This window comes from Rhinolophus sinicus, chromosome 14, assembly GCF_057876585.1.
Source record: "Rhinolophus sinicus isolate RSI-liver-muscle chromosome 14, RSI-T2T, whole genome shotgun sequence".
Taxonomy (NCBI): Eukaryota; Metazoa; Chordata; class Mammalia; order Chiroptera; family Rhinolophidae; genus Rhinolophus; species Rhinolophus sinicus.
In genome coordinates, this window is record NC_142514.1 from 71,613,416 (window position 1) to 71,685,102 (window position 71,687).

The window sequence follows — 71,687 nt, forward strand, 5'->3', positions numbered from 1 at the left end:
CGTTTCAAGAGGCAGCTTAAAGTTTGAACATGGGACTGCCTGTTTCCACCAGTTTTTTCTTTTTCCCTCTGCCCTAATCCAAAGCGGGGCTTCACCTTTGGTTTGGGTCCTAGGATGAGAAGACATTAGGAAGAGCTGCTGTCAGCCCACAGCCACCCACCTGTAATGGAAGTGAGAAATAAATAGTATAAAATTGTCATAAGATTGAGAATTTTAGGGTCCTTTGTTACTGTCGCCAAGCCAAAGATCAAATCATAAATAGTAAATGGAAAATATAATACAGGCGAAAAGCACAATTCCCAGTCACCTTTATTTATATAAAAGCATATTAAATAAATTATCTCAATATATACAAACAGAACAATATTACCTCTATAAATAGAAAATCCCCATATACAAAACCTTTGAAAATATTTAAAAAATATATACAATATTGACCATATAAACTTGAAGTACCTTAAGTCATAAACTCTGTGTAGTTTGTTTGTATAGTAGTCTTATAAAAATATAAGAAGCTGTCAACTGTTTAATCAACAGCATTTGAGTCAGTTAAAGTGCTAAAATGTAATGCATGTCAGGAAAAGGCCCAAATAAGAAAGCTTCTGCATTTAACACATTCATATGAAAATGTGCCAAGTGTTTTGTACCTCCAAAAGAACCTCCAAAAGAACTCTTAAAAAAGAAGAACCTAAACACCATGTTAAAAAAGTCCACCCAATTTCCATTTCATTCTCCCACATGATTTGAAATCAGCCTCTTGAAAATTCTCCAAAAGTCCACCCAGGATTTTTTAACTCATTTGTTAATATTTTTGCTTAGATGACTTAGTTTCATCTTGAGTGTAGAAAAAACAGTCTAAAGCATGATATGTGCAAAAGGTGCCACAGTGTTCAAAAAGAAATTAAAAAAACTTGGAGTTGGTCGTACCGTTCATTACATTCCAAAGTGACGAACATTGATATCAAAAGCAGACTGCTAGTCAGGAGACCAGGGCAGGCAAAGAACTTTTCTTTGAGCCCGAGGGTTTCCATGCTCCAAAATACTCATTTGTGTTTCCATATGTTCCATGCTCTTAAAAGTTCCTGGTCGCAGTGCAATATAAACTCTGAAGCCGTCGGCAGTTCCCATGGCGTGTGCCTTATGCAACATTGAGGGGGGAGTTCTTCCTGCTCCGCCCAGTTCTGCGCTTCCTGCACTTGTACAGAGACACAGACAGGATGATGATGATGACCACGAACACGACCGCTCCGATGATGAAGAACATGTCTGAAAAAGAACAGGTACCAAGTCTACTGAGAGAGAGCGCTAGAATGCCACTTATCAGTGGGCAGCCTTGAGGGCTTAACCCCAAATTACACCATCTTGTTTTTGCACAATTTCAAATTTCTTTCCTCCACTCTTTCCACCACATTTTGATGAGGAATATATTTGTCAAACCCTAGATGTTTTAGGGCAATTGACAATGGCAAAGAAAGCATTAAACAAGCCATTAAATAACTGGATAATGCTCACAGTTTAAAAAGACATATGTAGATGGAAACAAGAACCACTGTTAGAAACAAGTGGCTAAAAATAAGGCCACCTATTGGCAACAATTACAGTAGAAGATGAGATCAGAAGAGAGATCCGGAGCGCTACCAGGACACAGGTGAAGAGAGGTGACACTGGTTGGGGCAGTAAGAAGGCTTCCTGGTGGAAGTGGCATCTGCAATGGTTCTCAAAGGACACATTCCAGCAGAGAGAGGAGGCAGCGATCAGGGTGCATGAAGACAGAGAGGCAGTGGGACTCCAGCTGGCTTTAGGAAGATGGATGTGAGGGCCGTGGGTACGAAGGCCCAGAGGGGTGTAAGACCAGAGAGAAGGGGAGTCCTTTCCTTCTGTCAATGTCAATAAATGGGAGAGAATTTACTTAAAAGTGGTTTAAAATTTTTAAATCTCCTCTTAACAAGGAGCTAGGCCATCATTACTATCCTTTGTCTCTTTTAATCCCTGAAAGTAGCCAGAGTACTTTCCCTACAAAGCCTGGAGGGAGACTCATAGGCTTTTAGCCTCAGGTATGTGTCTGAACACCCACTGCACTTCCAGTTGGGCCCAGTGTGTACACATGCATGGACACACACGCACATGGTTATATGTGACAGACTCAATCCCTTCCCTTCATGGGTTAGACTATCCCCTCTGTGGCAACAGCTCATCATGGGTACTCACAAATGTTTATCGGGTGGTGTTGCTGCTGGTCCAACAGCTGCCCCCAAACCCCCAAGATCAGAATTTAAGTGTGAAAACATTCCCAGAGAACCCTGAATGATGCGAAATCCTACACATGGGCTGTAGGCCCAGTGCTCAGCAGAGAGCTTAGCACACGGTAGGTGATCAAGAAAATACTTGCTAATATAAGGGAACAACACAGACACATTTATTTCTAAATGCCTAAAATTGTAAGAGTACCAAAATCCCACACAGGAAAAAGAAAAACGAAGACAGTTTCTCTCTGAACAAAAGTGCATTCTGGTTTGGAGGGGGGTTGGTGCTAATCCCCTGGAAGGCAACTGTGCATCCACGCCTGCCAGGCAGGGCCACTCACCTTTGAATATACCTTTCTTGAGGTCAGTGCACTCAATGGGACTTTCTGGACTCTTCTGGTTCACTCTTCGGGATGGAATCACTGCTTGGACATTGAAACAGTAGTTTTCTCCTTTATCCACATCAATCAAAAACTCATTAGTGTTTGACTTGGCTGTTTTCTGTTAAAAGATAAGGAGTTCTTAATTCATCTGAGCTCAGAGGGAATTCTTTCCCATTAACTAAGCCACTGTGGCAGTAAGAGACTACATGAACACATCTGACATATGCAGGATTAGAACTAACTTGACCAAACAGTTCCCCAGGATCACTGCTAAGGATGCTTTTCCCAAGACTGAACATATCCAATTTAGGTACATTCAACCCAATTTAGCCCCTTTAGAAGACATTTACAGTAAAGGAAAAAATTAATTGTTGAATGGAAAGCCAATTTTGTCTCTGTGACCCTCAATAGAGGAAGAAAATGTGGGAGCTGCCAGGAACCTTAGAGATGACCTGGTCTAGCCCCTTGCCTGAAGGACTGGCTATCCAAGGGGGCCCTGACCAAACTCACAAGGCTACTCAAAGTGACAAGTAGAATCAGGACAGCAGGCACCCCTCCCACTCCACCATGCTGCGCTCTCAACTATCCCATTCTGCTAGTTTTGGATTGGGGAAGAAGTAGGCTGTAAAATCAAAGACCCATGATTTAAAACAAGTCATTAAAACAAAGGAAGACTCCTCACCTTTCCTGTACTTGAAGCTTTCCAATAATAAAGTGTGTAACTTAAGTCATCGCCAAAAACATCCTGGAGGCTTAGGAATGTGCCATTCTTTCTGACTAAGGTCCGTGCATCCTGGACGGTCACATTCAGTTTTGTCCCAAGATGTTCAAAACTCTTAATTGTTGGCTGTCCGAGGTTTGCTAAAACATAGAAAATGAGCTTCGTTGGAACCAAAGAATTCTCTACAAAATAGAATCTCATTCAGTTATCACAGGTGATAACAACCTAGTCACCCCTCATAAAACACCTGCATAGAATCAATTCCCGAACAGCAGTGAGCTAAGTGGCAACAGAGCTGAACCCCGAGACATTCTGTGACAGTGCTGCCCACGGGAAATATAATGGGAGCCACACGTGGCATTTTAAATTACCTTGCAGTCACATGAGAAAATGTAAAAAGGAATATGTGTAATTAACTTCAATAATATATTTTATTTAACCCAATATAGCTAAAATGTTATCATTTTAACATGTAATCAATATAAAACCTTTTGGCGATATTTCTCAAAATTCAGTGTGTATTTTACTCTTAGACCATTAGCCATCTTTCGAGTGCTCTATGGCCACATGTGGTTAGTGGCTACTGTATTAAACAGTACAATTGCGTAAGATTCCATATTTTAGATACAATAAATTAGGGGCTGTGGGAAAGCCGAGGAAATGTCCTTGGTACCTCAAGGAACCAGTTTTAACCACTGGGACTCTGGAATGGCTCAAGTATCTCGTGTGCTTTGGATGAATGACAGTACCCTAAAACCAATTCTAATAATTTAATATAAATTATAAGCAACTATGTGCATGTATGTGTGAGCACATGCAAAATAAATATATAAAATATTTTCTATCTTGCACCAAAAAATGGATTTGAAGTGGCTTACGAAAAACTCAACACCTGTAACAGAGAATCATGAGGATGCCACCCATGGAAGGAGAATGACAATCACTGATCCTAGAGTTACTGGAGGTGGCTGTGGACATAGAGTCTACACTCCAGCTGAGTGCAGCGAGAGACACACAGGTAAAAAGCACTACAGGAGTCTGGAGACAGGCTCTGCAAACAGAGGCTCCTGGAAGGCAGCTTCCTATTTTGACCCTCAAAATAGGTACCAGAGGGGAAAGTTTGCTTGACTGTCACTCTGCCCCTTCTCACCATCCCTGCGTTGAGAAACTGTCCTCTCTCCCCAGGAGGTCAGAGGGGGCAAATAAAAAAGCCCCAATACCATCACACTTTCATTTTAACCTTTCATTCTAGGTCTTCTTAAAAGATCTTTGAAGATTTAAAGACAAAAGGTTTCACTCTCCCCAATGTGCTACATGTGTTTGTTTAAAATACCTACTTCAGAACCAGAGTCACCACACAAAAATGTAATCTCCTGCTTGGCAGGAATCCTCTGCATTCCCTTAGTAGATGCTAAGGTCAGCTTACTGGGGCAAAGGCTGGGGAGGAAAGTATTCAGCACTTTGAAAACCAGCATGAAGGAGGCAGGCTGGGAGCTGGCTGGACAAGTGTAGCACATCACGGGACTCAAAACATGGCCGACTGATTAAAAAGGTCAGTAAAACCCAATTCTGGGCTCAGAGGGAAACTAGATTCTCTCGGTGGATTTGTGGCTGTGAAAAACCTTAAAGTGGGACTGCTGGTCTGATGATGGGACAGAATTTTCAGGGTGTGTGTGTGTGTGTGTGTGTGTGTGTGTGAATATAATCTTAGAAATATGTGTGGGGAAATGCTGAAACCCCAGCCTTGGTGGGTTTCGTGCTCCCCACCACCCCCATCCCATCCAGCCAGTTACTTGTTTGGTCTGGGGACAGACAGGTGGAGAAAGTTACTTGATAACATTGTTATCAACTCGAAAGTTCACGCTCTGTGAACTTCCTACCACATTGGAATGACTGAAGAGGGCTGTGGCACGTACCATTTTGTGAGAAAGAAGATGTGTGTGTGGAGAAACACTTTAAAAAAATCTAATGGCCCCTAAGGGTCACAAGCTCACAAGAAGATTCAGAAGCTTATAACAACAAGAATGAAAGGTTATTGCACACCGAGCTACTTACTCTCTAGGTAAGGTGTGAACATCGGGGAATTTGTACTCATGGGCTCCCCAGCAAAACTGGTGTCATTTACCAGCTTGGAAAAGACCCGCGCCAAATATGTCTCCTTCACGTCTTTCACAATCTCATCGGTGACGTCACACTCTGTGTCTGTTGTGGAGAAGCATTTGTTTTTCCAATTTCCTAATTTACGGCTAAAGGAAGGAAGAACAAGAAGAGGAAGACGATTATTTGCAAACAATAAGATAGATGGCTTTCTGGCTGTGGTGCTGCGTACAGTAATAGTCTCTACAACCACTCCTGAGCAGGCTTTTGCTATGCTGAACACTTCAGATGAACTTGAGTTCTCCCAGCAACTGGGCTGGCTCTATAATCATCTGTTTTCACAGATAAGGCAGTTGCGGCAAAGGGAGACTCAGTGACCAGCTCAAAGTCACACAATTGGACTGAGCCAGACAGCCGTTAGACTAGTGGGTCGGTGCTCTTAAACATTCTGTTAAACATCTTTCTTAAAATGTAGACAATTTTTCCATTAAGACCCAATTATTTATTATAGTCTACGTATTATATCATACTATATTCTGTTTATTATATCACTTTCTATAGTCTCTGTAGAATTACTGATATAGTCTATATATTACATTCTATCATGACCATTACTGGTGTGGTTATTTAACATTCACTGAATCACAATATGCCAGGTACTGTACTGGGCCCTTTACACATGTCACTTCATTTGCTATAATCCTTCCAAGAAGGATCTTTTTTTACACATGAGAATATTGAAGCTCAGAGACGCTAAGTAACTTGTACAAGGTCACACAGCTAATGAGGTGAGAGCTGGGTCTATTCATCTCATTACACTACATGCCTCTCACCCTTTAACAAGATGTGATACGTCCCATCAAAGACTAAACAGTAACCACACAGGTAGTATCTAACAAAGTCTAAAAGACTAAGAGGCTAAAAAGATCTTCCTTTTGTAAGATGTGCTGAAGAAGAAAGGATTTAAAGAACTTGTATTCAACATGAAATTATTTTAAAGGACCAAAATAATTCATAGATACATGCCACTGCAACTTGATCCACACACTTCTGTCCCCCATAAATTGAGCAGCTACACTGCTCTTCCCTTCTCTTCAGCATCATCGACCACCAGAGCCCTATCCATCATTTAGGGCCATGCTTCAATCCCACTTTCCCCAGGAATCTCCAGATCTCCTTGCTCTCCCTTCCCTGTCCCCCACTGCTGATATCTCCATTCAAGTACTTCATGTTGAACACGGTCTGCTTGGTACCAGGGGTCTATGCCCTTGGGTTTGCTGTTAAGCAGCAGGGTTTTAGAGCCAGGCCTTGCTGAGTATTAGACGGTTTGCATTTACAGGTTGACTCAAGGAGAAAACAAGCCGCTGTATGAATTCAACTGTCTAAATCCATGTATAAGAGCCATAAATATGTATCTTTTTAAAATCTGAACTAAATAACCAGGCTAAAAGGGTATGGGTGAACACACTCTTTGTCCTAAAATTCACAAACACAGAAGATTGAAACAGCAATATTTTGGTTTCTTAGCGTTCTCTAGAAACGCCAAGAAACCAAAATATTGCTGTGTCAATCTTAGTTTGTAAATAAAAGTAGAGAGGCTGTCTTAATTCCAGAGTGACCAAAATGCATTTTACAAAAGTGAATGGGGACAAGATGATTCTCCTCCACCGCAAAGGCAAACAAGTCATTCAGATAAGCAGGAGAAGGACGGCTGAGCTCTGTGGCTACATTCTATCTGGGAGATCGGTATTTGGTTCCTCCCAGCTCACACGTAGGAGTCACAGCACTCAATGGCAAAATGTAGCACAAGCACCTATATCCCTGAAACTAGCAAAGTCAGTAAAGTCAGGTGAACAGGTACTGAAGGGGCAATTCTGTATTAAGTTCCTCCGGATGCGATTACCAGCATAAACACTGTAGAAACCTTCGAGCGCCCTCTAGGTATTGTCAAATCTCCTGATCTGGAAATAATAAAAGTCCTGCCTGAATTACTAAAAAAATGCCAACAGAATCCAGATTCACTAATTTAGAAGGAGGTTGTTTTCTAGAAGCTTTGGAAGTTCAGTTTTAGAATTCAGAATATTCCCATGGAAGCAATGCTACAAGTGATGTCTCAGTGCTTGAGCCAATAGCACTTTGCAACCATCACTGAAACTGTTTCCAAACGGGAAAATTACAGCTGGAACTCCAAGTAGGAGCTTCAGGCATTGCAGTTGTGCCCCTTGGCTGGGGACAGGCCAGCAGTGGGTGAAGAGGAGCAGCAGGGTAAGCTGCTTCCTCTAGGGGAGGAAAACTGGGAGGGAAGGAGGTCCACTGAGGAGATGCCATGGGAACCGTTTTCCTTCTTCCTTCCAGCTGTGGGGCCTCACATCAGACTGTGACAGACCCACGAGAGGAGGTGGTGGTGGTGGAATGCTGGAGAGACTTTGGTTCCAGACTCAGTTCCAGGCACTCACCATCAATGCAGTCATAAAGAAATCCCTCACCTTCCGAGGGGAGCAGTTTCCTCTTCTATAAAAAGTAATTGCTATGGTCCTTTTCACCCATGTGGGGGACGGAGAAGAGTAAGGTCTCCAGCAGTGGGGAGGGACTGCTCGCAGGTTCTCTTGCTCACACGCAAGGCTTGGGGAGATCCCAGCACCGCAGGAAATCCCCCCCCCCCCCGCCCCCCGCCCCCCGTGTCCGCGGGCGCCCCCAAGCGGCAGCTCTGCACTAGGATGTTTGCACTTAAATAACAGCAGCCTTGGAAACGCCAAGAACTGAGAGTTAACTAAGGCTTATGTTTAAAAAATCGGGTAAATCATAAACGTTTCCACATGTTCACCAAACATAAGACTGAATATATTTAGGAGATAAGCATTCCTACTAAAATCTTATTTTCACTAACGAGAAGGAAAGTGTCTACTAAGGTAAACTTCAGCTCCGTATCAATGGAACTAGTTACTTAATGCTTGGCTAGTAGAATCTGAATTGACAAGTTTGACTGTAATTGTAATTATTGCCTCAGGTTATGAAATTCCTCTCTCTCTCCCTCTAGCTATACTGCATGTGCGCGCGCACGCGCACACACACACACACACAAATTCTCTTCCCTGTTGCTTTGGCAACAGTTGTCATGAAGTTCATTTTGAAAAACCAAGAACATCCACCTAAAAGACCCCCTCCATACTTAGGAGTTGCATTCCTAATGTTATAAAAGGCTTGATACAAGCTAAACCAAACAGCAAAACACCTTTCATTTCAGCCGGTGACACCTTTGTGCCTTTATACAAGCAGTGTTAAAATAATTTTCACAGGGGTTCTCCTCTATTTAATAAGATCTCTACCAAGCCTCCTAGAACATTTCAGAAACTAGAAACTTACAAGAATATGGTGAAAACCATCAAGGAAGACATGTGGACATTTAGACTGAATATGTTGAATTACAGGCTCTTGGAGAGAGCTGTCAATCAGAGATAAGGATAAATGAGCAGAGCAGCCCTGACTACTGAAGGTGCAGAAAGAGGAGTATTTCTTCCTGTCTTGGTGAGTCACGAACTTGGCCTCCTCGGATATCACGTATGCAACCAAATTTTGAATCATGAGTGCAAAGATTAATGCATCAAACACTGCTTCAGGGCAATGGATACATTCGAACTCCTCCCCACCTCTTCCCTAACACGTTAGAGCAGACTCACAGTCTAGACAGCACAAAAAGAGACATGTGTGTGGTTCGATCGGATTAGTTGTCATCGACCCAGGACCATGTCTGTCAGTGCCGCCATGGCCTGCTCTCCACGGCTCATACTCCACGTAGGAATTTTCCGATCATTTCCCCAAACAAAAAACGTTTTATCAGTTTACGGTCTGGAAATGTTGCAGGCTTGATGGAATAGGGGGCTCTGGCCAGCCAATTACCATGAATGCCCTCTTCTTTGTCATCTATTAAATAATTTCATCCATCAATCAACTCTAAGGACATTTGAATTCAGCACAAGAAAGTGGAAACATCAAAAACCGTGGTTTTCTTTTTTTTTGTACCTAGCTTACCTGATCTGAACAGTGTAGACATGATTGATGGGTTTGGGTTCCCACTCCAAAATTGTCTTGAAATTAATTGATTTCCAAGTTAAATTATATGCTAGCACGACACCTGTACTGCCTTTAAACAACAGAGAAACAGCTATTATTACATGATCTTCTCAGCACATGATTTCATGTTTACGTTATAAAAAATCTTCCCACCCCCTCCCCAACATCACCATAAACCTCACATTAATTTTGTTTTCCAACCGCAAAGCTTCACTATTGAATTGTCAAGAGAAAAAAACCCTCAAGTTTTTCCTAAACTCAGAATTTCCTCATGGCAAAATCATCCTTGTAATCTAAGGAAACAGTCAAGGAGCTTGAAGTCCTTGTTTGAAATTATTCACTGGGGAAGCCCTGTGACAACGTGACCTGGAAGCACAGCCCAGGAGCCATCAGTGCCCCAGGGTGTCCAGGGCAGAGCTGGGGAAGTGGAGGACTCCGAGGTTGAACTCTGGCAGGGAAGGCCGGATAGGAAGGGTCTTCCATACGTTATGGAAAAGGGCAAATCCCACGTGTGTGAGAAGAGTTAGGAATGTATACAATGAAAAAAGCAAATCTTGACTTCTTTCACTTTTATCTAAAAATGTCTATACTGAAACTTCCACAGACACCGAGGCCGACGTGCGGCCTGTCATACTGTCAGGATGCTTTATCATTAAGGTCTGCTTTGCCAATACTCAGGCCAGTCTCTGGTCTGCTCCGCACATAGAACAGGCATATGGAGCGTGCACAATGTGGTGACTGCTCGAATCCAAGCGACGTTTTGCAGCAGGATTCCCTCTAACCCAATCTAAAACAAAGACTATCAAGACAAGACCGCGCGGGCCGCTCTTTATTAAGGAAAGTGCACATTTAATAAAGGATAATATCCAAACCATTGCACGCCGCCGACCGGTGCAGGTGCGGACCCAAATCCCACCCCGCACCTTAAAGGTCACTGGGAAGCTCTTTTCCTAAACTTAACGTTGGAGCCACAAAGCCACTTATGCAACAACGATGGACTCCCCTAGCAAGCATCTCTAGCAGAACGAGCAGGCGGTGTCCCGGGCGCGAACCACCTACCCTCCAATTCGCGCCTGTGCGCCCCCAGCCGGGGTTCATTCAAACGCGGTGGGTGAGCGCGGCTGAGTCTGGTGGGTGCCAGGAGCACCTCCCGGTAGCAGGGCGAGCCCGCTGCCAGCCAAGACTGTCTCCCCCCACCCCCTCCGGGCAGCGCACCACATGTTCAGGGGGCGGGTGCCACTCACCTGAGGCTCCCGCCATCTGGACGAGGACCCAGCCGAGCAGGAGCTTCCTTGCGACAGCAGCCTCTGGGCAGCGCACCGGGGGGCCGGTAGGGGTCGTCATGTCCAAGGGCTGGCGGCGAGGTCAGGAGGATTCCGCGACTTCGGAGGCTGGGGTGGTTTGGCAGCAGGCGCCCTGGGGAGGCCGGAGGGAGCGGGAAGGGGTGTAGGGAGCCCGAGTCTGGGGGAGCCAGTACGGGGCGCGTTATAAAGGGCCGAGAGGACGCCCGCGCCTCCGCGGTCGCGGCGCCCGCCCCGCCTCCCCTCCCGACTCCCCGTCCCCGCCCCGGCCGGGTCAGAGCCGTCGCGGTGGGCGGCTCCGGCGAATCCACACCCCCGCCCCGCCTCCCGTAGGAAACTCCAAGACCCTGAAAGGAGTGATTCACCCCTGATTCAACTGCGCCGTTGAGCGCCAAGCTGCCCCTCGGCCGTTGGCAGCTCCGGGTGCCGAGGGGAACCAGGCCTCCTGGTTCTCCAGCCCTGTGGCCCCCGGGACCCCTAGGCCGGCGATCTGGCGGTCCCGCCTGAGTGGGCAATAGTCTGTGGGGAAGAAAGACGGGGAACGTTGGAAGGAGTTCTTGAGGTGCCGGAGAGGGATATTTCTTTCCACTTGGTGATACGGTGGTGTCCCGGCCGGTGGACCCGCAGCTTTTACCAAGTGTGATAGCAGGTCCCGGCTCCGGGCTCTGCTCCGACAGCGCAAGGCATTTCCCCTGCGCTTTGCCCACGTGGGGCTGGGCCTTGGAATCTGCAGCCCAGTAACCGCGTGAGGATGAGTAGGGCACTCTCCCAGCTGCGGTTTGGTCTTCTACCCCGAAGGCAATGACACCTGACCTTCCTACCCTACGAGGCCCTTTCCGTGGGTCGCAAACTATAAAGGTGGTGCAAATGCAGGTATCTGCTCACAGGTGCGAAGGTTAGTTAGCACAGGCATAACCCAGCGCAACCCGGAGTAGTGACCCAGGAAAAGCAGCCCCAAACCTGGCAGTTGGCCTGTGGGAGAATTCCAGCGTGACATCTGCAACCCTGTGTTTCCAGAAAGGATTGTTCTCACATTGAAGAAGACATTTTGGGGGACTGAGTTGGTTCCGCTCAAGTGCAGAGAAACAAAAAATGAAATCAAAAACTATAATCAGACTTTCGTGCCACTAGTCTTATGCTTTGGTTTTTCTGAATTAGCTTCTGGCTTCCTCTTCTGGGCTTTGCTGTAAAACGGTCAGGCAAGGAAATGTCCACTTTCACTCTACTGAGTGAACTTCCCATTGGGAAGTGCATTGTACCTGTACTGCCCATTATTTGTTAATTATTACTCTCTAGTTGCCTCCAAGACTGACTGGAGAGTTTTTAGGGGAAGTGTGGAATCATTTCTCTTTTTCCTGTTCCATTTTTTTCCCTAGGGAAATCAGCCTTGCATTTTAGTGCATACTGTGTACACATTTCCATATAGATTGCCAAGCCATAGCATTGCACTCATTTGAAAAGAAAGAAAACTTTACAATAGTTTTATTTTCTTCTCTTGCCTGAAGTGAAATAACACATCCAGGCTGTAAAACTGTACTTGCTGGTTTCCTCTATGAGCTCTCTTCCAGCTCTACACCCACCAAGTTTATGTTTGCAGAAAACTAAGCCATGCAATCGTTCTTTTTGCAGTCTCTAGCCTGAGTCGTTTTCCCTAACAGATCTTTAGCCCCACCTAGAATGTGATTCTTTGTACTCTGGAGTTGAAGGTAGCTAGAATATGCTACACTTCAATCAGGCGCATTAAGAAACCCAAGGAATTGTTCTGTCTACAGGTTCAATTTGGAGCCACTGACTGTTCTGAAATCATCAAGGGCTTTAAGCAATGTCAAGATCAGCAATTTGAGAAGAAAAATATGTTTAACATTAGAATGTGACACAAAAGGTTCCTTAAAAGGTTGATAAGTTACATGAATATTTATTTTGCATACTCACTAAAATGATCAGGCAGAGAAGAGAGGAATTTCTTGGGTGTTTGCACAGGGTTTTGAGTAAATTTCCTCACATGTAAGGGGCTCAAGAGACAAAAATGAGTAAGACATGGGCAAGGAGATCAGAGTCCAGGTGGTGAAACACATCAAGAGCTGTAACAGATGTGATAAATACCATTGTAAAGGGATATACACTGGAAAGAAAGTAGAGGTTAGCTTTTTCCAGGTTTTGAGTAAATACAGAATGACATTCTTTAAGATTTGAAAAATGCTAAAAATTATTACCGTTTTCAAGAAGAAGAGGAAGAAAACTGACTATGGTAGATAACATCCCATAGCAAAGTTCTTTTCTGGTTGATCAGACAGTGGCCAGATTTCTGGATCAGTTGCTGCTGCTCGGCACCGATAAATCGATAAATGTCATTTCTAAAATTTCATAGTTGATATTTATTGCACAGGAACAGATTGTTAAAACTTCTCACTAACATTACACAATTTTTTTTTTACCCCCTTTAGTAAAGTCGAGCTTAGCAGTTACCAAAGTTCCCTCCTATATGATATGTCTTAGAGACTGAGGAGTTTGAAAAGTTCCTAAATGATAATGATCATCAGGCTGGACAGACCAATCCCTTTATGATTAGATGTTAGAAAGTCAGAGGGTTGGAGGAGACCTCTCAGAAATCTTTTACAGATGAGGATCTGTGACTACCTGGCCTGAGAGAACCGGCTTGCCTAACCTCGCAAGGCAGATCTCTGACCTCAGGAGCTTTCTTTCCATGGCCGTGCTTTCTTCTACTCCCAATTCACGGAAGTAATATTGGGCCACAAACCCTGGCTTATTGGATTCATTTACTCATCCATGGGAACTCAACAATGCTTTGTAGTCTGTATAGAACATACTTGCAGTGGGGAACTCACTGTTCTCCAGAAGAAGTATCTGGATGGTTATTCCTTAACACATGCATGCATGGGGACATGTAGAAGAGGTTGCATTGCCTTTGCATAATCAGTGATGAAATGTGGACGATGAGGAATCTGGGGATGACTGGGGCGGTATTACAGTCCTCCCTCTGTACTTTGGTAACACTCCCCACCAATTTCACAGACTTAATTCTACTGCGGGCTTCACTTGACTTCAACTGTGTTTGTTGTCTGTCTTCCCTTCTAGAGCTCCTTGGGGGAATAAGGATAGTTTTATGGTTTTTTTGTCTTTACAACTCTCAACCCTTCACACAATTACCCACACATTGTAGGCTTTTAATACATTTTGAATCAATGAATGCTTTTGGGAACCATGCGTGCAACCAAATATTTTCATTGGCTGAAATTTTCTTGCCTAGGGGCCTGGCAGTGAATGTTCCATAATGCTCAGATTTAAAAAAAAAGAGGATATGGATATCCATTGTGGGTTGCAAGGCATCACTTCACACCAAGCTCTAGGTGTCTAACTAGTGATTACTGATCCTTGATTTAGACAGAAAATCTAATCGGAAGGAGAGGTAGCTGAAAAACAGAAAACAATTGTGGAAGTTTATGAACAAGTTAACATTTTTCTAAAAGACTTGATTTTATGACGATTCAGATGATTTTCAGCCACATCATGAGGCTGTTGTCAGCTTTCTTTGCGTAGAAAGGCTTAATGACTTTCAGAATAAATTGCACAAAATATATATTTGCCTGGGAAAGGCATAGGTTAAGCTTTTGATAGTAAGTGAAATTGAGAGTCATTCATATAAAATTAGTATTTTATGCATATGAAATGGTAAAAAGAGCTATAAAAACATCCTACCAAAAATTCAGGTATAAGGAAAAATATGAAAAAAGGCCAGAGGGAATTAAGAGTGGGAACACAGAGTTCTGGGGAAAAAAAATGTGACTCAGCAGAACCTAAAACACATCTGGCAGAGTATAGTTAGTCATGGAAAATTTGGCAGTCATGATTATGCATTTTGTAAAAATAATTATATACTAGTCCAACAGCTAACATTTAGGCCAGGATTAAATAAAAACAAAGATGTGTTGAAAACCCATACAATGAAATCTACTGTCCTGGTTATTCAAAATCCTTCTATTAACTGTCTAGGATAGTTTATAGGAAAATTTGCCAAATAAGTGATCACATAGCACCAGTATTCTGAAAAGTATAAGTTTAGAGAAAAAGCTTAGTAAAAAGGATTAGTATTTTCAGCACACAGCTATCTTTATAAATCTAAGGCTTATCAAACTACCTATCAACTTTCATTCTGACAAACAGTAAGTATTTTTATTCTCTACATACAATGGTGACAAAATAGATAAAACATAAATATAAATTGTTGATATTGTTTTAGTAACAAAAAGTCATTTAAAATGAAAACCTTTAACATACATTCTTATTAATATAACATGATTTGAAAGTTTTTATATGGTATCATTTATGTAAGCATCCCTTAATTCTCCATTTCTATAACTCTTTATACCTGATATATGCACTAATTTAATGAACTGAAATCCTTTCATTCAGTAAATACTTGAATATCTACCTGATGCTTAATTCTCTGCTAGACTGGATATACAGAATAAAACAAGAGTCCTTTTCCTATGAAATAGATCATCATTCCTAATTACTGTCCCAATTTTAATGGTTTGAATGATTTTCTGTCGGCATTTTGGGTTGGATATAAAGCAATCTTAACAATGTTATTTATTAATAAATTTTGTTCCGTGCAAATTTTTAAAAAACTGTAAGATTTAAGCATGTCATGGTCAGTCCATCAAAGAGGTATTTTTAACTCAGAAAATTATCTGTGGGCTAGAAGTACATGGACTTTATTAATTTGAATGTATTGATGAACTCCAGTTTTGCATATGGGAGAAAAAAATGAATCCCAATATAGAAAGATGATTCTGTAAAAAGGCAAGTCTAACAAAAAAGATAACTAAGTGTGGGATTCCTAAGATGAAATATTAAAACATTAGTGAAGTAAACAATTTAAAGCTTTGTATAGGAGTCTTCATTCTTTTTTAGATAATTCATTTGTTGACATTTTATAAGGATTAGTCTTAAGCCTGGACCTTAATTTTAAGCATAACATTTGCTTTACATCTCATATCCTTTATGGATTTGTTAACCAAGACCTGCCTAATACGGGTCAGCAAATATTTATTGAGGGATTACTATGTGGAGGGCAATGTGCCAGGAACTGTTTTATGAGTTCCTTTTTTCTAAAATATCTTGGAAGCTAGTCAGGGAGCTGAGACAAGTATGTAAGCTTCCACGGGAGAAGGCAGTGCAAGTGAAGTGGGACATGTTGCCACGTCTGCCACTAGAAGATTGAGAGCTCTGTGCCAGCAGAGACTGCTTTATCTTTAGCAATATCCCCAGTGCCAGGCACATACTGTGTTTCCCCGAAAATAAGACTGGGTCTTATATTAGTTTTTGCTCCAAAAGATGCAGTAGGGCTTATGTTCAGGGAATGTCATCCTGAAAAATCATGCTAGGGCTTATTTTCCCAGTAAGTCTTATTTTTGGGGAAACATGGTAGTAGGTCCTCTATATCCATAAAGCTTTATTTCAAGATATAAAAGGTATTCAGACCTCCAAAGGGAGAGCTCACTTTTCACTGGGGTGATGAGAGAAGGACAGCAGTATCTGAACCGGATCCCAGAGGAATGCAGAGGGGAGAGGGGTGAGCCAAGGGCTGAAGTATGAGAAAGGGGTGCAAACCTAATGGATTTAGAGAGCAGGGATATTGTACGTGAGAAGTGTGGCTGGAAGCTACGAAGACGGCAGGTGGGCAGCTTTGTGGGCGCTGCTAAGAAGTCTGGTCTCGATTCAGCAGACAGCACCTTAAGAAGCTTACTCTTGTGGTTGTGGTATGTCAGAAAAATTGAGTCAGGGAGACACATCAGGAAGCGAGGTCTCTACCCCACATGGTGGCTAAGGAGCAGAAAGCAAGGACAGCTGTAGGGAACAGTATGAAGGCAGAGCAGCAGGACTTAGCGCCTGATTGTAGATAAGGCAGGAAGGAGAGAAAGGATTCAGGTCTTGGGACAGAGAAAGGTGGCACCACAGCTCAAGATAGAGCCTGGAAGAGAAAGTTGGCAGCTCGAAAACAATGAGTTCTAGACATGTTCAAGTTGAAGAGCAGTGAACCTCTAGGAAAAATGCCCAGCATAGAGTTACCAAGGCTTGGGAAGAGATTGGGGCTGGGAATAGAATTTGGGAGCTATTTCCCCAGAGATTTGGTTAAAGATGTAAAAGTGGACAAGGTCCTTCTATAGTGACAGCAAATTCCTTAGCAAGCACAGCGACCCACTCATCCTAGCCCAAATTAAAGGGGAATTTATAGGATAATGAGCCTGGGAAGCTCATAGCCCAGTGGAAGGACTACAGAAGCCAGGGCCTCTGAGACTGAGTCTCTCTCTTGCTCCTGCCTGGCCTCTCCCATCTCTCATTTCAGATGCTCTCTTTTTCTCCCTGCAGATGGATTCCATGTATTAGGGCCCAGATGCTACCAACAGCCCCAGAGCCACATCCTCTCAGCTCCATCACACCAGGGTCCAGCAGTCAGTGCCAGAGAAGGATTTTGGTTGTCCCTGCTTGGGTCACATACCCACTCCTGGGTCTGGGTCATGTGTCCAGGCCTGGACCATGTGTCAACTCCTGAGGCCAGGGGTGTGGGGGTGCTGCTACTGGAGGGAGCAGGTTGATAAAGTTAGTGGCTTGACAGAAATAATAGCTATCAGTGGGCCCAGGACTGAGGCTTGGCTGTGACCATGTTATGCTGCTGGAGCAGGAGGATGACCCAGGGGAAAAAACTAGAGCAACGTCCAGAGAGATGGGAGAGGACAGAATGGGACCCTAAAACTAAAGGAAGAGAGTTTTAGTAGGAAAAAGTAGGTGCTGGCAGCTAAGACTGAGCAGAAAATCAGTTACATATACAACGTGAATGGGTACTAAAAGACCCAGTTTCTAAAAATAACTTGGTTATTGATCTTGTTAAGTTTCTCACTTCTTCGGATTAAAGCACGAAAAACCTCTACAGTTGACTAGGGAGAGACCCATTAGTAGGTTTATTCATCACTCAGATCAATTCAATAAACATTTATTGACCCCCTACCCTATGTGTTGGGCATGACGTTAGGTGCTGGGGACCTAAAGAGAGGGTGTGTTCTTGCTTTGAAGATTATCAGATAAAGGACAACATGAGACACACAATACAGCACAATAGGTGCTGTACACATTAATTCTGTGAACATTTCTTGTCATCTATGCCTGACCTGTGCTGGCACCTGGGGGTACAGCACTGTTCAAGATGCAGCCACTTGGTCCTCCGCCAGAACCCCACACACATCCTCCCACATCATTCATTGCCTGGTGATGAGGTTACTTACGGTGGCATTCTCTTCTGCTCTGATCTAAACTCTGCCTTGTTCCTTCACGGAAGGACAGTACTTCTAATACTTAGATGATATCATCAAATATTTTCCAAATAAATGGATGATCAACCAGACATATCTCGGACATGATGTCACTTTCTGAACATCCGGGAAATCTGCAAAGTAACTTTGTTCTCTCTACATTTAGCCTCTTTTCTTTCTTCTTAGCTGGTGTCAGGAGGCCAGCAGAAAAGTCAATGATCATCTTGAAATATTCAGTGACCCTCTGCAGCAATCTATTTCTATTATTTGCAAGCAGTAAAAATGGCCAGAACATACTATTCTAGCATCCTCCAGGTAGTGACTTATTTAACCCTCTCAACAACCTTGTGAGAAGTAGGTAGAATTTTACACACATGAGTTAACCCAAAGCTCAGAGAGGTTAAGTCACTCGCCCAAGTTTGCATAACTGGGAAGTGGCAGAGATGGGATTTGAACCCAGGCAGTTGAGCTCTAGGGTGTATGTCCCCTGTGGTTAACCACCAGGGGAAACCACGGCATGGATTCAAGTCCCTTTGCCTTTTTCCCTTACGTTCCCTGCCTTGTGAAGCTGGCCCTCTCTGAAGTTCCTGGCTTCAAAATAAGGGGAATTTCCAAAAGAAAACCACGCCAAAACCTGGGCCTATTCAAATATAAAGGACTCCTTCTTTTGCTTTGTTTTGAACTCATGTCGTCTTGAATGTTTTTCCCATATCCAGATTATTTTTCTTTCTAAAGCAGAATAAAAAGTGACTAAATGTGAAAATGGCTCCGCCCTCACTACATGAAATAAATGCTCCTCAGCATTTCTGTTGTGAATTAAGAAATATGGGTCATGATTACAATTAATTAACTAGAGTCTTGACCTACTCCTCCTCGCTTGTGGCGTGATTGAGCTAATGAGTTAGTTTAATCCAGAATCACTTCCACTTATCTTATCAGCCTCCCACATACCTTTTCTCACTTAAAAGTATATCCTATTTGTCATTATAATACAAATGTCTAGGCTTAAGATGGAACTTGCGGGAGTCACTTATATTTCCACTGGTCTCTGTGCAGTGATTTCTATTTACTCGCACACCCAGTAAAGTTTCTGCAGTTGAGCTCCCTCCTGTGGGATCCCGGCTGTTCCACCAGTGACCTGACTCCTCCATGGTGTGTCACCCCGCCTCAGACCTAATCTACCAACCTCCGAACCTGCCTCTGGAAGCAGGTCAGGTGGCACCTGTGCCTGGATGTCTAGGGCCCTGTTTAGTTCACAGTCACTACTTTTGCATCCTGCCTGTAAGGTCATTTCTGCATCATTTTAGCACAGCTGAGAAAAAGGTTGCTGGTGTCTGAGAACTCATGACTGAGGTTGATCCCAGGAAAAACCACCTTGGGTCCTTTTCCTGCCTCCCATCACATCAGAAACATTTTTTTATCCCTTGGCAAGCATGTTCCAATAATCATTAGGGCCATCCACCAGAGAAAGAAACCTGTGGAGGCAGCGAGAGTTAAGTTAGACAGTGTGTGTGATGTTAGGCAGTTATGGGGCAAGATGGAGAGAACTTTATTTTTATAATGGAGAGGAGTTTGGAGCTGAGTGTATGGACACGAACGTTAAGTTCTCACCAGCTGCTTTCAAATATCCTGAGAGGGGAAGGAGCACATTGACCCCTTTCCTGAGAAATTCACTTTGCCTCTTTCTACACAGGGCAGAAAGGTCACATTGTAACTGGAGATAGTACTGCAGTTCGACAGGCCGTACTCATAAATTCTGAGTCCTAGCCGCTTTCTTAGCTCCGTGGGGTAGGGATGGTTACCACGGCCTTATGCAGTTATGCTGAACGATAACAATAGGTGTGCGACACGTGCCATGTCTGTGGTTTTCTTTCACAGAGAATTGCACTTGCTCTAATTTACTCAAGAGAGCTGCTTCCTGCATTGCTTTCTGGCCACCGTAGTATCTGGTAACCTCCTCTTATCTCTGTCTCTGCTTTGATCTCTCACCATAGCATGCTGGTTCCAACATGGGCTCTGTGGACATCTGGTCCCTGGATCTCTGACCCAAGCACTTTCTGTTGCTAAAGAAGTATGCATGATGGCTCTGGGCTTTCTTCTGTGCCTGTGACCTGTTGGGCAGGGCACTAATTCTCTAAGTCAGCATTTCAAAGAGAAGATTAACAACAAGTTGTATCTTTATTTAGCTCAAATAGTTCAGTTAATCCAAGACGAAGCACACTGGATTTTGAGGCCTTGTGAATAGCCAAGTCTTAAAATCATAAGTGGTCATGGAAAAAGTGGTATATGTTTCTTCCACTAAGAGGGGGAGGGATTGATGTGTTACACGTGTGTGTGCACATGTGTAAGCCATTTGATTTCTTGCGGTTTCAGTTTCTCTAAGTGTAAAATGGGCACAGTGGAACTCTGGCCCAGATCTCCTAGTCTTTATTTTGTTATCTTAGAGACGTGCACGTGGGGGCCAGAGCTTATTTTCACGGCTGATATATTATCCTAGTTGTATCAACTAGCTATTATTTCCAAATTTCTTTTTGAGGTTTTTAATGGACAGTTATCTTCTAAGGACTACAGCTTATAGTTTCAATGAACATATCATCTAAATTGACTTGGTTCAAAGCATCAAATGTTTCTAGATATAAACTCGTATGAGAGTTTGAGACCAAATTCTGACCTACCATTTCTTTGTCACTGGAATTAACTTAGATATAAATGGTCATTTGCTTGTGAGTCTGTTTTGTTTTATTTCAGTATTAGCACATGCAGTAATGACTATCCATGCAGAGCACCCCTGGAAGCTGTTAGAATGAGTTTTGTGTGAGCAAGAGTGACTCCATTTTGGACATGCACAGAGCACTTAGCAGTCAACGCCCAAGGAATTGCCTGGTTGACCTGGTAATTGGATATAACCAGCTACACTCCGAAGGTTTGCTACTGGAGATAAGAGGACAACAGGGTCACTGATAAGTGACAGCAGAGAGGTACTCAGAACTATGTAAGAACTGAGGACTTTTGCAGCTCAGAGAGGCGGTCTCGACTGAGAGGTGACCACGCTGTCACTCTACTCCGAGAACCCTCCACTCTGTTCTGCTCCACTCAGACAGAAACTCTGGACCGACCTCCCGGAACAGGCATCCTTCCTCACTCCACCAGGACGCTGATTGACTTTGGGACTGGTCCGTTACTCTGTTTTACCCAGTTATTGTGTTACTCTGTGTGCTTTACTGGGTGGTGCATAGAAGATTGATGCTTTACTGTTTGGTGTGTTGATGGCTGATGCTTGAGTAAAGAGCATATTGAAAGGCATTTAAGATCTTGCGTGCTCTGTTCTTCGCTCATGCCATGGCTACAGGGAAGGCCTCAGTTAGTGCCAGGTAGATCCTGGGGCTCTGAGAGTCTCTCGGGGGTCAGTCCCCCTGACTTGCAGGAAGAGACAGCAGCACGGACTGTGAGCCTAGCACTTGCTTGTGGCATGGTCATTGCCATCTTAGCACTGTTCATTATTACTGAGACCCAGCCATGCAGTCGGTGCACAACACAGGCACAGCTCTTGGCAGAAAACTGAAGCAGGTACACTTGCAGGGCCTATCACACATAGGGGACAGGACGGGTGATGCCCTCGGGGGGAGGCTAGGAGGCAGCTGGTTGTATGACAGGCTCTGTACCTGCTCCTCAGTGTCCATTTCTTTCCAAGGTCAGCAGGGATGTGCTGTTTCGGGAATGGCTTTGGAGAGGAGAGAACTCCGTAGGGACAGCTCCATAGGGAGTGAGGCACAGAGCAATTTTCTGGGATTTTCCTGCTTGCCTATAAGACTCTTCCAGGCAAACTCACTGGATTCTCCCTTTAACCATAAACTGTTGAAACCACAGTTCTTCAAAGCCTTCTTGATGATACTGGATAAGTAATGGTGGCTCCCTCCCCCAGTTCCTACCTCCTAACATTCCCATCTTCTCTCAGAGCTGGTCTAAATGAGTAGGTTTCTCTTTGCTGATACGCTTCATAAAGAAGTAATTGTTTTACAGCATTGATAAACATTTCTATCTAGATCATTATGATTTGCTCACGAATAGCAGCCTAACTGTTTTGAATGCTTACCATGTACTAGGATTATCTAATTTACTTCGCATGAAAATCCTGGGAAGCAGAGGCTATAATTTCCCGCTTGAGAAAACTGGCTTAGCAAGGCGAAACTAACTTGCTTAAGATCACACTCCAGGATGTGGCAGAGCTGGGGTTCAAAACAGGTTGTTTGGTTCCAGAGTGTGTACTAACACCCCACCCTAAGCACGCACTACGCACCAGCTCAGGGCGAGGCACCGTGGGAGCACCAGAAAGAGCAAGATCAAGATGTTCCTGCTGCCCTCACGGAGGCCCCGGGCACTGAAGGCAGAAATATGTGCTGACTATAGAAGACGCTGTCCACGACCCAAGGAGAACGAAATGTGCTGCCGAGGTCTGAGAAAGGAGTCATCCGTGCTCAGTGGGGAACTAGTTTATCTTTTTAGTCTCACCTGGCTGACTTAAATTATTGTATATCAAAATGACGACACAGACTTTGAAAATTAGAAGTGCCTTTACGAAAAAAAAAAAAAAAATGAAGTTGTATGGCTTTAAATAAAATTTCAGAGCCTATTTTCTGACTTTCATCCCCTGGTGAGTGGTAGGTGGAGAATATTTGGACGCCCTTCTGTTCATTTTTGTTTTTTTCTTGTATTGTGTAGTCTCTTATTCTCTCCAAGGGTGAAGCCAGCTTGCTTTAGCAGTTGACTTCATTACTTCTCGAAGGATTAACCTTGATATAAAATCTCTTAATTCCTGAGGAGGAAAGGCCGCCCTGAAGTTGAGCCTGCCCTCCCATACCTGTTAAACTACTCCAGCTGCTTTAATTAACAAACTAAAGAAGCAAATAAAACAAAAAAAACTATCCAAATCTCAAGTTCAGCCCCAAATAGTTGCTGGATTGATGCGTAGTGTTCTGGCTTGGTTGCCCTTGCCAATGACAATAGAAACATTGTTATGATCTTGTAGACAAGTCCTAAAACTTCAGGGATGTCTCCAGGTGTTGAAAGTGTTAAAGTAAACGAAATTCATCTGAGTAAAGCTGAGGATCTAATTGACCTTATTCAATCATTCACGAATCAGGCAGCATCCCATTTAACAAACAGAAAGGAGGTCGAAAGCGCTGCAGAAAAGGAGAGGTTTTTTTAAAGGCAGAAATGGGGTAGGACAAGAAAGTCCTAAACAAAAGAAAGGATTATTTCAGGCAGGGTCACCTTCCTTTTGGGGAAGGCAAGGGTCTCTCAGGCAGATGACCTCACTTGTGCTAGCTGAGAAATTCCAGACTGAGGGGATAAGATTACATTCGTGAGAGAGGCTGAAACTGCAATCAGGTTAGCCATTAAGTTTTGGTTTGCTGCTGTGGGGCTTAGCACAAGTGACTGTGTTTCTTTTGGGACTGTCCTTTCTTTTTCACAAAAGTAACAAAATCCCTTAGTGTCATGATCAAAATTCTAATTAGGAACAGATCTGGGTAGACTAACATTTTTTTCTAGACAAATTCACCCATAATGAGGCAGCAGGAAGCCCAGGGGTGAGGTGGGTGAGAAAGTCTATCCTGAGACAGAAAGGATGAGAGGTGCTTCCTAGGCAATGCTGCTGAGCTCCAGGCTGCAAATCTGGAGAGGGTGGAGGGAGGGGGAAACCCCAGAAGGACTCCACTAGCCCTTGTCCTTTCCGGAAAACACAAATAATTTGAGAGCTCTGTACAAATTGCTACATGATATCCAACATCCTGTAACTAAGTAAACAGATACCCTTGGCTAACTAAGGCCTTGATAATGCTTAAAGATTTAACTCTTCAAGTCAAACAGATATTCCAGAAAACACAGGTTTGGTGCAAATGTAACTGCGGTTTCGGACTGTGAATTTTAAATCATTATAACTAGACTCAAACACATCTTTATTAATCAAAATAAGAACCATTACAATCAACACATTTTTGCCAACGAGAAACAAGTTTGTTTATTCCTGCCTGTAGTGTAAAAACCCATGCTTTGGGGTTCAACGAACTCTTGGAACCTATTTTCTGCATCCTGCTGGTTATGGAAGCGTTTTCCCTGCAAAAAGTTGTAAAGATGCTTGAAGAAATGGTAGTCGGTTGGCGAGAGAGGTCAGGTGAATATAGCAGATGAGGCAAAACTTCGTAGCCTAATTCGTTCAACTTGGGAAGTATTGGTTGGGTGACGTGTGTTCGGGCGTTGTCATGGAGAAGAATTGGGCCCTTTCTGTTGACTGATGCCGGCTGCAGGCGTTGCAGTTTTTGGTGTATCTCATGATATGCTGAGCGTACTTCTCAGATGTAATGGTTTCGCTGGGATTCAGAAAGCTGTAGTAGCTCAGACAAGAAGCAGACCACCAAACCGTGACCACGACCTTTTTTTGGTGCAAGTTTGGCTTTGGGAAGGGCTTTGCAGCTCTTATCAGTCCACCCACTGATCTGGTCGTTGCCAGTTATACAAAATCCACTTTTTGTCACACGTCACAATCCAATCGAGAAATTGTTGCATAGAATAAGAGAAGATGATACTACAAAATAACGATTTTTTTGATTTCTGGTCAGCTTATGAAGCACCCTGTGGGGACAGAGCCAGGAGTGCAGTTCCAGGCTCTCGGCCTCACATAGACAGGTGCTGGCTCGGGTAGTAAATGGCCAACTGTGATTGGATGGCCATCAGCTGTGGCTAGTTGGCCGTCAGCTGTAACCAGTGAGCCATTGGCCACTAATATAACTGCTGTGGCTACACTAGCAGAAAATGGGGGCTAGCAAGAAGATGGTGGCTGAGCTAGCAAGTGCGGATTGCAGTTAGCAAGTGGAGTCAGTCTGTTGGCAGAAAGCGAACAGCAGGTAGCACATCATGTGAATCCAGCCTCCAGTGAGACGATAGTGGTATGACTCCCCTACCTATGGCTCTGTGGGTGTTGCTTTTTGGCCTCACCATATCCTGTGTTCTTATGTGGGGAGCGGGAGCTGAGACCCCACCTGATACCCCGCACGACAAACCCACTTAATTGAGATTTTTCACCTGTCCAATTTGCTTCAAATGCCGAACGACTGTAGAATGGCTGACGTTCAGTTCCTCAGCAACTTCTCGTGTAGTTGTAATAGCATCAGCTTCAATGATTGCTCTCAGTTGGTCATTGTCAACTTCCGATGGCCGGCCACTATGGTCTTTAAATTCAAGTCTCTCCTCTTCTTTGCAAAACGTCCGGAACCACCACTGCACTCTACATTTGTTAGCAGTTCCTGGGCCAAATGCGTTGTTGATGTTGCGCATTGTCTCAGCTGCTTTGCAACCCATTTTGAACTTGAATAAGAAAATCGCTTGAATTTGCTTTTTGTCTAACATCATTTCCATAGTATAAAATACACATAAAATAAACAGCAAGTAATAATTCATTAGCAAAAAACCATAAAGCGAGAAATGCGCATTAAAATGTTGTCTAACATAACCATATTGATTTAAGAATGTATTCCAGTATCAAATGGCAAATTTCAACAATGCAAAAACTGCAATTACTTTTGCACCAACCAAAGTAGAATACTGGAGGGTGAGAAGAAGGGAGAAGCCAGGGCATTTCTCTCCATCGCCAACCCCCACTTAAGTTAGCATGCCCTCTGTTGGCTGTACCTCCTCCATGGATCCATCAAGACAGCCCTACCCCTGAAATCTGGTGGCACCACCTGTTGTCCCTCCATCCCTAGGGATAGTAGCAGATGTTTGCTCTTGTTCCGCCTGAGATTGCCTCCCTGTGTCCTCTTTAGTTTCTCAGCTCTTCCATTATTACCTTTGTTATCAATTCTCTGTATTAAATCCAGTCCATTCGAGAAACTAGAGTGGTTTCTGGTTCCTGACTTCACTCTACTAGATACAGCATGCAAATACCATTGCTGAGTTAATGTGAGCTCCTCACTTTCTGGCTGCCCTGTGGAATGAAGCACCTACCTTATAAGTTATTGTCATAATCAGGTGTTTGTGGAAGATCTCCGAAATCACAGTATGTCCGTAATTAGCATCCATCCAAATACCCTCTGTATGCAAAACAATGTTTACTTTCTATTCCTTTTGGAGCAATCATTTGAAAGGTTCTTGGTTGAAGAGATGGGCACACTCCCTTGACAATGATTTTGCTTGCCTTCCGTGCCTGGAGGCAGCTGTGGTACCTGACTTGTCACTCACTCAGTGCTGGACCACCTGGTACCTGTGCCAAAGCCATTTTCCCCCTCAGCTTTGGATGCCAGTGTGCACCCAAAGCTAGGTTCAGGGTAGATGTCCCAATGGACCTAGAAGATGACTCAAGGCTCCAGGTTTGGGTTGATGAGGTTCATTGGGAAGAGCATGACCTTAGGGTTTGAACCCCAGCTTTGCATCTCCTCAGCTATGTTAGTTTGGGAAAATACTTAACCTCTTTAAACCTCATTTCCCCCACTAATGTCAAATGGAAAGAAGAAAACTTTACATCAGGCTTTACATTAGGTAGCTGCCCCAGAGAAAAAGACCTGCCTTAAGGCCCCAGCCAGCATTTACAAATCTAAGACTTGGCTACTGGGAACTGGCTCTTCTGCCTTCCCATCAACTCAGCATGTGAGGTATAAGGTAACTCATGTTCTGTAAAGTCTATCAAGAACACAAAGCCTGCTCCCATCCATTTCAAGATATGTTCAGAAGTAACTCAGAACTTAGGACCTTTCAAGGAACATAATAACTCTGATTCTACTAAAATGTCAGCCTCTTTTTTTTCTTTTCGGTGTTTACTCATCTTGCCTGTTTATTAAACACATGTTTGATGGCTTAGTGTTTGCAAGTAGGATATACAAAGAAAGAGATCAGGAATGTTTAACTGCATAGCTCTGAGCTCAGATCTGGTAAATATTGGATGGTGTTGATAGTAATACAGGTCCCGAATGTTTGACCTTGAGGGACTTGATGGATGTTTTCCATTATGAGTTGTAGCCTGAGTTCTGGCCTCACCAAACTCTAAGCTGGAGGGTATTGTATCAGGGCCATGCTTTTGCTATGAGCGCCCTTGATAGGAATTGATATCTGCTGTTTGGGGGAATGGGCAAATTACACCATTAACTTAATTTCATTTAATAACTCTGTTAAATGTTTTTAGCCATTGCTTTCACTACTTAAAAGGGAAAAGTTAAGCCAATAAACTCACATTAGGATCTTCTAAAAAGCAAACTCAGGTAGATGAATGGGGGACAAGGAGGCCTGTACGCGTCTCAAACCACCCTACCAAGTGCTGATTTGCAGAGATTTGAAAAGCAAGGTTAGGAAAGAACCTGGATGTTCAGAGATTAAGAGGCATAGAACTTCAACCCTTCATCAAAGGGAGGGTCAAAGGATTTTTGGGGCAGCTGAAAGGAGCCTTTCCCCTTATTTCCCTTTGAGAAGGGGAGTGTGGATGGGTGGGCCAGGTGTTGGAGGAGTCTGGTTTGTCACAATGCAAATTGATAAACGGTAGCAGAGACAAAGTTGGGCATCTCAGCCAGATAGGAACATGATTCTTTGTGCTCGGTGCTGAAGAATGTACTGGAAGGCAGTGAAATTTGGTAACACAGAGAGCTCTCAATAGAAAGGACACAGTAGCAGGACTTAGTGAATTTGCCACTTGAGTAAGTCTTGTAGACTCGGAAATACGGTTCATTTATGTGCTGCATTCTGGGAATGAGCTCCATGCTTAAAAACCCGTAAGAGACAACTGTCTCCAACCATAAATCCAATTAACTTACCAGGATGGAAAAATATAACTCAGGCAGACTAGATAATCAAACTAAGCTCACTACCATGGTCTCTCCCACAGAAAAGTTGCGCAGGAAGCCAAATGATCAGCTTAGTGACACTGGATTCAGAACCAGAGAACATAGTTCTAGGACTCAGATGTTGGATGGCCCAAGCTCTGACAGCTGGATGTATCTTTCTCCACTGCTGGGAACTCTGCTCTCATTGGCCACCAGTCCATCTCTAGTCAGGACACCCTCTTGGGATGGGGAGAATGGGGACAGCCAAAGTTTTTCTTCTGAAACGCCTCCTTTTCTGTGCTTCTGTGGGTAATTAACACATTCCTCTATGAAATATGTTACTCTTTCAGTCAAGCCTTTCTCTGGCCTAGAAATCATTCTGTCTCACTAACTCTTAGATTAGACATGCGTGCAGACTGTGAGTATTTCTTGAGTGTTCGCTCCAAGTTAACCAGTACAAATGGCTCTTCTCTGATATCATTGGGTAATTTGACTTTCTAGTTTAACTCTTCAGAGGTTATCTATTTTTCCCTTTTTCCAAATGTTTGGGAGACCCTTCTACCTGCCCTATTCTGATGGGTTGCTCTCCTGAGCTGCCTCTCCCACAGAGCAAAGGGACCAAATGTTCTGATCCCTGACAATTTGTTTCCTCCTGTAAATTGGTAAGTTGACTTTTAAATGTGCATAGCCACCTCTAGCAAACTTGAAAAATTTTCAACTTGTTCCTCAAGAGCTTGATCATTCTTGGGAAATGAGATGTTGGAAAGTCACCTTAGGATTGAGAGACATGTGACTTGAAGTAAGTTCACATTAGTGGCTGGCTGTCTCTGTGAGGGCGCCCTACCCCATTTCCACACCACAGCCTCACTTGTGCAAATGTATCGCCTTTAGAACCTCTCAGCCTCTGCGCAGTGGATCCACACTGTAGCTTCCATTGCCTGCATGGGTTTGGGGCCCAGCCCATGACATATACAACTTTGGGAGGTGAAAAGATAAATTAGCAAGAGGCCAGACAGAATGACCCAGAAAAGCCTGTTCTTCTGGAAAGTCGCCGTTCTCATACCAACTCTTGAGCAATGTATCCATAAGATGTTAGCCAGGAAACCTATCGAGTTCGTGTTCTGAACCTATGAAGCTGTGAACCCCACCTCAGGAGTCCCTCCAGGGGCAGAACCAGCATGCAAAGACCATCTTTATCATCGTCACGATAATGGGGTGACTGAGAGATGGTTAGAACAAAGCTTTGGTGATGCAGAATCACTGACACACATTAATTGGAATAAATTCAATTACATTAGCTATGCTTTGCATAACTTTATTAAAATCAGATGATGGACAATACATTTTAGAAAAATTTTCAGTAAGTCTTGAAATCACAAAGGATTTCTTTGCTTATTAATAATTCATTTTATAATACTAGTGCTGTCAACAGAAATATAATGTGAGTTACAAGTGTGAGTCACATGTGTGATGTAAAATTTTCTAGTAGCCACATTTTAAAAAGTGAAGAAAATTTCCTACCCACTTTTGTCATGTTCTTGTAAAATATAAAACATGAAGGAAAAAAATGTAAAGAAAAACAAGTGGCATTAACTTCCAGAATATTTTTTTCCAGTCCTGAGGAGGTCTTGCATTTACCCTGGTGTGGAGATAAACCTCAGCCCTAATGTCTGGATTTCACGAGCCCTAAGGCAAGTCTTGTTTCCATCCATAACTGACAGCAGGAGATATCCAGACTGAACTCTGTCACAAGGAATGTGATAAGCAGGGCAGGGGGACCAGAGGTAGCAGGAGAAAAAGGAAGAGCTTTTAACCAAAGCCTTTGACTTCATTTGGGAAACGTGGTCCTAATTTAAAAGTGAGATTAATTTACTTTCTCATTACCTTGCCAAATTAATTCCCCTGAATAATTTTTATTGCAACAGGTCTGTTGGTTGCTCTGTGAGTGATCGTAGCAAGATGAACTGGATCTTGATAATTCTGAAAGCAGCTTGCCAATAGCTTGGCATTCATGACCTTCCTTTCAATACAAGGTCAAGCATTTACAAAGCACGTATTGTGAAACTAACAGGGTATTAGGCCCTGTAATACATAAAGAAAGAAACATAAGCCTTTGTCATTTTATTGAAGTAAGGCTTTTGCTAGAAAACAATGCAAAATCTAATAAAATGCTACCTTATGTGACATACACACTATATGTAGTAAATGTTTTGAGAGAAAAAGAAAAGAGTATGTTCTACTTAACCCTGTATATCAATATATTATTATTTCAATAGATGATCAGTATAAAAATTATTAATGAAATATTTCACATTCTGTTTTTTGGAGGAGGTACCAAGTCTTTGAAACTCAGTGTAATCTATGCTTATGGAACATCTCAATTCAAGTAGCTGCATTTCAGGTTCTCAAGAGACACAAGTGGATGGTGGCTACCATGTTGGGCAGTGCAGTCATAAGACCATTCCGTCCCACAAACTTTCTGATTCATTGAAATTCCATGGTTTTGAAATCCCACTTAAGGAATTCATGTTAAGTCACCTTGATCTGGGCTTCCTGGTATGCATGGTGACGCTCATGCTATAGTGTGAGGATCACCCTGGTCTCCTCCCTGGGGGATTCCTGCGTCCACTCTATTTTGCACACACAGCCAGACTGATCCCTTTAAAATCTGAATTAGGCACCATCACTTCTCTGCTCAGAGCCTTTCCGCAGCTCCCATCCCAGTCCTTTCGTGACTTATAAGGCCCAAGGCCCCACACGATCTGGCTTCTGCCGATATCTCTGGTGCCACTTTCTATTGTTCTCTCCCTCATTCATTCAGCCACAGTCTTGTTGCTACCCCTTGAGCGTGCCACGCACACTCCTGCTCCAAGGCTGTTGTATTTGCATCTCCTCTTCTGCCTGGGACCCTCTCTCCCGCATCTTCCTGGGATTTACCCTGCACTTTCCACCCTAATGTCACTTATCAGACGGGTCTTCCTTGACCAGACTATATAAGGCCCTTGAAGAGGGTTTTTCTTAAGGTTCCCTTCTCATCATTCTGCACCCTCACCCTCTATTACCTGTTTCATTGCTTTGAATAGCATTTGCTTGTTCATTAGTTTATTTTCTGTCTCCTCCAGTTCTCCACCCCACCAATAGAATGTGAGGTCTATGAGGGCAGGGACATCCTCTATTTCTTTTGGAGGCACTGAAGACCCAGTAGCAATAGTATCTGGCACATAGTAGGTGCTCGACAAATTTTGGTGAATGAATAAAGGAAGGAATCCATCCTTGGTGAGAACTGTGTATGGGAATTACAGGCTCTCATAACAACGATAGATTTCTATCCAAGGTCCTTGTTTGAGTTTAGTCTTAGAATCGAGCAAGAGATTTCCCCAGTGGTAAAGAACTTGTCTGACCAGAAATGCAATGGCCATTCATCCAGTCACTCAGCCCCACTTGGGGTCTCTCTCCCTAACTCTCTTATTGCTCTTCTTATCATTTCTCACCTGTTGCTGGCCCAGATTAGGCACATTTTGTTCTTATTTGATGAATCATAAATTAATAGCTATTCAACAATCCTAGATGTGTTTCTTTCCTAGTGGCTCCTAGCACGTCAAATTGCTTAAAACCATATCAATACTCTCTGTCAAAGAACTCCTGTCCCGTGACTATCTGACCGTCCTTCTCTTTATTAGTATTTGCACATTTCCTCCAGGAATGCAGGGAGGGACGCTCCACATTTGTTTTTTAGCTCACTGGAATTCACAATGATTTCTCTGTCTGGGTTGGGCATGCACAGACACAGCCATCAGTGGCTGTTTTGTACTTCTCAGGCCCCTGCATTTCCTTTGTCCTGCTTCTGAGAAGATTGGGGAGCTGCTTCAAAATGAGCCATTTAATTGGCCTCGTAAGTGCCCTCCTGTGTCAGCTCTGTGAGATTGTGAAGAATCTTCCCTAATTTATCTGCACTTTCCCATGGCTCCCCACAGGACCTACAGCACAAAGCTGTGGAGTCGCTGGCTGGGGTAGCATGAGGCCTGGGTCCAGGGGACTGACGTGTCACCAGGCTCCAACCAAAATAGCCCCTAGATGTTCCACAGACACCATGTTCCAACCAGGTGAACTGTGTGACCTGAAGGCCTTCTGATGTGTGGTTGTGGGATTGGACCAACGTGAGCCCTGAGAAGTCTGCACGCTTGGAACTACTCAGAGGGATCGATGTCATTGGGAAACACAATTACAAATGCTGCCATGCAACCAGCTAAATGAATGATAAAGAATATGCCCCAGGAAGATGAAGAACAGAGCGTCATCTCCTTGGTAAGTATTCTTACTTTACAATGACACGATCTACTATAAACACACAGTGAATTCTGATCAGTTCTAGGACAAAGCTGAGACAATCTTTTTATAAGAATGGCCACAGGACATTGGAAATCACCTGTTAAAATTAAGCAAATTATTTAGAATGTATTAAAGGCTGAGAGATCCTTTCATTTTTTGCACAGCTGAGTAAAGGTTTGTATATCAGGCGCCCCCTCACCGCACTATGCAAAACTCTCCTTATTGTTTTGTATCCTGTATGACATTTATTTCTTTAATAGCATGTATTGAAAGCAGTAATTATACATTTATTTGTTTTTTTCTTGTATCTTACCTGAATCCCTGACAAGACTGTAAACATCACAAGGGCAACAGAATGTGTATATTTTCCCCCTTACATACCCAGGAAAAGGTACTATACCTAGCACATAGGAGTGCTTGAAATATTATTAATAGGATTAATTGCATTAATAGATTAGTGACTGTTTAACCAAACTGCTAAATCAAGATAAAGCATATTCCACAAGTCACTGTTGCTAAGATCAATTTCAAAAGTTTAAACTATTTATGGAAGAGATCATTGACAATTTCAACCCAGGAGTTAAAGCATATTAATCCTTGGAGGAGGAAAGTCATTTTAATTAGGCAAACAATAATTTCTGTTCCAGAATTTTATATTCATGTGATATTGATTTATTAAAGTTTGTAAACTTTGCCAAGTGTTACCCAGGGAGGACAGGAGTAGAGAGGAAACTGGCTTAAGATCCAGGAGTGTGAGTGAAGTTTCGGTTAAAGCTCAGCAATGGATGACTCCACCTGTCAGATGAGGACACCAAGCTTTACTCAATGGTTATCAGTGACTTATACTCCAGGTGGCTTAATATGAATTAGCTTGAATTCTTGTGCTCAATGGACACATAATCTATTGGAGGGAGACAAACTTGACCCTTTGACAAGCCTCAAATAGAAGTATGAGCTCTGGGCTTTAGTCACTCAGCAGAGAGGTGGCTTGTTACCCTGGTATGCTGGGGAGACTGCCCAAAGCAGGTGCTGGGAAGACCAGCCCTTGAAGAGACCCCACTGGGGCCTTGACACCTGCTAGTTCCTCTCCTGGAACAGACCCTGGCTTCACATTTTCCAGACCACCTCAAGTTACCACCTCTGTCACTATTTCTCTGTTCTCTTCTTGGCACTTACCCCATTATCTGAAATGATCTTGATATATGTTTGTTTATTTGTTCAGTGTCTGTCTGATTCCTCAAGAACAAAAGCTCTGTGAGGGCAGGAACCTGGTCTTCACTGTGCATTAGTGTATGCGCAGTGCCTAGAAAAGTATCTGGGACATAGGAGGAATCCAGTAAATCCTTGTGGAGGAGCTGAAGGGTTCAGCTGTAGTCGGGAGCCATTGGAACTTCTTGATTGTGAGGTGACATAATGAAGCTGTTCTGGAAAAATTATTCTGGCAATGGGGTTTAGGATGACTTGTGTGGGACACAGACTTGGGGCAAGAAGGACAATGAGAAGCTTCCTGAAATAACTTAGATGTGAGTGCTACAGGTTAAGGATATGGGTTGTGGTAGAAAGCATAGAAGGGCAGGCTGAATCCAAGATGTATGCTGAAAGGAGAGACTCCACTCACACTGGCCTTCTTACTAATCTTCACAGGCATAGATCATTCCCACCTCAGCTTTTGTAGTTGTTGTTCTCTCTTTCTGGACCTCTCCTTCCTCAGATCTTTGCATTTTATTTCGGTTTGGGTTCATAGGTCACCTTCATAGAAAGTTCTTTCCTGACCTCTTTATCTAAAAGCACCCCCACCTTATATCCTGGTTTTGTCTTTCTTCCTAGCACATTCACCCTCGGCCATTACATTATATATATTGCATAACATTACACCCTGCACGTAGGTTTCGTGAGGCCAGGAAGGCAAGAACTGCATATGCCTTGTTCACCGCTGAATCTCCAATGGATGGCATGTAACAGAAGCACAACACATATTTGCTGAATGAATAAATAAGTTAGATGAGATATGAAGATGGTTAATGAGTGAGACTGTGAAGAGAGACCTGAGCAATTAGGAAATTAAAATTACAGTAATGGAGAGCTTGCTAGAAGTTACAGGTCCATGAGAGGAGGTCTTTATTAAGACGGATTTAGCTAAGCCTCTCTTTTGTAACATCAAACAGTGCCCAAAACATAATAGACCCTCAATTAACCCTTAGTGAATAAAAGAACACCTTGTTTGCTCTTCCAGTTACTATATATTGAGAAATCAATAAAAATGACATTTCCAATGAAGAATTTCGTTTCTTCAGAGATTTTACTAACTCCTGTAGTAAACTTTTCATTTCAGTTATTGTACTTTTCAACTCCAGAATTTCTATGCTGTTCTTTTTAAAACATAATTTTATTTATTTGGTAAGGCAGTCTTCTGACATTTTCCTTTATTCTTTAGACATGGTTATCTTTATTTCTTTGAACATATTTAAAATAGCTGATTTAAAATCTCTGTCTAATAAATCCCACATCTGGGCTCCTTCGGAGACCATTTTTATTGACAGATTCTTTTCCCCCCCGAGTATGGGCCATACTTTCTTATTTCTTTGCATGTTTCATAAATTTTGTTGAAAATTGGACATTTTAAAAAGTATAATGTGGCAACTCTGAAAATCAGATTCCCTACCCTCCCAGGATTTGTTGTTGCTGCTTTGCTTAGTGACTTTTCTATAGAGTCTGTATATTTTGTTATGTGTGGCCACTAAAGTCTCTGCTGATTTAGCTTAGTGGTCAGCTAATAATTGGACATAAATCTCATTAACAGCTTGAAACCAATAAGTCTCACAGTCTTTACACAGGAGCTCTGCGTGAGTATTTGGGGCACACCTTCAACATCCAGACTTGCAGTTCCCATTTCTGTCTTAGCTTTCACTTCCTGCTTGTGCACGCCTCAAGGTCATCTAGAGGTGAGAATTTAGGACCTTTTTCGTTTTTTTCTGAGCATTTATACAGCCCTGGGCATATATATAGCTTTCTGGACTCCCAGAAATATGTTAAAGCTTTTCAAAGCTCCCTATAGATACATCATTCCCAGCTTTTTCTTTTAAGCTTTTTGGTTAGCCTGTTGTTTGATCCAACTATTATCCATCACTTCAGACAGCTGTAGTGTTTTTAATTAATGCCTCTGGGAAAAGGCTCTTCACAGTGGGAAAGCGCCAAGTTGATTCAAATAAAGATCGCTTTGTGAGTGGGGTCTTCCAAGAACAACCAGGTCGATCAAATAATGACAGTTCTCTGGGAATAGGGCTTTAAATGAGCTCCGACCCCATTCTGCCCTGTCCAATGGCTGCCAGGCTGCTCATTTTCACTGTGCTTGTAGGCTGCTGTTTATCCAGACTACTGTTCAGCTGGGGAGGGAAAGTGGAGACAGAGCAAGTTAAAATATCACACATCTTACTGCTCTTACTGAGATTCAGACTTTCTTCTTGAATGAACTCTTCTCGGATTGACACAAGCCTTTGATTAATTTCCAGAGTTCTGAAAGAGTTGATTCCGACCATTTCTGCCAGTGTTCTCATGCTTTTTTGGAGATTTTCAGTGGTTCTTACACTGCCATTTCTGCTGACGTCCTTCCTTTCAATGGAATTTATCCTTTCCTTGACATAAATTATTATTTCCCAGACATTGACAATCTGAAGCCCCAAATAGTGTAGATTATAAATTTTCAAGAAACAAATTTTCTGAGACAAATATTTGTTCTTATAAAACCATCAAGGAAACAAGACAATTAAAACAGATAAGCTGCAAGAAAAAAAGATAAATTCTTCATGGCCATCTACAAATTTAATCATTTATATATATATTTATTTATTTATTTATTTATTTATTTATTTATTTATTTATTTATTTTTTCCCTGTTTGTTTCAGCATGGACCTGGTTAACTTGAAAATACCTGGTTAAGATTAAACTGTGGGTGTCAGTTTCCCATCTCCCCACTGAGCCCAGGCCAGCTTGGAACAGAGAGACTGAGGAAGAGCTGGTTTTCAGCAGCCCCCTCACTGTTGACTGTCTTTGTTGTATTAGTCAGTTTGGGCAGCCATAACAAAATACCACAGGCTGTGCGGCTTCAACCAAAGAAATTTTTCTTCTTACAGTTATGAAGGTTTGAAGTCCAAGATCAAACAGATTTGGTTTTTCCGGTGGCTTCTCTGCTTGGCTTGTGGATGGCCACCTTCTTGTTGTGTTTTCACATGGCGTTTCCTCTGTGTCTTCCTCTTCTTGTAAGGACACCAGTCCTATTGGATTAGGGCTGCAGGCTCCCGACATCATTTCACCTTAATTATCTCCTTAAAGGCCCTTTCTTCAAATGCAGTAAAATTGGGGGTTAGGGCTTCGACATACAGATTTGGGGGAAGGGACACACTAGCATTTTAGTCAAAGAGGAGTCCATTGTATGTTATTAAGCCTAAGGAGATCAACCAGGTGTTCATAGGACATGCAGACTCAAGAGGCAAAACTATCGTTTGCCCAATGTCACAGATGCAATAGTCACATGCTTATGTGTTTTGATGCAGGAACCACATTTTGTTACCTTTCCTCTTCCTAGCACCTAGCAACACAGAGTAGACATTCAATAAACATAATAGTCCTTGTTCTCTAAGTGGAATTCTTTTCATGCCACCTGCTTAAAAGGAGAGACAAAATCAAAACCAAATTTTAATACTGATATTGTCCCCTAAATTGTCGGAGAACCAGGTTTTACTATTGTCAATAAATCTAGTGGAAATGATCTTCACCTTTGGAGTTAGCAATTTAAGTGTTTGGCTCTCCTGGGCTTGGTGGTGCCTTTGTGCGCAGACTAACTCAGCCTTAGCATCAGCCTTCGTGGGCAGCTTGTATGTCCAAGGGCGGTGGAAAAGAGCAGTGGTGGAATCCAGCTGCAGGCCACAGCTGGATTCAATTTCCAGCTCTGTCGCAAAGTTCCAGCTCTTGTAACTTTGACGAGGTGCCAACCTCTATAAACCCAGTTTCCTCATCTGCAAAATGGGGGAGGATACTATTACCTACCTCAGAAAGTCATTGTGAAAATGCATTAACTTTGAAAATACATTAAAGTACATAGTGACTGGCATAAAAGTTAAAAGCACAGAAAATGTTGGCTGGAATAACTTGACAGTCAGGGGTAGGAAGGAGAACTCACTTTCATTTTTTACAGGATCCATACAATACACTAAAATTATTATCATTATATTTTTAGAAGTATTTTTAATATTATAGTTATTTTCAATATTATCATCATAGTTTTGTACTTTAAGCCTCCCCATGCACTTCATCAGGAGATTGGGATACCCCTGAGTAAGTAAGCACGTGTACTTACTCAACCTGAGATCATTAACTGTGTTCTAGATGTTCTTTTAGCAACCACCATCTCATATCATTGCAGTGCTTACAAGGTTGGGAAAAAAACAAGTAAAAAACATGTGTGCAGTCAAAGAGAGGCAGGAAAAAGAAAAACATAACTAAAAACCTTAAATTAAAAAAAATGTTTGCAGTCATCTCATACATTGGTGTTTATAAACACTAGTATATTCTTTATGAAATAATACTTAAAATTGTTAAGGATACATATAATTTCTTTAAAACCATGCCAATAAATGAAACATAAATAAGTTCTTAATACTGATATAAATAATTTAATAGTCTTTCCAAACCAATGAGTCTAAACACTACACTTCTTATTTTCCCAGCCTCCCTCCTTCAAGTAAGCACTTTTGTTTTCTTTAAATCCTAAAAGCACTTTGAATTTATGTACTGGTGATCGGAGAGTAAAATTTCAAGAGTTTCCTCTCTGAAGTATTTAGGAATATTTTAAACCCTTGCACCCAGACAAACAGAGGCTGTGTGGAAATAAACTAGCTTTGCCTCAAGTTATTGGAAACCTAGTGGGCAGTTAGCAATTTAGAGTTCCAAAAAGAGATCTTAAACAGGTTTGTTATTGTGTCCTTGGAGAAGGGGGAAAAAATTGAGGTATGTGCTAGAGAAGGTTTTAGCCATGTTTATATTGAAAATGAAATGGGAAGGTAAATCTGCCAGAATCTGATTAAGTTTCATTGGGTTAAATATACAGTGCATGATCTCACTTTTTCTTGAGAAGTAAGGGTGAGACGTGGCAGGATATCCAGACTTGTTGAGTTGTTAGAAACTGAAGTCACAATAACTTGGGGTTGAGAGAGGCATCCCAGCTGCTCTGAGATATTTACAGAGGATTTTCCAGTGACTACAGGCTTCCCTGAAGTTTACACACACGTGCAACTTCCTGTGTCCCCACATGCAGACCCAAGGTTCTACCTCATTTTCTGGGACTCCAAACCCCACCCTCCTTGTACCTGTTACACCCTCACAAACATGACTCACAATTTTTCCTGAGTCTGGGGTAGCAGTGCAGAACAAAGCTAGAGGTCTAAGTAAGTAAAATGACCCCTTCCTTCATTTATGTCAGCACAAAATTCCCTAGAGTCTCTTTCAAATATGCGATTGCTTTTTTTTTTTTAACAGCTTCCCAAAGCAGACAATGACCTTTGGTTCCCTATATATAAACCAAATGCCCATCGGTAATGGAATAAATAATCTGAGCCAATTTCACCACAGCGGAATGCGTTACATCAGTTAGAGAGAACAGTGGGCTACTGCGAGTGCAACAATGCGATTACTCTCATAAACATGGTGTTAGTGAATGAAGTCAGACATTAAAGGATGCACACTATATGTACTATATGCTTCCTTTTATATAAAACACAGCAACAGGCCAACGGGTCAGGTAGTTTTAATTTCCTTTGGGGAGAAGGTAGAAGAGGGTCTTCTGGTGATATTCTGTTTTCTTGTTTGTTTATTTTGAGTGCTAGTTACACAGCTGTTCTTTGTAAAAATTCATTAACCTGTATACTACTAATAATATGTACCCTTTCTGTATATTTCGTTTCATTCTTTGTTTTTAAATGATATATGGAAAATAAGTGAATCTCAATCCGTTGGCCAAAATCTTTTCTGATTTCAGTCCAACACCCTCACTTAGGCTTTGGCCCTTTCTGCATTTACAGCCTATGTTGGGAGAAAGCCCTTTAAGACTTTTCAAAATTTTCCATGATGGCGTTCCTGGTAAACACAATCAGTGTTTGTGATTTTTGGAGGCCCCGTGATTTACAGCTTCTGTATTAGGGATTATGGACACGGCTGACAGCCAAATTATTACAAACTTTTCAAGGGACTCTTATGGGGGTGATATGAGCTGTCAGCTAAACTATTGCTTTTGTTCACAACAATTTCAGGGAGATACAGGATCTTTTATGGCAAGATTGCAGTGGAGATTATCAGTGGGCATGGGTTTTGTATATTTACTTAGCCACCCGAGATGGTGAGATTTCTTACAGAGTTGCCTAACCTTAGAGGGAGACTGGAATTACTCAGATACCAGGTTGCTGGAACACAGGCTACAAAAAGGCCTTTTGACCCCTGCAGTGCTTGCTGTTCTTTAAGTATTTTATTTGTTTTTTTTATTTTTGTGCTGATTTGGTTGATGATCAAAGATTCCCCATGATTTTTAATAAGGAAGAAAGGAAAGCGAACATGGCAATTGATCCACTTTGATTTTTATACAATGAAAGAACAAAATTGGTTTTAAAAGTTGTTTTATGTTAGTAAGGGTGTAGGAATCTGGACATATCTTGAGCTCATCAGAAGGAATATTTTAAGGCAGTTTTAAAATACTTGTGTCTTTAAAAAAATGTCAAAATGAAGTGAGCTGTGTATTCCTTTTTGATTAAAAAATTATGCTTAAAGGAAAATTGAATCCATATATTTTTATTAACTAATATTGAAAGTTACTAAAACACAATTTGAGGTAATATTATCTATCCAAGAAACTTATTGAAGCTTTAAAGAACTTTTTTTTTTCCAAAATTCCTTTAGATAAGGAACTATATTTTGCCAAGAAGGTACTTGAGTTTAATAAGTCCTTAAACAGAAGACTATGTGTACCACAATACGCACATTCTTCATTTAGCAAGTCTATGTTCTGAAATATAAGAGGTAAGAAACTGCTTTATGCCAATTTTTGTTTTTTGTTTCTAGCCTCAATTAATGATGGGCTAGCAGCCAAAAGAAGTAGTCTTTTCTTTGATATTTTAATACAACTATTATCAGCTTCACTTTTAACTTCACCTTATGTAATATACTATTAGATACCAAGTAAAACGGAGACAGAAAAGTATAGTTGCATAGCCCTGGACCTTAAATTAGATTCAAGTTCTAGTTCTGCTAGGTGCTAGATGTGAGAATGTGGGGTTCAGAATATACCACCCCAAATGTGATACCTTTGGTACCATCCACCACAGCATATACCATGGCATATTGAATGTTTTAAGCTGAAGGAGTGTGAGAAAATGGAGTAGGAAGGTCTCTTTGATTTTCACTTCGCCTTTCTCCCCTGAAGCAGGTCGGAAAACCCTCCTGTGAGACTTGACCCAAAGGAAGGGAACATTCTCATCTCCAAGATGAAAGGACACCAAGAAAAATCCGGACAAACAGGCCTTGCTAAGCTCCCCACCTCATCCCATCACAGTTCTCCACTATTGTCTGCACTTCATCAAACGTAGCATAAAACACTCAGGTTTCACAGTTTCTCCAGGTTTTCATGTCACCTAAATCTTATGTTCAATAAAGGTGTGTGCTTTTCTCCTGTTAATTTGTCTTTGTCAGCTTAATTTTTGGACCCAGCCTGGAACCCTAAGACAATCAAGGAAAACTTTTTTCCTCCTCTTCTGAGACAAGCCCTCTATTCTCTCCGAGCCTCAGTTTCTAACTCTGCAAAACAGGGTTAGTACTGCTCCCGTGGGGAAAGTACAGGGCTGTTGTATCATTTGAGTTCATGTTGTTATGAATGTTTTGAAAATCATTTGTTTTAAAAACTAGGTTTAAAAATTGCTACTGATTACCTAAAATAATGAAAACAGTAGCAATGAATAATAAAATAGGTAAGAATCACTCCTAAATGAAAAGCCCTTTAGTTTTAGAAAGAGTTGGCTTTTTGAGGCAGTGGAACGTCTGGTTACTAGCTTCTCCAGGCAGAGCATGTTCCTCTCTCAAGCTGGCTTGAGTCAGATACCACTGTCTCCATCCCATGGAGAACGGTCCTGTGGTATCAGGAAATATCAGTCCGCCAACAGTGAATGTCCATTACAGTTTACTGATCTCTCTCTTCTGCTAAGAAGCATGAGATATTGTGATTTATAATAAGAAACATACAGAGGGTACCAAAAAAATGTATACACATTTTAAGACAACATCTTAAAATGTTATCTTAACATCACTTAAAATGTGTACACATTTTTTTTTGGCATCTCCAGTGTATATGTTGGTGTTTTTCCACAGTTGCTGGCTCCCAGCTCCCAGATCCTTTGTAATTTCTTAGTTGATTAGAGCAACAGAGGTATTTTTGTTATATTTGATTTTTGCTCTCTGTTTCTAAAACAACTTCAAAGTGATAAATATAAAATGGACAACGTTCGTTCTTTATAACAAATCCCTTTCAACCGAATCTGAGTTTATGTTTATGGGGAGTGTGGGGACAGAGCCAGGAGTGCAGTTTCCAGGCTCTCGCCCTCACGAGGAAAGGTGCTGGCTCAGGTAGTAAATGGCCATCAACTGGGATTGGATGGCCATCAGCTGTGGCTAGTTGGCCGTCAGCTGTAACCGGTGAGCCATTGGTCACTAATATAACTGCTGTGGCTACACTAGCAGCAAATGGGGGCTAGCAAGAAGATGGTGGCTGGCAAGTGCGGATTGCATTTAGCAAGGGGTTGGTTGGCAAAGAGTAGTGGATGGCAGGTTGCGGATAGTGTGGTTCCTGCTTCCTGTGTCTCCAACCCAGCTGCCAGCGGGAATATAGTGGTATGACTCCCCCATCTATGGCTCTGTGGGTGTTCCTTTTTGGCCTCACCATATCCTGCGTTCCTATGTGGGGAGCGGGAGCTGAGACCCCGCATGACAGCATGCACGACAGGGTGGCTTTTGGAAAGCCCCTAGAAACCACATGTTGGGGTTTGTTGCCAATAGAACCAACCACATGATGAGAGTGTTGGAACTTTTAATCCCTTCCCATTTCTGGGGAGGGGAGAGGGGCTGGAGGTGAATTAATCATCAATGGCCAACAATTTTATCAATCATGCCTATGGAATGAAGCCTCCATAAAACCCAAAAGGATGGAGTTTGGAGAGCTTCCGGCTTGTAGAACACATGGAAGGTGCTGGGAGGTGGTGCATCTGGAGAGGGAAGTTTCATGCCTCTTCCCACATATCTTGCTCTGCACATCTCTTCCATCTGGCTGCTACCAAGTTACATCTTTTTATAATAAATTGTTAATATAGTAAGTGAAATGTTTTCCTGACTTCTGTGAGCAGCTCTAGCAAGAAGTGATTGAACCCAAGGAGGGGGCTGTGGAAACCTCTGATTTATAGCCAGTATAGTCAGTAGCACAACATGAGACAATAGAAAAAATATATTTTTGGTCACTGCCCCTGGGTTCCTGGCACAGAGCTCCTAAAATTCTTCTAATTTCCTCCTCAGTGATAAGACAACAGGGAGTATCTTTCGTTCTACTTTTTGGTCTTGACCCGGGCTCCTGACACACAGCTCTTAAATCCCTTGGAATTTCCTGGGTGATAAAAACATCTTTTGTTCCAATGAGATGACTCTTGGTACGGGGTTTGAAGAGCTTCAGGATGGTGAACATGTGGAGGTGCTGGGAGAGTGGCCAGCTCGGAGAGGTCATGCAAGTTCCATGACCCTTCCTATATATCTTGCCTTATGCATCTCTTCCATCTGGAATGTTATTCTGTATGCTTTATCACATGCTTTTCTAATAAACTGGTACACAATAAGTAAACTCTTGTTCTGAGTTCTGTGAACCACTCTAGCAAATTGATTGAACTCGAGGAGAGGATCACAGAAACATCCAGTTAATAACCTGTTGTTCAGAAGCACAGATAACAACCTAGACTTGAGATTGGCACCTGAAGTGTAGGACTGAGCCCATAATCTGTGGGATCTGGTGCTATCTCCAGGTAGAGAGTGTCAGAACTGAGTAAAATTGTAGGGCACCCAGCTGGTGTTTGAGAATTTCTTGGTGTGTGTGGGAAAATCCTACACACATATGGTAACCGTAAATGAAGTGGTCTGAGTGTTGTAAGTGAAGTATCGAGAGTAGAACATTGTGAGGGACAATGCAGGAGGATTTTCTTCTTTTTACGAAGCACAGAGATCCTCTTTCCAGGGTCAGGCTGAGGATTGTGAGAGCATAATTCTTACGAGGAGGCTGGGACTTAAAGGGCCCCAAATATAATTTTTCTAAAAGAACAAACTGTCACAGTCCAACCTTCCTTCAGGAATGGATGGAGTAATCAGACGAAGGTGTGTGGTGTGAGTAGAAGGAGTAGCAGGATGGACAGGGCCTCCAGCCTACCCTTCAACAGTCCCCAGCTCTTCGGCATAGCAGCGTGATGGGGGACAGGGAGAAATTCTCCTGCAGTTAGACTCCTAGGTTTGACAGTCCCCCTCCCTTGAACCTGGCCCAGAGGTCTTCTTAATTTTCTAAAGTTCCTTGGATTCAAAATAGAGTTAGAGTTCCTTCCCAGGGGATCAGGGTGCCTACATCCAAAACTGTGACACTCTAAGCTTATTAATTTTGTGTGACCTCCCAAGTAGCATCTTGCTTAGATTTGGTCCTTCACAAAGACCTGCAATTCACTGAATACTGAAAGCACCTCATAGTTTGTGTCAGTTCCCTTGGACATGAAAAAGATTTTATGCAAAATGAAATAGTTTCTCAGGATGCTTGCCTATCCAATACTGAAAGCTAAAAGCTGGTCTGCCAGAGTCAGAGGGTTGCCTGCATTAAACACCATACCCACAGGCCCTTAGCCACATCTGTTTACAGGATCTTCTTTCTCTCTGTCTTTCCCTAAGGCTCTCATCCAACCACAGGAAATGGCCTGGGATGGGCCATTGACCCAGGGTTATGTATCGTTTGTCTAACAAATTCTGACCATGACCTAGCTCAAAATGATGAGCTCACCCAGGGGCTTTAACTAAAAATATTGAGAGGATGAGTTAGCAAGCACCAGGAACCTAACCCAAAAAGGGGTACAAGGAGCTGAACCCAAAAAGGGGCATAAGAAGCAGATGAAACTGGGACCATGTAGGGTCCATGGTCATGGCATCTAAAATTAAGGGTGGGCAGGAGGTAAAACTCAAAGAAAGCATCAGTCAGGAGGCAAAAAATAAGACAGAGCAGAGGGAAAGAACACGGTGGAAGGCAGAAGGGCGGAAAAAGAATAGCTGAGAGCCGCCCTGCAGATTCTGGTTTTCTGCCCTGGGTCTCTGTGCACTCCTGATAATGAACTCTTATCCTTTTGATTTGACCTGAATATATATCTATTTCTTGCACCTCGAACCAGAAGAATCAGAGTAGATGCCTGTGCTCCTCCCTTCCGTCCCCCACACCTCCCGTCCCAGCAATTGAGGCTGGTGTGAGGGAAATCTCAGGTTATTTTTGTATGGATTCTGGGGACTAACAGAACTTGCTGACTCATCAGTGACCCTAAAAACCTTCCAGGACTCTAAATTATGGGACTGAATAATTACCATTCACCCTGTTCCTTTCCCATTTCCTCAGAAGGGCTCCCCTTCTGGCTGAGAAACAGAGGGAGAAGTCTTTGACTCCCATGGTGATGTAAATGGTGTTGGATCTGCTGGCAGTTTCTGGGTGTGGGCCGGGATCTTGTCGCTGGGATCTTGTCTCGTGAGACCCGAAGAAAGGACACACAGGGCCCAGGAGAGGCAAAGAGTTTTAAAAAGAGGATAGTTTATTGAAAGCAAAGGGTCAGAGCTCCTGAGAGGGAGGGGGTTCCTAATGGGGGTGCCCAGTGACTGAGGCAAAAGCTCTTACTTTTATACCTTCCCTTGCCTGTTTGGGGAAGGGGAGCTGGCACCTTTTAATGTTTGTTCTGCTTGCCCATCCTGAAAGAATTAGCAAAATAACCCATTCTTATCTATCAGATCTTCCCCGTTGGTCAGGCCAAAAGGAATTTTATTATTAACCTCAAGGCATTGTTTCATTTTGTCCTGGAGAGAAGGAATGATTTCAAAACCTGGAGTTTTTGGATATGGCTGTCTTTGTTTATTCCACTAGGGACCTCCCTGTCTACCTAACGACAAGCTAACTAATCTGTCTCAATGGCTTGTTTCTCCTGGGATTTGCAAGGAGAGGGAGGAGGGACTTCCCGAAGAAGGCATTTCGGATGTCTGTACTATAGGAGAAGGAAACTAGAAAAGGCTTTGATTTTGCTTATTGGGATGCTGCACAGCAAAAGGAAAAAAGGGCCCAGGCAGCAGCAGTGGACAATAGGGCAGTTCCAGCTCACCTGGTGCTGACTGATCAGACTGGTATCTATCAGGGACAGTCCCCAGTGTGATGTCCCTACACCAGAGGAGCAACTGTGCCCATGCCTGCTGGTGGGCAAAACTGCCAGGACCCAGGCTGAATCTCCCAGCGTCCTTTGCATTTTTCTATCTTGAAGGAAGGGTTTTGTTGCACAATCGAATTCTTTACATTGTTTTTGTACTTAGAAGTTCACCAAAAGTTGAGTCTTCAGTTAGTTGCTTTTATAGCGTTCTCTAACTGTAAACTTGCATTGTGAGAGGAATTTAAAACTCCAGGCTGATCTGACTAGCTCTGCTTCTTTCATTGTTTTTCACCTTGAGAAGTATTCACAGCTACTTACCAAGGGGATCTTGTTTTCCTAACACATGTAGCTCCTTCATTTCAGTCTTACAGGGAATCTGACTGTTGAGTCTTCACTGCTTCATGCTTTCAATCTGCAATAGCAATTGGAATCCAGGCTGTGGGCTGAAGGACTAAACAGTGTGCCCCCTTCCCCAAAGTGGAGGGGACCAGACAGATTTGGGAGGCCAGCGCAATGGAGACAGAAATTCCTAATTCACTGAAGGTGTCATCTTAATTTGAGGAGCTCTAACTCATCTCTCTCACCTCTACGTCTGAGATGCTCTTGAGCCCAGTTCCCATCCTGGGGCAGCACAGTGGCTGGGACTTAAGATTTAAAATGAGAAAAAGGAGTCCCGTGCTCTCCCTGCCAAGCACGAAACAGAGGCCTATTTGTGCAGTTTCTCTTTGGTGATCCTGCCTCTGTTCTGGAATAATTGGCTCTATGAAAAGAGTAGGCAGGAGCTCCAAGTTGCAGCTCCCACCCGCCCCTACCCTTGCTTCTCTTAGCTCCTCTTTCATACTAGTGGTGATTTCCATCAGAGTAATGTCCCCAGTTTACCTCAGAATAAAACCCCCTTCAGGAACAACATCCAAATCATCCTCAAAAACAAGAGGTCTGATTATCACGATGGCGTTCTTTCCCTAGTGGGAAGGGGGAGCCTTGGGCCTGATGGCTCTGCAGATGAATCAGTGCTGTTGCTAAGCAACCATCTCTCATGCTGTCCAGGACCAGCAAGACAAGAAAGGACAAGGACACTTATTTCCCAGTCTCTGCTCATTACCAGTCATGGCTTTGTCTGAACGGACTGAACACAAAGATGTCCTCAGGCTTGCTCTAGTGGTAATGACATATTTCTCAACAGAGTGAGAGATCGTCGATGGCTTTAAAGTGGGCTGGGTCACTTCCCGCAGCCCTGGTGAATTGTGCAAGGCAGCAAAGTGGTACCAGGTCCCACTATGCATAGCGCAGTTTCGCTTAAGCCATCCCACCCTGGGAAGCTGGTGTCAGCTCTGCTTTATAGAGGATGGACTCGAAGCTCAGAGAAGCAAAGTGACTGGGCTAAGATCACACAGAACGTGAGCAGCTCAGCGAGGCCTGAGTCCTGGCTCTGTCTGGTTAAAACTGTCCTGTTCCTCCACATGCACTGCAGCTGTAGACTTCTTCTGCCTCACAGGTGGGGAAGGAAGTGTGGCTGCCAGCTGTGTAGGTACTGGTGTTTATTCATAGATTAACTAACATATTTGCCAATTAAAAACTCCAATGAGTGGCTCACCAGCCGGTCATGATTTGAATTCTTTGTGGCCACAGCAGTTTACTGCTGACCCACATAGTTACGCTCATCTGGTGTTTAGGGAAGAAGCTGAGGCTCCCCGGCTTCACACAGAGAGGATGAAGTCAGGGCTTCATGGAGGTGAGGAGAAAGTTGCGTTCTCTCACTTTCCGCTCAGCGCACCCTCCCCAGCCCACCAGGCAGCGATAGCCCATAAGCACCGTAGCTCAAATTAACTTCCTCCTTTTCCTGCTTCTCATCCTCTCAGACTCTTGTCAGTCAAGCCTTCATGACTCTTCTGGGCAGTTCATTGCCCACTCCCCTGCCCTCAGAGCATTCTGGGTGATGTGGCAGGCTCTGCAACACACCACCCAGCTCCCCCTAATCCAAGGGCTTGTTACCCCAGCTGCTGGGTGCTGTCGGCAGAGAGCCTTCAGCTGTCCAGCTCTCCACCCCTGCTGCCCAAGTCATGCCCCCTTCTGGTGGCCCACACCCAGTGACTGATCAGTCAGAGTGTGACATTACCTCCCCTAACTCTGAAGGTCCTTTCTAGCACCAGAGCTTCCTGTGTGTTGCGGAGGCCATCAGGCCTGTGTTGCAGCTTCACGTCTCCTTCTGCCCATCCTTCTTCCTCTCCGTCCCTTCCATAGATGATGATCCAAGGGCACCCTGCATGCTCAACTCTGTCTCAGAGTCTGCTTCCTGGGAGGCCCAACTGCCACAGTCTCCCTTAGACCTTCTCTGTACAGGACAATCTTGCTTTTTAGACTCTGAACTCCTCAAGGGCAGGAGCTGGCACTTATTAATTTCCAAACCCAGAGTGCCTACCCCAGGCCCTGGCATACAGTAGGTGTTCAGGAGATGTTTGTCAAATGAATGAATGTAGTCACTGAAAAGCTACTGAGAGATAAAAAGCTATTGGGAGATGCCTATCTATGGATGGGGCGCTTGGCCAGTGTCTTTTGTTTATTATTGCCTTCCAGAAGAGTATGCATCTGTTATCCCCTCAAGCCACTCCATTGTCCAAACTGGGACTTGGCTGGACTTCTTTCTCTTCTCCCAAACTGTCTATCTTTCTGGACTGAAAACTGGTCTTTGGGGGTGTGGTCTTACAGGAGCTATTGAAGTAAGATGAGAAGCCAGGACCAGAAACTCTGTCAGCAGTCCAGCATATATGGCTAGAAGCTGGTTATTCCAGAAAAACAACCCTGGGTTCTGTAGCTCCTTCTGGGTGTAGATACTTTCTCTTAGTTGATTTCTATTTATTTTTAACTTGTAATTAAAAAATATACCCTGTTTCAGGTAAGATAAATGTGTTAGCTCACACCTGGCCAGGTAAGTCCCGGGGGCCACCTGGTGGGGGCGGCCACAGTACCAGCCCAGATGGAGGAATGTCATGTAGAGTTGGGGCAGGGTTGCAATCAAGGTGAAGAGCTTGGGAAGAACAGCGATTCCTTTCCCTGATCCTTCCTTGAAGGTGTTACCGGAGAGTGGGCTCTTCTCGGTGGCACGGTGTCCAGGGTCTTGGTGTCTCAAGCAAAGAATTGAACGAGACACAGAAATAAAATGGTGAAAGAGTAGTTTATTAGAAGAGATAGTGCACTTCAAAGAAATAGAAGCGGACCCGAGTAGTAGAGAATGGCTCAAGGTCCCAAGGTGGCATTATTAGGAGAAAAAGTACACTCCAAAGAGTTTGGAGCAGGCTGAGCAAAAGAAGACTTGGAGATTTTATCTTTTTTTCTCTAGGATAGGTTGTTCCTTTCCAGGGGTGGGACCACTTGATTGACACTTGTAATTGACAACAGGCTATTACCTTACCTTTTTAAACTGCACAGGTGTTAGTGGCCGGTTTAATCTAGTTGGGTATTTTGTACCCATTCGTTTACAATGAAAAGGGGAAGTTTTGGACAGAGAGGGGAGGTCTTTTGGGAGGTTATGCAGAGACCCGATGTCCATCTCTAACTGCCTGCCTTGTTTTCCTCTTGAGAAATGCGATCCCCGTAAAATCTCTATGGGAAGTTGAGGGACAGAAGGTCTGTTTTTCTGTATCTGCTTTTTGCTGGGCAGGGGTGTAGAGCTGTCCCTACCTATTGGGGGATTCACAGAACTCTTGCCCTATCTTATCTTGGACGAGAGGAAGGGGTCTTGAGAGCTGCCTGGAAGATTGTGTTGGACTGGCAATCTTGCTGAGGTGTCCTCTGTATCCCCAAGGCCCCTAAATGAGGAAAAATAGATTTTAACTAATAAATCCGTTTGCTCTATAGAGCCTGTGGGCATTGAATCAGTCATTTAGGTGGCGTCAATTGTCCAGGAGCTGGGCCCAGAATGGGTTGGAAATAACATTAGGCTTCAATGATTACAATCAACAAGTACATTGGCCTGGGGGGTCTGGAATGGCTTGGGGGATGTTGGGAAGTCACAGGCTTTTAAGTAGTTATCGGAGAGACATCCTGTGATGCAGGCTGGGAGCAATCTTTAGTCTAGGACTCAGGAACTGAGTAGAAGAGTAATCAAAGCCAGAGGCTAAGGAGCTAAGAAACTAGGGAAAAGGAGACTTCAAGTTTCTATAGTGAGGGAGACTTAAAACTTTTGTAGTGAGAGTGCCCTCCCATATCAAAGGCAGTTCAGAGGCAGGGAATCCCATCTCTACTACCCTTAACAGAGTAAGGAGAAGCTCTGGTAAGCTTGACATGAGGGACCCCAGTGGACACTTCAAAGCTCCACAGGTCTGAAGCCGTAACCCTTAATGGTCTTGGGATTATTATATTAGGGGTTTCAGGATAATTGTCTTATGCCTACTTTTGAAGCAGCCTGGGGCCAGCCACCATCAGCTGTAGAGGCTCCTTGCTGGGCTCCTCGTGGATTGGGAGAAACTTGGCCCAAAGGAAACATCGACAAAGTGTCTTGTTCCCTCACAGAGGATCTGCCACCTCCCCTGAGTGGGCCAGGCACATTCCTCGTGTCATCTCAAACTCAAAGTGGCTCCCTCCAATGTGACACTCGGGGCCTTCCTGAGGGAAGACGTGCCTCTGATTTCCAGTAGTGCAGCTGTTTTTGTGTGACCATCAACATATAAACAAGAGTTGCCTGCCTGCTGCGCAACAGACTTATAAGATAATCAAAGCACATCTTTATTTGTAGTCTCTCAGCCTTCTTTCTGATCTGTTTACTCTTCATGACCCTTCCCTGACCTGACAAGAAGTCCAGCAAGCCCCAAGAATATTTTGCTTATTTTTAGGTGAGGGGCCATCCTAGAGTCATTTTAAGCAGCAAGTACTGACTCCATTCAGCAATGGACATGTCCACGCCCCGAGAACAATCAAAACTCTGAACCTGGTAAGATGTCAGGCCCCGTCTCCTTCCCCAGTGAGCACCTGTGGGCTGGAGGCAGCTGTGGAGAACTGGGTGGTGGTCTTGTTGACTTCTCTCCAGTCCCTCGGGCGCTGGGAAGAAAAGAAAGATGAGGAAAGGTATCACTTCAGCTGGGATTGTCATAAGCTGGCCTCACCTTTCAAGGCCTGCCAGTTGTCTAAAGCTGGCTCTTCATTTCTTGGGGTGCTTTCCTGGGCAATTTATAAATTCCCTACTAGGCATCCCTCCCTGTCAATGCCCTTGTCTCCAAGTCAGGGCATCTCTATTTTGAGGGGTTACTGGAACTTTCTTCAGCTCTAAGGCATTTATTTACAATTCTTCACTGCTGAGATCTCTTCTCCAAGAGGCCCTTAGGCCAAGATCCTGGGTGACCCCACATGAGATCTCTCCCTTACAGTCCATTGCCCCAACACTACACAACTGTCACCCCAACAAATTTGGTGTGCTGGCCAACCCTGCGGCAGCAGCAGTCTCCTGGCTCAGCTTCCAAATCAGATGGTCAGTCTTTTGGCCTTCCAGGTGAGAACCAGACCGTGGGCCCCAATTACAGGGGTCACATATGAAGCTCTTTGGAGGATGAGGAGGCAGCAGTATTCCTTCTCTCGGGGAAGAGAGGGATGGGCACATAGCATATCCTCCTTGTAGAATCCTCTCTCCTCCCCACCCTCTTGCCTCCTTTTTATTCTCTAAGTGGTGAGGAAGTTGAAGGATCATGGAACAGGCTCTCTGACATTTCCTTTGAAACTATGCATGTGGAGATTTGACACCTTAGTCTGGGATTGCAGCTATGCTCTGTTTTGGTGCCTACTCAACTCTTCAGTTTCACATCCTGTTACATAAAGTTTATGGATAACATTTGTTGGTCCAACAGTTGATTCTTACATTCTAATTACTTCCAGTTATTTAAAACAAAAACGATATAGCTCACAGGTAAGACACTGCAAATAAACTTGCTGTTTACCTGGTGGAATCAAAATCACTAGAAAGAGGACAAAGCCCCAGATTCAGTTATGAGTGAAAAGACCTTTTCTGCAATACCTCTTATAAAATTCAAGGACCCGAGGAGTGCAAACTCATGCCTGCAGCCTCTGCGCTCTGTGGAATGAGGGGGAGAAAGAAGAGCTCGAAATGGATCCAGATGTTGGTTTGGGTGATAACAAATCTGGAAAGGGATGAATAGCAGGGGAGTCCTTCTGCTTTCTCCGCTTCTGCAAGTTGAGCAGCAGTGTGGTCAAGGGCATGGATTCTAGAACCAGCCAGCTCTGGATTTGAATCCTAGCACTGCCAATGATGATCTATGAAAGTTTGGGCAAGTTTTCACTTCTTTGAACCTCAGGTTCTTCAGTAAACTGAGAATGTTGCTTACCTCACATGGGGCATTTGTGATCATGACATGAGATTTTAACTGTAAAGTGATTGCACAATTGACTGGCCTGTAGCAAGCCGTCCATAAGTCACAGATGTTGCTATTTTCATTCCACCTGATGCTGTGTCTTACGCTGAATCAGAGGAAGAACTCTGGGGAGGACTTGTACATAATAAAGCACCTGGTAAAAGTCGCAGCAAAACCTCTCCATTCTGAGCTGGAAAAGAAGGGGTGTAAGAAAAGGTATTTCTTGATCACATCCTATATGTCAAGCTAAGATTTTAAAAGAGTCTTCTTAAAAAGCACTTCAAAAGAACTTTTTCATTTACTATTCAGAGTAACTCAATGACATTGGTAGTTTTCACAGAAGAAAACCACGCTCAGAAATGTTGTCTCAGTTTGGTTTAGATTTGGATGCATGTAACAGAAAAACACAAAGTAATAATGACTTAACTAGGATAGCAGTGTATTTCTCTCACATCCAAAAGCAGTTTGGAGATAGAAGATACAAGATAAGGTATTAGATAGTGTTGGAACCTGAACTCTTGTTGCTCTGCCATTCTCAGCATTAGCTTCCACTTCCTGGTCTAAGATGCCTGCTTAAGCTTCAGCCATCCATCCCCTCCCCATTCCAGTCAGTGGGAAGGAGGAGGGGGCAAAGAAGGGTCTACCTTCCTGCTTTAAGAACGCTTCCTGGAAGTTGCACACACATGCACTACTGTCACTTACAATTCATTGGCCAAAATGTAGTCACATGGCTAGACATAAGTGCAAGGGAGGTTGGGAAATGCAGTTTTTATTCCGGGTATCCATTTGAAAATCAGAGCTTCTGTTACCAAAGGAGTAAAGAATGGATATTGAGCTAAACAAAAAGCAATTTCTACCATGAGTTTAAATAACTTGCCCAAAGTTTTCGAGCTGAACCCTGTCTGAAGAAGATTCTGGCCATACCAGAGGCAAGAAGCAGTAAGGAAATGGAGGTGTGTGTGGGGGACGGAAGCTTAGTATAATGTCTGCTTTGAAGTTTGGGAGATGGCTCCAGCATCTCCTGCCCGCTCTACTGAAATTCCAGTTGCTTTACCAGGAGTCCAGTGGACTTAGCTAACCAATTGAATCTTTACTGTCCCCGGGCTTTGGCCAATGCACACTGCTGCTGAAGCCTGCATCACAGAGCAGTGAGGAAAAATGTCTAGGTCAGTGTGGAAAGGATGGGGAGGGGTAAGATGTAGAGCAATTTTCATTTCCCTTCAGCTTCCTGCCCCCTGGCTTCTCTTTGAGAATGATAGACTCATGGTTCCTTTCCATCTAAGCTAATATGTAGTGAGCTTTTATTCCAGGCAAGACCCAGATGAGCCCTGTGGGATACAGAGGGGAGTTGGCAGGGTCCCATCCCTGAGGAGCTCAGACATATACACAGACGACTCTAAGGCAAGGCCCTTGGAGAGGTCAAGTAAGATGAGAGTTCAGAGTAGGGGGTTGGGGGAAATGTGCAGGGAAGAGAAGGCATTTGAGCTGGACTTTGAGGAACAGTTAGAACCTTGATTAGAATAACTGGAGAGAGGGTCAGAGGGTACCCCAAAGAGAGGAAATAATGTGAGCAAGAAAGAGCAGAGAGAGCCTCAAGAAAACGAATTAATCTAGAACCATTGGAGATTGTAGGGGGCAGAGGGCTTAGGGACAGACATACGTAGGCATAGGGGTGTGATGGCATGAGGTAAGACTGGCAGGCAGGCTTGAACTAGCTCATGGCAGACTTTATAAACCACAATAAAGCTTTCTTATGTAGGAAGTAAGGAGTCATCGAAAAGTTTTGATGAGGGATGACACAATGGGCTTCCCTTTCTGGCCTATTTTCTTTTAATAGTATGATGCAACACACATTCTTTAAGAGGGCCAAAGACCAGTAGAAGCCATCGATAGAGGTATTTTAGTTTGCCATGTGGAAACATCTTGTAATTCAGTGATGACGAATTCTTATGGAAAAACACTCAAAGTGGGAAATGAGCATGGTTCTTTTCTCTTCTGAATAGGTTGGCAACGGCCCAAGTTACTGGGGAGAAGGTTGTAGTGACATGTCCAGATATAGCCTCTCTCTCCATTAGACTTCGTCTGGCTACCTAGGAGCAGGGCAACCTTACTGGAAGAGAGACTGAGCAGGCTAGTGGCCAGGGGAAGGCAAGAGCTTCCTGTGCCTGAGCTCAGGCCATCTGGAAAGCAGGTGTCCTCTCCTGGAGGGAGTGAGGGAGTAGGTTTGGTGACCTTTGTGACAGACATCTATATCCCTCATGTCCTCTGCCATTTCCACTTAGTGTTCCAGTACCTGAGAGCGGGCTTGTCAGTAGAATTTCTCCTTCATTTAAATAGTGTTTAATTGTCTGAGGAGCCCTAAGGCTTGGCAATATGCTTAGCTTTATTCCAGAAAATATGTTTATTTCTGCAGCACTCAATGAAAATATGGTGCATGGAAACCAAAATCAGAGTAAAATGATACTTTGAGCTGACAAAAGCCTTAAGTCATAGCAATATTTCATTTATTGATTCCATTTATCATGATTTTAGAATTTTGGAGGCTTGCTGGGTCAAAGAATACTTTTTTTCATTTTCATAGAATGGAGCACTATCGGCTTATGGAGAGTTTATAAATTTTTCCACTGTTTAAAGTGGCAACTTTGAACAGATATTTTTTTAAAATGTGCCGGAACTTGGGTTTGAGAGATGAGTAGGTGTCTATGGTAACACCCATTTGTCTGGGACTGTCAGGGAATGAGACATTTCACAGAAAGGAAACAGTCAAGTATTGAAGTTGTATCCCTTGAGGGACTCAATGCTTATGCCAAACATTTTTGATGGAAGATTCCCCCAAATCTCTGGTGTACTCATTGCTTTATGAGACAAGAGTGCCCCGTGTATGGGATCCCATTTGCCTTGCTGACTTATGATCGTCATTATGAAAGCCAGTTATAGGACCCTTCTGAACTCTGCATTGGCCCCCGAGGCTACCAAAGCGTATCAGCTGTTTGCCCCTGTCCTCATTGGTCCGGTGGTTGTGATCAAGTAATGCCCCTGTTAGCCATCAGTGTTCCTGTAGCGTTGCCTGGACCAGCTCCTAAGCATGTTTTGTAAACTGTAAAGTGAGGTACCGTGGGGACAGAGCCAGTAGTGCAGTTTCCAGGCTCTCAGCCTCACGTAGAAAGGTGTTGACTCGGGTTGTAAATGGCCATCAACTGTGATTGGATGCCCATCAGCTGTGGCTAGTTGGCCATCAGCTGTAACCAGTGAGCCATTGGCCACTAATATAACTGCCGTGGCTATGCTAGCAGCGGATGGTGGCTGAGCTAGCAAGCGCGGGTTGCAGTTAGCACGGGGGGTTGGTTGGTTGGCAGAGAAGCAGACGGCAGGTTGCAGATTGTGTGGATCCTGTTTCCTGTATCTCCAACCCAGCTGCCAGTGAGACTATAGTGGTATGACTCCCCTATCTATGGCTCCGTGGGTGTTCCTTTTTGGCCTCACCATGTCCTGCGTTCTTGTACAGGGAGTGGGAGCTGAGACCCCACAGGCCGCCTTGCATGACAGGTACACATGTCTGGGATTGGCATTAGGGGGTCTCTACTCCAGAGAGAACTGAATTTGCTTAGGTTGTTTTCGTTACTCTTGCTTGCTTGTAATGTGAAGTCAAAAGATCAGAATTCAAATTCCAGTTTTCTTCTTCTTGCTAATCAGCCTGGGCCAAGTTATCAACTTCTCTGTGCCTTGGTTACCTCACTAACCAAAATGACATTTAGTAATAACACCCTGCCCAGGGTTGAAGATTAAACCATGTCATAACATATAACATGCTATACAAATTTTAGCTCAACTCCCATCCGAGGCAGATATTTAATCAGCAGTTGTTCAGCACACTCTTAAGTTTGGAATAATGTGGAGAGGAGTTGTTTACAGTAAGGGATAACTCTGGCAGATGTAGCAGAAGGGTTAGGAGAAGGAGTCTCCCCCAAATTTCCTACTATGAAGCTTAGTCCCACGGACACTGCGGTAGATGAGAGTTGGGGTTCAGCAGGATACTCAAATTCCCTTTCCCTGCATCAGGACACAAATCGGGGAATGGGCTCTTAAAATATCTCAGAAGTCACATTGGTTTACCACTGTCATTTTGCAGGGGTTAAGTCTCTGGTTAGGGCTGTGCTATTAATTTGGCATTACTTACACTTGAAGAGCTCCTGATACCTCTAGAAACCAGCATTAAATGGGTGTGAGCTCTAATGCAGTGACCTCTGACCGTGTCCTAACTCCCACCTGGATTAATGGGCTCCCACTGGGGCACAGAGGGAGGGGTGGAGGGACCAGTCATGCTTACCAATTGGCTGATATGCCCAGGGAGCTGTTGGATTGGGGCTTGTTGTATAAACGGGGACCCTGCTCAAGGCCGAAACTTGGGAAGATTCCCTGTACAACCTCACAACAGCAGCCACCTCCTTATTGGTTAAGCTCAGGTTTAACCACTGTGGGGACAGAGTCCTGGAGAGCAGTTTCCAAGCTCGCGGCCTCACAAGGAAAGGTGCTGGCTCGGTTATTAGATGGCCGTCAGCTGTTACGGGGTGGCCATCAGCTGTTACAGGTTAGCCATTAGCCACTAATATAACTGTGGTGGCTACGCTGGGGGTGGGGGTTGTTGGTTGGTTGGTTGACAGAGAAGCGGATGGTGGATTGCACATCCTGTGTGCGCATCATGTGGAGCCTGCTTCCTGTATCTCCAACCCAGCCTCCAGCGAGACTACAGTGGTATGAACCCCCCATCCATGGCTCCATTGGTGTTCCTTTCTGGCCTCGCCATATCCTGCATTCTTATGTGGGGAGCGGGACCAGAGTCCCTGCATGACAACCACAGACCAAGCAAACAGCTGTGCTTTGCTAGGCAAAGAGGCAAGGAGGGGCCTGGCCCATTGAAGAGTGCTTTCTTTGAAATAAAGAGCGATGATCTTTCGTGGGGAGTGGGGAGGAAGGCTTTCAGATTAGGACACTATGCCAAAATTTGAGTCATGCAAGCTGTCAGGTCACCATTCCATCATGCAATTAAATGATCAAGTGATTAAAATGCTGTTTTAATGCTATTATAAAATAATATTTTAGTTTGGACACCTCCTTAGAAAAACCCAGGCTCCTCCTCCATAAAACAACTTATAGAAGAAATGCACAAGTATCCGGTGAATTAAATCAGTACATGTAAAACATGGTGGGAATTCTAAAAGCTGAGCTGAGGGAAGAGTGGATGGTAGAAATAAACTTTTTGTCTGGAACCTATAGTTAAAGTAAACCAACAAATTAAACAGCCTAGAAGACTCATAAAGCAGAATCATAAAAAAATAAACACAAAACCCTGTGGTTTGGGTTATGTAAAGATAAGCAATTTGGAGTCTTTAGCAATAGGCTCTTTACTATTATCGATAAAGAGTACATCAAGGAATTGATGCAAATGTGCTTCTGCTTACTATTCTCATATTTCCCCATTATTGCGAAAAGTACCTACTTCACAGGATGTGAGAATTAGATGAGATGCTATGTGTCACTAAGCTTGAGGCACAAGAAAAACTAAGTCAGTGTAGTTAAATTACAATCTGAATAGAGCTTTTCTTCTCTCTCCTTCCTTCTCCTCCGCTGCTCTCTTGGTTCTTATTGAGAATTGACTATGTGCCCTGGGCTGGTGCTGAGGTGACCCTGTTCTTTGCTCATTCACTTATTCACTTACTTAACCGATATTCATTGAACTCCAACTATGTGCCAGGCTCTCTTCAAAGCCCTGGAGACTCAGTGTTGAGGATAACAAAGTGATTGTTTACATTCGGGGGGTAATTAACCAACAGATGAATTAATCTATGTTATAATTCCAGTACTGTTAGGTGCTGTGAAGAAACACAAAGGAGGGTAATGAATAGAGAACAACAGGTGAGAGTTGGGGGCTATTTTGTGTGGAAAGGTCAGGGAAGCCTCTCTGGAGAAGGTGGCATTTGAGCAGAGTCCTGAATGGTAAGGAGTAAACCCACAGGTGGATCCGGGCCGAGTATGTGGCAGAGACAGCCGAACCAGCATATGCAAAGGCCCTGTGGTAGGAACAAACGTGGCATGACCTCAAAAGACCAGTGTGGCTCGAGCAGAGTGAGCTGGGGAGTAGGCTGTTGGAAATAAGTCTAGAGGTATGGTCAGGAGCTAGATCATGGAGGGCCTTGTGAGACGTGCTAAGAAGTTTGTTCAGATTGTATTTGAGGATTGATGGGAAGGTATCGGAGGGTTTTGAGTCACCGTATCATTTGTGTGTTTTTAAAGCGTCACTCTGGCAACTGGAGAATACAGAAGGGCAAGAACAGACGCAGAGATGGCAATGAAGGTGCTAATAAAGGAATGCAGAGGCAGTCTAAGATAGTGCTTAAAGCTCTGGAACAGACTGCTATAGGGTTTGAAGCACAGCTCTGCCATCAATGAGTACTGTGAACATGGATGAGTTAAATAACTCCTCTGTGCCTCAGTCTCCTCATCTGTGAAATGGAGATGATACTAGTGAGGGCTACCCCTTCGGACAACTCTAAGCACAATCCCACCGTGGAACCCAGGGAACACAGTACGAATGGCACCACTTGGGTTGTGCAACATGGGTCTCGATCATGATTCCTACCTTGCTGGGTTAGACCATCACAACATGGAAAGTGCTTAGAACAATACCTAGCACCCAAGAAGAGCTCAACTAACATTGGCTATTATTTGTAGTTGAGGAGACAGATGATGGCAGCTTTGATTAAAGTGGTATCAGTGCAGGTGGTGATCAGTGCTCAAGTTTGAAATAAAACTTGAAAAGCCTGCGCTGGCTCCCCAGGGCACAACCAGTATTGATGACACTCCCTAGCAAATCTTTGCAGGACCTCTAGGTGGGTTTTCTCAGTCTGATTCACTTTGGAGCTGAGTTTTTTCAGCATCTTCCCCATCAGTATGTTTCCCACCTAAAATGAGGATTGTATGTATTATATATTTTATAGAGTGATTGTAAAGATTAAACAAGATATTGCATGTAAATTCCTCAGCTTAACACCTACTACGTTTTAAGTTTTGATACATTAGTTATCATCATCATCATCACCTGGGCGGCTCAGTGTTCCTGTGTCATGGACGGACTTCCCTGTGACTCCACAGGAGGGACAACTCAGTGGTTTCCCCCTCTTGTGAGGATACCTAAGGAGCACAGATGCCTGTGGGAATTACTCTGTTGAGGCTACAATGTCCCTGATGTTCTTTGGGTCATTTCTGAGTGGCCTGTCCTTGTGCTGTCAGACGTCCTCTATGATCCCCAAAGGGCTCAGATAAGAACCAGCTCAACATAAATAAAGGCATAGATTCAAAAGGCATAATTCATCTTTATTTCATTAATTTTTCCACTTATAGAATGCCAGGCCATCTCAGGTTAAGAAATTTGTTTATTTTCTGTTCCTTTTTCTCACCCACTTGGCTCTAATGAATCTCAAACATGAGTGCTGGAGGTGGCAGGGTTCCCAGCAGGAAAAGAGCTACAGGCACCCAACTCCTCCCAGGTCCTTTTCATGCCCAGCATGGTGGCTGTGGAGTAGGGGTTGTAGGTAGCGCTGGGTAGCTGCTCTTTCCCCCTCAGGTCTTAGGTCCCCGTCACGGTGCTGTCTGGTTAGTCATGTGCCATGAGGTAATCTCCCCATTTCATTTGTTCTTCGATGTGTGAGCCATATAATTCCTTCTTCCAAAGTTGTAAAGGTGAGACTCCAGTCAATAATTCAACATGAAAAGAGGTGGCATTTTCTCATTCTCAGACTTGCCGTAAGCCAGTCATTATGGAAATGACTCATCCTTTCTCTCCTGTGTTAATAAGATTTTACAGTCTTCAGTCCTGACTCAAACTGGCTTGGAGCAAGGTGGGGATCATAGAAACCGTACCCAAGTGTGTCACTGTGTAATTGTTTACTTGACTTACCCAGATCCTAAGCCAACAGGGTCTATTTCAGCCCCATTGCCTTCCTTTCAAGTTGGCTGCAATCTTAGCCCAATTTATACCATGGGCGCCAGTTGCCTCCATCCTCACCTGCCAGGAAGCTAAGGCCACAGTTCTCTTTCTAAGGGCTAATCAGGCTCTCAAAGGTGGTTGGTAGGCAGAACTCAAAATAAGTCATTTGAGCTCTCTTTGCATCTCTTAACATCAACAATGATTAGTGTCTTCCTTGGGGTCCCAGTGTGAGAATTGACCCAGGCCTAGGTCTCCAATAAAACCTTATACTAGGGTTACTGGAGGACCCCAGTTTTTGTTTGTTTGTTTGTTTGTTTAGTTGAAATGATCACTCCGGGGCACGTGGGGATCCTGGCAATTTAGAAATAAGTCAGAGTCCATTCATTTATTTGATAGACATCATTGATTACCTACCCAGTGCCCGGTGATGCTAGGCTTTAAGGATGGGGAGACAAAAGGCACTGTCCCTAATGTCAGGACCTCAAGGTCTAGTGTGGGGGACTGAGGACAAAATAAACAAAAATTGTAGAACAGTGTGAGTAGTATTGTAAGAGGTCTTTGGCTGCTACAGAAGCCTTCAGTGGGTATCTGAGCCACATTGGTGGTCATGACAGTGTTCCTAAATGAAGCCATGGATAGATGACTCCAGAAGGGTGCACAAAAGTCATATATTATGAGAGAAGGACCAGGAAGGAGGCAGACGGATGTTCCTAAAGTGAGGAAAAAGCATGTGTGACAAAGCTGGTGAGCTGTGACCACCACCATCAATTTCCTCCTTCTTCCTGGGCACACAGCTGGATTATAATTCCTGGCCTCCCTTACAAGTAAGTGTGGCCATGTGACTGAGTTCCTGCCAATGGAAGGAGCACAGAGATGATGGTGGGCCTGGCCCAGAAGATCCACTCATGTGTGCTGTCACTGTGCCTTCCCCCTTCAGCTAACTGGGAGCAGGCAGGAAGGGTCCCACCGTGTTTCCCTGAAAATAAGACTGGGTCTTATATGAAGTTTTGCTCCAAAAGATGCATTAGAGCTTATGTTTAGGGGATGTCATCCTGAAAAAGCATGCTAGGGCTTATGTTCCGGTTAGGTCCTATTTTTGGGTATGTGCTTTTTGAAGGAACTCGAAGTTAAGGTGCAGGTAATAAACAGAGGGAACCAATCCCATTTAGTTTTTAGACTAATCAAAGCCACGCTATATTAGTGACAAAGTTGTTTACCTGTGTCCTGTGCTTCTGGAAAACAGCAATGCTTAAGAAATCCCCTACCTGCTTGTCTCCCAAAATCCCCCATCCTTTTGTGTTCCAAAACTAAACCTCAAAGGACCACCCACCCTCAAATATTTTGAGATAAGACCCATCTCTATCCTTCCTCAAGGCATCTGTCAGACTCAAGGATGACTCCCTTGTTTATGTGTCTGGTGAAACCCCAGGGCCCCCTCCTTCTCTTTGAGACATTCCTCCTTAATGAATGTTCTCCTTATTTAAATAACCTGAATAAAAACATCGCCTTAATTGTCTGGTGCTCTTTGCTTTCATATTAATGTGATAACGCTGGATTAGGAGTCAAAACCTTCTGAGTGAAACTTGCTTTACTTGACAGTAGACTGTCATCTGCTCTATTTTTCTTTAATGACTTTTATTATATATTAGTTTACTTGTCATCAGTCATTCAGGAGAATATGAACTTCTTAAGGAAAAAGCTTGTCTTCTTGACCACTTTCTCACCAAAGGCCTAGAACAGATCCTGACACACGGTAGACACTCAATAATTAGGACAAATGGTATCATGGCAACCTACTCCCCCAGCCCATCTGAGCTTTCTGCCACCCTTCCTTGGCTCCTCCTGCCCTTCTCCCTCTCTCTTGTCTCCCTCCCTCTTTTTTGGGGGGTCTCTCTGTGTCATCTGTTCTAGTTTCCCTCTGCCAACTTGTCTGACCTGCCTGCCTCTCTCCTCTTTCTCATTTTGGATCTCTTTCCTAGTCTTTCCCTGCCTCTTGCTTTCCCCTCTTTCCTCCTTGAGCCTGGCAGTTGCCTCTCAGGCTTTAACCTCTATTCTTCTACCAGGTTGTTTATTGAGAAGGGTGCAGGGCTAGGTGAGAGGGCTTCGGCTGTGAAAGGAGGAGTGAGCTAACCAAGCTTGTGTCCGTAGCTCCTGGATCAGTACAATTCTAGCTACTTTGGACATGCATTTGGCCAACGGACTTTTGAAAGTTAAAGATTGACTCAGAATTGGCCAAGTCAGGGTTTCAGAAACAGTCAACAAATGGTTACTAAACCTCTCTCCAAGCAGGGTGCTAAGAGCAGTGGAAGAAAAAAGAACCCAGACGAGATCCCTGCCTCCCAGGAACTCCCAGGCTAGTTAGCCAAGGAGGTAGGCCCCAGTCTTCCAGGAAACAGTAGGCGAACCAAGACAGACAGAATGTGGGGTGCAGGTGGTACAAGCCAGTGAGTTCTGGAAGGGATCAGCATTGTTAGCTTTGGGGCATGTGGTCTGTGTGTGAATGATGGCAGCCAGACAGAAGAGGAGATCAGGAATTCAATTGCAGAAGAGAAAAGCACCCTGTCCAGGACTGTGAGTCTCCTTGGGCCACTTGGGCCCAGCTTGGCTGAGGAACCTCTTCTCTTGTCAAACCCCTGCACTGGTTCCCCTCCCAGTCCCCTCATCAGGAATCAGGAAAGGTGCCTGAATCAAAGCCTGTAGATTTCCCAGAGCTCAGAGGTAGAACTTGGTAGCTGGACACTCAGAACAGGCTGCATAAAACGTCATCAAGATTAGTCTCCTGCAGCTGGCTGACCTGCTCTGTTTCTGAATGGGGAATAAATGTCGCAGTAGAGTCTGGCACAAGCCCTCCCTCTAGTTTCTTAATAAATATCAGCTGAATTGATTTAGATACTAGGAAGCTGTCAGAAAATCATGATTAATAAAACCTGCAGTTTGATGCCATTTCCTCTGCAGGCTCGGGAAGTTGCAGACCTCAGTGAACCATGCTCTGGAGGCCCAGTGTGAGGTGGGAGAGGAAAAAGATGGTTTACTTGTGCTGGTGTGGAAACTCCAGGCAGATGGTGATCCATCCAGTGTGAAAACTGTTTATGCGGAACGCAACATGAAATTACTTTTGTGACCGCTTTTATAAATAGGATGGGCCAGAATTTTTCAGGGAAGTGCCTGGGAGAATCCTGTGGCCTCCTAAGGTGGGTCTTTAGTTCTGTAACTCTGGGGAGGCAAAGAAGGGAGAGAATCTTCTCCTGTGGCCTGGCATTTATAACTGTGGTTTAGGAAAGAAAAAAAGGAGAGTGGTAGGGATGCGTAAAGTGAGTAAATGTTCCTCCAAGAGGATGGTTCTTAGAGCAAAGAGGGATTTGAGGGCGGAAGGAAGAGGTTAGCAGAAAGAGGTGCGTGGGTGTTTTTGGAGCACTTCCCGAGTTCCTTCAGGAAAAAAGCTGCCTTCTACAGTCTTGATGGCTCTGTCCCCTCTCCCCAACAACTTTGCACAAAATACCCATTGAAACTAACCCCATACAGGAAGACTTGTTCCTTTAGTCATTCCTTCCTTAGTGGTGACTGGTCTCCCTACTCACATTTCACTCAGGCTGCCGACTCATAGGCTGCCTTAAAAACTGTGGGTTTTGCACCTTGGGAAGATAGTTTGATAACATCAAGGCTGCTCCCTGGCCTGGCTCACTGGCTGTTTGAGTTGGTGTGTTGTGAGGGTGATAACAACACCTGAAACCAAAGTTCACAGCCCAGGTTAATGGATATTTAGGGCAAGGCCCCAGTTCCATTTCCAGGTCTCCCTCCCCCATCAGTTAGGATATTTAGAAAAGGACTAAATAGCAATGCCAAAAAAGATTAACTTGATTTACTTCTGTCTCTATAAAAAATAGTGTTTTCCAGGTTCCATATTTCAATATTAAGATGCCTTAAGTTCTTGAAATTTCAATAGCAATAAGCAACATGAGTCCTCGAGGCAGGGAGGACCGGACTTTCCAGTTCATTACGCTAACACATTTGCTTTTCCTTATTCGAGGTTGAATTGGGTTTCTGTCACGTTGTTCTGTATCACTCGAGGTATTGCTCCCTATCGTCAAAGGAAATTTGACTGAGGTCATCATGTTCCCCATCGTCCCCCTTACTGACTGCTTATAAATTATGCATTCTAGGGACACAAGAAGCATGTAGCTCCAGAGATGTTTCATATTTTGTTATGGGGCTGGGTGGTGGTGAAGGGGGTTATAATAATAACCGTACAAGGCACTACGGACTAAAATCTGCACTTAAATCTACCCTCCCGCTTTCCTTCCTTCTCCTCAATCTCTCTTTCATGTAAAGGGTGCTAGGAAGTCAGAGAAATTTACAACTGGGGAAGGAGGAGGGAGAAGGGGTCTTTGAGGGCATTGTCTGTTGGAAGGGAAACAGGACTTCCATGTGAACTACACATTAGGCAATATTAAATGTTATACTAGGTATTCGGTGAATGATCTGAGATGAAAATGCAGTTTTAGGAGTCACACATGATGGGCAAGGTGAAGTTTCAGGAGTTTGTGCAAGGAACGTTCAGAGGAGTGGCACTGAGCCGTGGAAAATATGGCTGGTTAGCACCAGTGTCATTCAAAGGAAAACACGTGCCTAGAAGTTTACTTTAGACAAAGAGTAGGTATGTCTTCATGAAATGCAGACTCTTGTTAAAGTCATAAAATATTATTCTTTCATAATACATTAATTTCTTTAGCACTTGAAGAAAATGGTGAGTATTTAGAGCAAAATGCCTTCAGCAAGTTTGACCATACGAAATAGTTTTTATTTGGTAAATAATTTCAGAATGCCTGAGAAGTAAATATTTTTCACGTGTAATTTTGTGCAGGCTAAATTTGGCATCAAAATAAAACAGAATGCCTTCGCAAGTGGTAAGACTGAAATATTAGTTTAGAGCAGAGCCTTGCCAACCTTTTGAGCAAATCTAAGGTCTTTTAATTATTTTTCAAGTCTGCCGTCTTGAAAGTACATCATATGAGAGGATTGTGCACTGTTTGTTACTGCAAGTGGAAACATGAATGTAAGGGGTTTGTTTTTCCTAACTTCAAGGAGCCAACCCTTGTTTATCTAGAATTAGAGAGGAAAAAGAGACGGGGAACATATTACATTCCTATGTTAAATACAAACAATTGTAATACAGACAATTGTAATAGACTGAGAGTTATTCCTGAGTGTTATTGAGTCCACTTGATTTTCAAAGCATTTCACTACTTTTCATTAAGTTGTCCCTGCCTTCCAGGTCACAGGCTCTCTGTACATGTCTGTTAAGGATAATGCTGATGATGACACCAGTCCTTTTTCAATAAAGTCTCATGAAGATAAAGCTCAGATTGGCTATGCAGAGCTCCAGACCGTATCCAGACTTGAACGTCACTTTGAGGGCAGGGACCCATCCAGGGGTGCTATTGACATTTGAGATGGGCCATGCTTCATAGTGCAGAACTCTGCCCCTCACTGCAGGATGTTTAGCATCTCTGGCCCCTTCATTAAATGCTTGTAACACTCCCAATCGTTGTGACAACCATGACACTATCCACACTTCTAAACGCCCTTAAAGAGATACTGCTGCCCCTTGTTAGTTGATAATCTTAGTTGATTGTCTCTTTGAAGATATCAGCTTTGGGGACCTCCAAGAGTTAAGTGTTAAAACATAAACTGAGGCATATTTCAATATTTTTAAAAGTTTTTTTGTGCAAAAGTCAGTTGGAATGGGGCAGTTCCAAACCGGAAGTGGTTAGGGTTACAGTGAGGACAGGTGGTGGGAAAGGGGGAGAAAGACATATACAGAACGTACTGAAGCACAGAAAGGAAATTATTTGATTGGCTATAACTTAAAGATTAGTTGGTTCTTTGTGGTTAGTGGTCCTTAAAGTTTTGATTTCATAACTTTGAGACATTTACAAGCTTAGATTTTGGTTCGCTTGCTAAGGATGCCACAGCATTAGAGCCACATTAATCGAATGGCCTCCTTGTATAATTAAGTGAACATAAGAAACTTACGTACCCAACCCAACCTTGATCCACCTTTCGTTTCATTTCTGCTGTGGACGTGCTCCTTTCATCTCTTTGGTGTGAGGCAGAAATAACAGATACGTTGGGATCTTACTGTTCATGCCAGTGTCCACCTTCGGCTTTCCTACTAAGTTACACGCAAATGCTATAGACCTGGTACATCAGAAGACTTTGGGGTTATTCTCTGGGAAGGAAACATTCCAGAAACTTAGGAAGTCATGTGGAGTCCAAAAGACAGAGAGGGCAGCAGCACAGAACAACATGCAGCTTCTGAAACACTTTTGGGTGTAGTTGTGGGTGCAAGATGATCTCAGCTGACACAACACCTTTGTTGAATCCCAAGAGCTCTCAAAGAAGCCTCTCCCTATACCTTTCAGCGACACCTCCACCCTGATTCTGTCTGTTCCCAATTGTGTTGTTTTATTACCTGTTGATCCCGTTGTCTGGGGCTTTTAACACATAGAAATGTTCTTAGCTGGGCTGTTGTGTTATTGACAGAAACCATTTAAAGGCTTTTTTAGAGAGGTTACAGAGCTTGGTTTCAGTGGGGGAACACCAGGGATGTCCCAGCACAGGTCTGCTGTCCTGAGAGTACTAAGCTGTAGTCTCCACAATATTTGTAAGGCCACGTGGCTGACCATTCCATTTTCAAGTACACCTAGATCAGAGAGCCTATCTGGGCAGCTGCTTTAAGGTGGTTTGTAACTGCTTCCTTGGAAACAATAATTTATCTAGAATGAAGTCGCTACTCAATCCAGAAGAACATAAATATTTGGACCACCAAAAACAATGTAGAGGATTCAAGTAGGTCTCTAGAAATTTGGAGAAAGTACTATAATGGGGAAGAAAAGAACAGTTGTTGGCATTCCAGATTCAAGACCTAGATTTACCCTACTGGCTGTGTGACCTCGGGAAAGTAACTTAAACTGTCTGAGAATCCTACGATTCTCAGCTATGAAATAGGAATTATGATATAACTGGGGATTATGATAGCCATTGTTGAAAGGATTGCATGAAATAAAGTGAAGAATTCTGCTAATTCCTGGCATGTAATAAGTACTCAGTATGTTGTAATTATTATGATTATCCTACTGGAAAGAACAATAGACACTTGAGAAAATAAACCTTTTGTGGGAGAGAAAGTAGGGGGAGAGGAGAGATGAGGCGAAAAAAGTAAAAACATTTTCTGCAATAATGAATTAACACCCAATATAATGTTATGGTTTCAGCGAAAAATAGGAGCACGAGAAAACAGCAAAAAATTGTGGGATGTACATGGAATGAATTAATGGAATAGATTTAAGAGGGAAGAATTTGAAAACCTTTGAATTAAGATGCTGGAATATTAGTAGAAACCCTTGCCCACCAAGAAGCCCTGTTAATCTGATTCGTTAGAGATCGACGGGATTTCTTATATTACTCAGGGGACAGTAGAGCAGCCCCGTTTAAGGGTGGAGGCTGCAAAGCTCCCAGACTAAACTGTGGATAACAAAGCCGACTTCTGGATTGGCATAAAGAGATCTGGGTTTGCCTCTTTCAAAGAGCAGGTGAGGAGCAACTCATGAGGCGGTGTGGTTTATACTTAATGCTCGAACAAATGTGTGAGTGCTGAATTTGATTTTAATATTCAGAAAAAAAAGAAATGTGCGGATAGTTTCCTGTTTGAAAGGCTTGTGGAAGGGTGGGTCTAAGGGTTCTGGAGAATGAACGACAGACGTACTGGAATGAGTAACTTCCTAGGGAGCTAGGAGGAGGTGCAATGCATGTAGGTGTTAGGAGGTAGAACGCTTTCATTGAAACTCACCAACCATTTACTGAGCCCCATTCCCCCTTTGGGGGCCTCTCAGGTCTCCTCTCTTCTGACAGCAGTAGTAACTCTAGCCCATACTGATAATAACGATATGAATGTGTTTATAGTAACTATAGTACTTACTATTAATGCAATACCTACCAGGTACTAGGCATTGTGCCAGGAGCTTAAGATATAATATCTATTTCTTAACACCAATCCAATCCTAGAAACAATCCAACAAGCTTTACATATATTATCTCTAATTCTTTTTTTTTTTTTCCTAATTCTTATAACAAGCAAAATAGGTTTGATTTTCCTTGTTTCACAGACAAAGAAATAGACTTAGAGAGGGTGTAGTGTGTGTGTCGGGTCATGCAGTCTGCTGTGGAAAGAGCTGGCAATTGGACCTTGACCTTCTTGAAGGCCAAAGTCTTGATGTGTCCGCCTTTGTACCCCTCATATCCCAGCCCCTCAGTTCATGGTGCTGCAAAAAGTCCTCAGCAAATGCTAATTCATTGAATGATTTAAATGAATACTTGCCAGAGGTGGTACTGTGGTATGAGCGTTTGTGTGTACATCCTGGGGGTGGCAGAAAAAGGAATGTGGACGTGATCTCTGAAAGAACCCTGGATGCCAGCACCCACCTGTACTGTGCTGCCAGCAGCCATGCTTCCTCCCTCTAACCTCATTCTTCCACATCTCAGAGGATGCCAGGATTTAGAGTTGGAATTGGCCCACAGACTATCTGACTCAACCCTCTTCTTGTGTTTCCATCTGTAAATCTCTATAGATCTATGGCCTTTTGGAGTGACGCCCAGAGAGGCTGAGTGTCGACCAAGTTCACATAACTAGTGAGTGGCAAGGCTGGAACATGAATGCAGGCCATCTCCTGAACCCTCCTCCAGCCTTTTTTCATTATATAACAGCAAGACAGGGCATGAGGGGACATTAGCACAAAAGGGGTTTTGTCCTTGCTTAGCTGACCATGGTGATGCCGAGTCTTGCTGCATATGAAAGACCCGGTGGGAGAAAACCAAGAGCTGTGAAAATGAGCCTCTGTCCTCAAGAGATGAACAGTTTAGTTGTAGAAAAAGAACAATAGCCGGCAGCTATTGAATACTTCCGGTGCGCCAGGCATTTACCCCTCCGGACATGCTCGGTGAGGTGGGACTGGTGGCTGACTGAGTGACCCACCAGTGGTCGCACTGCCAGGAAAGGCAGAGCTGGCATGTGTACCTGGCTGTGCACTACAGCCAACAGATGTCACCACTTAATATTAATTACGACTGTGTGTGTAATTCCTCAACAAGGGGGCAAACTCATGGTGAGCCCCAATATCTTACATCTTTTGGATTCCTAACAGCTCCATTCATGGTCCAAGCTTAATAAATGTTTCTTGATTGGCTATAAATGTTTCAGGATAGGGGAGCCACACTGTCTTGTGGTGCTCTGAGCACTGACATACACCACGTAAGTCGTAAATCCTCTCTACAGCTCGGATGAAATCAAGCCCAAGGACAGTACTTAGTATGGACCTTGGCAAGCCTAACACACTGGTCATCCAAAGCTGACAAGGACCCATAGCTTAGGCATTGTTGCATCCCGTTTTCTCGAGCACCTGTACATGTTGTACTGGAGAGTCAATGTTAAGTTCAGAGGTCGGGAGCCCCCACATAGGGATTCTTGATTAAGGGCTATGTAGCAGCATTGAGGTTAAAGAAGCTTGGAGCTGGGCCTGCCCCCAAGTGCTGAATGTGGAGCTCTGATATTGCCTTGGTCCTGGCACCAGCTAAAATGTATGTATGTATCTATGTATCTATGTATATATGCATGTATGTATGTATGTATCTCTTCTTTTGCTCTTTTGTTTATTTAATTTTTAAATTTTGATGATGAATCATTAAGGTACCATATTACCTGTCTGGGAGGAAAGCCTCCTTCTGGCCTCTACCCGCAGATAATCATGTGTAGAAGTCACACTGCTGGGGCTTGGAGCTGGGAGAGGCAAGAATCAAAACAGAAGGGCCAAGTCCAGTGGGGTCTGGGGCCCTCCTGGAATATATCATCTGTGACGTTTAAAGCCATCTGAGGCTTTTCCTAGCAAACTTTTAATTCCTGGGCAGAGTGCCTGGAAAAACGCTCCTGTCTCGCCTCTCTCCACCTCCGCTCCCACTCTGATGCTTCTTTTTCCAAGGATAGAAGGGCGCTACCTGTGTGAGTTGGCCAGCCACCCTGTAGCCAGGAATCTGGGGACTGGCTGGGTCCCAGCAACGTCACACCCAGGACGACACGCCCTCCGGGAGGAGAGGTGAGCTTGCCTGGAGTGACTCAGGCCAAGGAAGGGCAAAGACCAGACGCATGTGTTCATCGATGCTTCCCAGTCCTTAGCCCATGCTTACTAAGCCGGGAGTACACTCGTATGCAGACACTGAGACCTCAAGGCAAGTGCTGCGAACCCCTGGGGTCCAACCTGCTAAGACGTTTGGGTGACAAATAGGGCTTGATGATCTGGTCTTCATTTCAAGTGCCAACAGCTTTTTGTCTTTTCCTTTTGCCTTCTTTAACTTATTAGGGAATGTTTTGGTAGGGTTATATAAAACAGATTGCTCCAACTTGTTTCCAAAGTCCGATCTAACCAGGATTTTCAATATCCTCCTGGGTCCCTGCCCTCTAATTCCATACAATAAATAAATGCTATGGCCAAATATTATACACCGTGGGAGCAATGTCCAGGGTGAGACTTGAAGAAAAAGCATGTAAAGAAACCCTGGATATCCTGGTCTCAGTTCTGGCAAGAGGGCAATATTCAGTTTAGCACTTGGCCTTCTGTCCTGAGGGCAGGCCCAGCTGCAGGCTTCTGTCCTCTGACGACCACCTCACAGTCCTTAAGCAGGAGCCCTGTGTCGGCTTGTGGCCCTGCAGTGAAAGTTGACTCCTCCTGTGCCAGAGAAAAATGGAACGCCAACATGCCTAAATTCTTGCTCCATTGCAGCTTCAGACAGACAGTCAAAGAGCCATTCTCTCTCATCCCGAGGGTCTTCGAAGAGCTCATTCCAACTGAGTTTCCTTGGAGTGAACTCTGTTTAGTGTAGCATTTTTTGAAGACCTACAAAATGCCACACCTGTGCCAGGTGTGGCACCGTAGAAAGGATGTATGTGCCACATTTTGTGTTTTCAGTGGCCTCAAAGGGCATGCATCGCTGTGGTTGCCGAGGCCCACGTGATTATTAACCCAAAGACAGTGATAAGAGCTACTGCTCACATAAGATATTCAACAGGGTCTGCTCTTCTCTTGGATTTGGGCTTGATGGAATCCTGAAGGAGGCACTTTTTCTCAGACATTCACTCTTTCTTCCTAACACTTCCTACCGACTGTGGTTTAATGGGGTAATAAGGGAAGGAAGCAACTATAACATGTGTTGAATGAGCTGGTTTCTGAGTACTCTCCTTCCCACCAGGGACCTCTGGGAGATGATGTAGGGCTTGCCGGCCTGATCTGTCAACCAGCGGGGCCAGGAAGCGGGGGGATGTGTCTGCATTTCTCCCGTCACTGGTGGAGGGCATTAACTCTCAGCAAGTCTGTCCTGCTTGTGGGCTAAGCACAGTCCTGTGCACAGAGAAACCCCAAGAAATCCACCAGGCAGAGTCACAGAAGGCACAGACCTGTGGAAGGATGAACGTGAGTGGATGTGGGCATCACAGTATCTGTCTGGTTCACCAAGACCTGGGCCAGGAGG

At 43.7% G+C, this 71,687-nt stretch overlaps 1 protein-coding gene and 2 long non-coding RNA genes across 4 annotated transcripts; 2 read left to right on the forward strand and 1 right to left on the reverse strand.

Moving 5' to 3' along the window:
- Window positions 1-291: 291 nt before the first annotated feature.
- F3 (coagulation factor III, tissue factor) lies at window positions 292-11,433 on the reverse strand. Of its 2 annotated transcripts, XM_019752521.3 has the most exons (7): window positions 11,182-11,433; window positions 10,760-10,976; window positions 9,474-9,585; window positions 5,403-5,593; window positions 3,309-3,487; window positions 2,585-2,744; window positions 292-1,266 (listed from the first exon to the last, which is right to left on the reverse strand). In XM_019752521.3, the coding sequence occupies exons 2-7, from the start codon at window positions 10,857-10,859 to the stop codon at window positions 1,139-1,141; spliced, it is 870 nt and encodes a 289-aa protein (XP_019608080.3). In that variant the 5' UTR covers window positions 10,860-10,976; window positions 11,182-11,433; the 3' UTR covers window positions 292-1,138. The 2 variants fall into 2 exon arrangements, with proteins under 2 accessions (XP_019608080.3, XP_074191267.2); XM_074335166.2 differs by lacking the exon at window positions 11,182-11,433 and having other exon boundaries at window positions 10,760-11,072.
- On the forward strand, window positions 4,369-21,450 carry LOC141572135 (uncharacterized). Its single transcript, XR_012497310.2, has 2 exons — window positions 4,369-4,899; window positions 20,896-21,450. It is a non-coding gene; the product is annotated as an uncharacterized LOC141572135 (long non-coding RNA).
- Window positions 21,451-31,376: 9,926 nt separating this feature from the next.
- LOC141572134 (uncharacterized) lies at window positions 31,377-40,996 on the forward strand. Its single transcript, XR_012497309.2, has 2 exons — window positions 31,377-32,255; window positions 40,745-40,996. It is a non-coding gene; the product is annotated as an uncharacterized LOC141572134 (long non-coding RNA).
- Window positions 40,997-71,687: the final 30,691 nt, after the last annotated feature.

Coding starts and splice junctions, on each gene's coding strand:
- F3 (XM_019752521.3), bottom strand. CDS start 10,859: ATGACGACCCCTACCGGCCCCCCGGTGCGCTGCCCAGAGGCTGCTGTC. Junction 9,586..10,759: donor CCAGATGGCGGGAGCCTCAG/GTGAGTGGCACC, acceptor TGTTGTTTAAAG/GCAGTACAGGTGTCGTGCTA. Junction 3,488..5,402: donor GTTCACACCTTACCTAGAGA/GTAAGTAGCTCG, acceptor TCTATGTTTTAG/CAAACCTCGGACAGCCAACA.